This window comes from Diplotaxodon limnothrissa, linkage group LG8, assembly GCF_057381915.1.
Source record: "Diplotaxodon limnothrissa isolate DT_005_m linkage group LG8, D_limnothrissa_male_GT1.1, whole genome shotgun sequence".
Lineage (NCBI taxonomy): Eukaryota > Metazoa > Chordata > Actinopteri > Cichliformes > Cichlidae > Diplotaxodon > Diplotaxodon limnothrissa.
The window spans coordinates 23,616,539-23,673,328 of NC_140603.1; the positions used below are offsets into that span (position 1 = coordinate 23,616,539).

At 40.2% G+C, this 56,790-nt stretch overlaps 1 protein-coding gene across 1 annotated transcript; it reads left to right on the top strand.

The window, feature by feature from the left end:
• Positions 1-1,749: 1,749 nt before the first annotated feature.
• Positions 1,750-56,502, top strand: pgs1 (phosphatidylglycerophosphate synthase 1). Its single transcript, XM_085361532.1, has 11 exons — positions 1,750-1,865; positions 19,942-20,152; positions 32,042-32,119; positions 36,938-37,037; positions 37,126-37,315; positions 40,231-40,409; positions 44,129-44,328; positions 45,609-45,900; positions 47,071-47,219; positions 47,318-47,438; positions 55,803-56,502. Exons 1-10 carry the CDS (start codon positions 1,750-1,752, stop codon positions 47,435-47,437), a joined length of 1,635 nt encoding a protein of 544 aa, XP_085217658.1. The 3' UTR covers position 47,438; positions 55,803-56,502.
• Positions 56,503-56,790: the final 288 nt, after the last annotated feature.

Here is a 56,790-nt window from a genome sequence, read left to right on the forward strand (position 1 = left end):
AGAAGACATTTTGTTCTTTCTCCCTAAAGGAAAATCAGCAGGATTGTAATAAAAATCTTATTTACTTTTTTTTTGTTTTTAGCAGGGTTACTTTTACTGATGCAGAAGATTGCCAGGATTACCAGGAAAATGCACAGACTTCTGTTAAAGACTTAAACAAAAAATATCTTAATGTATGCAAATATTATTCTTAGTTTTAATACATATCAGGTCTCAGTAATCCCAGATAGGTAGGAGAAGTATTATTATTTTTTTATTTTTAAAAAAGCACCCCTAAATTTGTATCTAGGTGAAAAGTTGTCATAATGCTGTGAATTAAAGTACTCGTATCTATTCAATATTTAATCTGCTGAGGTTGAGTAAAGACTCAAGTATTTTAAAACTGTACCGCAGTGAATGTTACTCTACTATTTATTAAATTTGCTGTAGTTTGTTTGGACAAACACAGAATACAAAAGCACATGTGCACAAATTAAGAAAAAAAGCACAGGTAGAATTTTTTTTTAGGTGTTTCACTGAAATAATCAAGTAACCTACTTTCAAGGTTTATGTCTATTTCCTTGTGCTGTTACAAATCTCTCTGCTGAGTTTCCATAAACAAAGCCTTACCTTAAGGTCAGATATTTTCAAGCTATTCAGCATCAACATGGGCTGTCATTGCATTCTCCCTTCTCTTTCTTAACAGCATGAAGGATAAATAGCATCTGACCTACAACAAACTGGCTTATGTTTAAAGATAGGGGTCCCTCAGTCCGCTGTGTCGTGTCCGTGTCAGGAAACATCTGACTTACTGCAAATGCTCTTGAGCAACAGCCTACAGTGTTGCTTGAGCATGCAAATGCCCTATATGTAATGAAAGGTTGAAAGAGTGACTCGTTTTAAATTAAGAGCCAAATCTGTAACTTTAGAGGAGAAAAAGGTTTAAATTTACTCTGAAAAATAGTGAGAATCAATTACAAATGCTATGATTACTGGTCTTTCTTTCTAATATGTTCATTAACAATCCAAGAACAAACATAGGCTGTAAGGCCATAAAAGATATCAACTCATATTTAAAGTGTTTTGAAATCAATAAAGCAGTAAAGTTAGATAGTAGTCCTGATTGTTCTCCATATCATTCTACTGAAACGTACTGCTGCGAGTATTGTTGTTATAAGACAGCAGTAATGAAGATTCTCATGTGCTATGAGCCTTCCAAATATAAACACATACACACACATTTATCAGTCGGCTGAAACAATGCACATCATGCATTGCATGACTGAAAATCTTCAAGGCACACCTTTAACAGGTAACTGAACAGGAAGATGTGTTACCAAAAATATATCTTTAAGCTTTTCTGTGGTCACATATGTCTTTTTTAAAGAGTGCCTTGGTGGTTAATTTAAAAATGGAGCATAAATAATTTGCAGGTCATTAAAAGACACTTAAAATCACCCCCAAAATCACAGAAAAACAGATCCCAAACCAGCGATATTTAATTTATTTAATTAAAAGAAAAGCACCTTACCTATTACAGTAGGGTCTTATTATTGTAAGGTCTTTACCTTTCAGTTTAAAGCGCCTTCAGGCAAATGTTGTTGTGCTTTGAAGCAATACAAATACAACTGAATTGAACTGAATTGAAGTTGCTTGGCACGGTTTGAGCTGTCACTACAATCTTGTGTACTGCACAGTGTAGAAAGCGTCTGTGTATGTGAACTGAGAGGGGTGTCTATAAAGTTTTTTCAAACTCGCAGTGCTGCAGCAATGGCGGCTCCCATGTCCTGGAGGAGGCTGGTGTACTCCGTGTACTCACCGGCCATAGCTGGGGTTTTTACCCGGATATCTGACCGGGTGTTCCGTGCACGGGACCGGCGAGGAGGGTAAGACACACGAGGACAAAAGTGCGCTTTTTCTGCCGCTGTAGTGTTACTTCTCTTAGCGCCTTTCTCACCTCTAGCTTGCCTTGCTAGTGTAGCTCTTGCTAATGCACCCATCATCGGACACGAATATTTTGACCCTCTGTTTTCACGAAGTCTTAAAATCCTTTATACGTGAACATGTCTGGCCACCAACCCCGACTTATTTCGAGTGAAAATAACACGTTTACAGCAAATGATAACCATAGTTAGAGTCACATTTAGCGCATCAATATCCAGTAATGAACTTCACGAGACTCAGCAACCATATGGGGAAGTTTTCATAACTGACACGCAGTGCACCATGGGAATGAATAAGAAACCAGCTATGTTTTATTTGTTTTTTTATTTTGGAAATAGCAGTTGAACTTATGATGTAATAATGATAGTCTTTCGGCCTTAGGGGTTGCCACAGCGGATCATTTCCCTTCATCTCACCCTATCTTTAGCATCGACCTCCAGCCCAGCTTTGTCTCCCTGTCTTCACACTGCTCAATCCGAGCTGTCTGTCGGATATACTAATTTCTAATCTTGTCCATCATGGTCAGTGCCAGCTCGGCGTCTTGTCTTCATCTTTTTTTTGGGTCAGTGCCACAGTCTTCAAACCACACATCACAGCAGGTCTCACTACCACCTTCTAATCCTTCCCTTTCACTCTTACTGCTATCCTCCTCAAAAATCACCCCAGGCAATCGTCTCCACCTGCTGCACCTGTCTCATGCACTGACTGTTGCTTTGGATGGTTGACCAACTCATCCACCTTTACCACCTCTACTCCTTGCATCTTCACCTTTCCATCTGTCTCCAACTCTCGAGACACTCTGTCCCCCAGCTGTTCCCTGCTCTCCCTGCATCTCAACATGTTTTGAAGTTCTCCAGAGGCCTGGTAATGAACTCATGTGATACGGGTGTGTTGACCCAGGGTGAGATTTAAAACCTGCAAGGACACCGGCCCTCGTGGACTGGGATTGGGGACCCCAGCTTTAAAGGCTCTGAGCTTTGTGATGAAGTAGAACTAGCTAGTTAGATTTGGGAGTAACAAGACACAGCAAATTATGTCCTCAAAATCCAGTAAGATAAAGTTATCTCGCTTCAGTTATTTTTGCTGTAAAATAAGCTTGTAAAGCATATGAACATTGTCACTAAAACCTGTCATAAATGTTGGCATGAGAGAGTCTGCTATCAGTGTGCGATTGAATGGGGTCTACTTGGTAATTACATGCAATCTGCTTTTGATAATAGAAAAATAAATGGCAGTTGTTTATAAACCTTCAATAATCTGTCAGAAAAACTGCAGTTAGTTACACTGCACCTGTTTGCAGACAGTTGCATCCGATCGGGCGACCTGTGCAAGTGATCATGAGTGCACAACGTCCTCAAACTCTGGGCAACCATTAGTCACCAAGAGTTGCAATTAGTCTATTGCTGGATAGTTTTTCGGTTCAGTTCATTTAAGTTTCCTTGGCTAACGTTATTGCAGAATGGTTAGCCCTCTAATAAAATAAGTATATCTAGTGTGCCTGTAGTGACACAATATTTCCACACGGAATATTGCAATATTATGTTGTCTTTTTCTTTTTTCTTTTTTGGCACCCACCACTGCTGCTCTTCTCTGTCTTGTTTAGAGCCTCTGTGTTGGGCTTCCAGTTCAGCTTGTTATTGATGTGGAAACCCGGGCGCACAGGTACTCCTCCACCACATCAACAGGATAGACAGGAGTTGTATAGCCGTACTCATCCTTCAGTAGTCTATGTGATTTTATTCACATTCAGAAGCAGATGATTCCTCCCAGAATACTCCACAAAATAATATCCTAGTGTTCTGTGCTCCCACTCTCTCCCATTAGTAATAACATAGTATATTGAGTTTTACTGAAAAGCCTGAGGTGTACAAGGCAATGTGAAAAAGCACAATTCCCTGTGGAGCTCCAGTATGGCACCTCAACAAATCATAAAGTCTCAGATACTGCAGACTGTGTGTCAGGTAGTATGCAATCCATGAGATGGTGGACATGATTACTTACATTTCCTGTAGCTTCTCTCTCAGCCGCAGTGGATGGATCATGTTAAATGGACTTGAGAAATCCGTCTAGATAGTAACCATGCAGCCGTTACTATCTAGATCAGAGGTCGGCAACCCACGGCTCACACGCTAGTACAGAGGGTGAAGCACTGTTTTCACCTGTGGTGTTAGGTTAACTAAGACAAGCCTTGGCTGTGCTGTGGTTGTTTTGTAACGTTGCGTGTGACTAATACTAAACTACTACACCTTTCTGACAACCACCTTCACTCCAGTCTTGTTGTGTGACAGCTAGCACACAGCTGCAACTAAACTCAAGCAGCTGTTGGGGTCTATTCAAATCAACACGTGGAGTGACACGCCTGAGTCGTCTTTAGACTTCAGAAAAAAGAGCTTTTCACTTCAGTCATTTTTCACTTGACAGAACAGGAAAAGCTGAGAAATTAAAAACAACTGTATTCCCTGTAGGGGAGGTAAACAGGTTTTAGGGTGTCCCAGCAGTCATTCATGTTGACTTAGTGGCTTATAAATAGTCTTTGAGGGATGGTTTCAAAAGAAGATAAAAAAGAAAATTGTACCATGTGAAGAATTCAGCCTGATTACTTGGCTGTCATCTTCGTGACGTAAGACATTGACTGAAAAAGTTGGGGACATTCTTCTTTCCATCCTGCTATGATGAGCAGCTTGCCTGTGTACAGTTTTTAGAATAAATCTCTGGATCTGCAGGATTCTCATGGGGAAGACGATTGCGTGGCATATTTGTCACTCTTGTGTACATTATACTGTTCGATTAAATGTGTAAGTGCATTTAAACACCAGATCTATAAGTGCACTTATAGATGCTGCTTGCTTGGCATGCTTAAACTCCACAGCTTACAGATACAGGTACCCAGCTAAGTGCTACAGGGCACCTGTCTATCAAAGCCATGCCTTTAACTTTAAGCCTTAAAATGATACAGCTGTACAGTGATATGAAGGAGTAACTACAACCCCCCAAATCATCTTTTGTGCCAGGCTTTAAATTTATTGTTGTGACTGAAGTTAGAAAATTAGAGCAACTTCTCTGCTGGTTTCATTTTTTTTTAACCCTGAAGGTTTACAACTTGGTGTAGACATTCATTACTTTTTTTTTTGGTGTGAACTGTAGTTCCTGGGTCGAGTCTGCTTCCCAGAAGGAAATAGTTTGTGGAATTTAAAAACGAACATTCCATAGTATATTGCTTTCATGCTTTCTTGGCAGCAGTTTGGGAATGGCTCTTTTATGAATGCTAGAACTTTGGACTTTGTGCACACATGCTGTAACAAGTCCCTAGTATTATAACCAAAACATAGATGGGCTCATTTTTTATTCTTCTACTGGAGTGGCTTTACTTGATTTACAGTTTAAAAAAATAAAAAAATCTCTATTTATCCTATCTGGGTCTGGGTGCTAAATCTCAGTTTATCCTGTTTAATAAAACGAGCCATTTCAGCACGTATACTTTTAGGGTCAGAGCCTTTCTTCTGATTGGCTGCCCTTCACAAACACAAGGTTTGACAAGAGGGGTGGAGCTCTGTATTCACACAGAGTTGTGTACCTGAGAGATGTTTCTCGCTGTGGTGCAATACAGCGTTAAAAGTAGAAAATAACAAGTGCTTAGGGCATTCTGAAGCCTTCTTGAGACTTTTTCATTCACAGGGATACTCTGACTTCATTATTTGAAACGTTTGGCATGTTCAACATTTTTAGGGATTCTTGAGGACCTACAGGTTATGGTTAAATTTGAATTCTTTTCTTTTTTTTCAGGACTTGTCACTTTTCATAATCACAAGCGTTAAAGCTGGCGATGTGACTGACTTTGACAGGTGTGCCAACAGTGGCAGCTGTCTGCTTGCATCTTTAGTAAGAAGCTTTACCCATGCATCAACTGGACCTCCGCCAAGTTTATGGTGTTGGTGCATTTTGTAAATAAATTTGTGCTTCAGTTTCACTTGGATGTGACGAGGATCTGGCTGTGAAACCGTGTGCTCATTGGCTAAGCATTTATCAAAGCATTTCAGTGTTGGCTTCACTGTTGTGATGTGGAATCCGTGTCTGTCTTCTATACTGTCAAAGTTGTTGAATTCATCTTGCTGGTATCTTACAACCTCTCGACCAGTGGTGTCAAACATAAGACCTGGGGGCCAGTAAGGACTTCAATCTGCCCCACTGGACGGCTTTAAAAAATGTCAAGTAGAGCATAGATTTTGAAGTTTTTACTGCATTTTCATACGTTTTACAGCTTTTCCTACCGATAAACATGTCACCCACGGCCGTTAATACTACAACAAAGTAATTAAGTAATAGATAAACATTTAAATGACCGAAAAGTTCCTTTTTTGACTATTGACTATAGAAATGTCTGGGTTTTTTTTTTTTTTTTTTTTTTTTTTTTTTTTTTTTTTAAAAAGGGTCCACATAAACATATCTGTGAATAAATCAGTTTTGTAACTATAGGAGAATCTGGAAAATGATCTACCAGGACCTTTTCTCTAATTTTACAAATCTTTGTTAACCACAGCAGCATTTCTTTATCATGTAGAAAAAAAAAGCTGTGCTATTGACATCGCACTTCTTTTTCTTATATCGAATGTGTGTAGTTAAATGTCTTTACACTTACAGAAAGGGGATTTTCACTGGTCCGACCCACTTAAGAAGTGGGCTGTATGTGGCCCATGATGTGAAATGAGTTTGACACCCCTGCTCTAGACCAGGTTTAAGATATGGAGCCCAAAACCCATGAGTGACATCATAGTGGCTATGTCCATCTTATACTGTCAACTGTGGTTGGTCATCCCACCACGTCCCATTTACGCTAAGTTGGATTAGTATCTGTGGCATCAGTGCTCGGAGCTCTTCGTCTTACTCATCTCTTCACCTTTCAGTACGTTTAGTGTTTTGGCTTCTGCAAGTTCTGGATTTACATCTTACGAGGTCTAAAATATAACAAGTAGCATTTCCTGTTTGCTAAATGAATAGGCTGTGGATCAGTTGACAAGAATGAGGATGTAAGTCCTTTAAAATTACAAGGACTTTTAAGTCACATGCTTTAAATCAAATCAGATGCGGTGCATACACATGACGAACTGAACAGCTCCTCTGTTCATTGAAGTCAACAGCTAAAGCCTTGCATTGCTAGCATAGCCTCTAATTCTGTTAAATCAAAGGGAGTTAACTCCATCGTTTGTTTGCTTGTTTTAATCAATTTTAAACCATGCTTTTTATTTGTTTTTGTTTCTAATGTCTCTGTAAAGCACTTTGAATCACCTTGTTGTTGAATTGTGCTATACAAATAAACTTGCCTTGCCTATAGTCATCAGATGGCTTATGTAATTCTTTTATTTAGAAGACATGCGGTGATTATATGCCCCTCCTATGTCTGCCCTTTAAAATAAATCGACTTTGACTTTGTTTTATTTTATTTTTGTAGACTTTTATGTCCCCCTAACATGAGTTGAAAGCTGATATTTTTATATGACGCTGTTGGAACATTAATTGTAAAGTGTGATCTTTATTTCCTCTGTCACACCATTCTGTCTTTTTACAACTTACAGAAAACTGTCAAGGCTTCCTGTCAGCTGAGTCACACAACAGAGCTGAATCACTGAGCTTGATGTGCTCTGTTTGATAACGTTCGTAATTTGCACCGTTGTAAAAGGAGGGAGATAATTTGGAGTAAGATGAGTAGAAATGAGGAAGTTATGTTTCTTGATGTTTTTTATCACTCTTGTGTGTTTATGATTAGACTCTGTGTGACTGTGATGTGACTCTGTAGCTTTTATTGATTATTATTTATTTACATAAAGTCAAATGCCAAAAGCAAGACCGTGTATTTGTATTCTGGTTAATATAAGGTTGTTGTAGAAGCCTACATGCAGTTTAATTTGAAATGTATGCTTTTATTTTGATAGTGCAGAAAACAGGAAGTTGGGCGAGAGGAGAGTGGAGCCATATGGTTTTTTGACCTCGCAATCTCTCCATCCATTTTGAATTGACCTTTATAAGTTTTTGTAATTTGGAATTCTGTTGCTGTGTACCTGTTTGGACTTTTGAAGTAAATATTGAGAAGCTATCAAGGACTGCGGTTTCGTTTTTTTGTTTTTTGTGGATAAGGAAAGAGGGACCAAGCGGAGCGTCAAGCTAAGGCTCCATTAGAAGGAAACCTACATTAGTCAAAAAACCTGCTCTTCACGGATTAATGGAGTTTGGAAACGCCTGACTATAAAGTAAGAAGGAAATACCGAACCGAGGAAAAACTGAAGATGGAAAACCGTAAGTCTTAAATTGCCTTGCCTTTTTTTTTTTAATTTGCTGAGGTGCATGTGTATTGATTGAGTTTGGAATTTTGCTACCCATGGACGAACAAAACAGTGGAAAAAGGATTGTAAAAATGACTGAGAAGGCTATGGAAGACTGCAAGACTAGAAATGTCAACACACGTAGACATAAGCTCTCTCAATTAACCGGCATGAAAAAAGAAATTGAGCAATTAATGGAAGATGATGCAAACGTTGACCTCGTTAAAAATAAATTACGAGTTGACTTTAGCTCTTTGCAGCAAGACTTTGCTAGCCTAAATTCTGAACTGCAACAACTTATGAGTGAAGAGGAATTTTTGGAAGATCAAAATAGTTGGTTTGATCCAAAGAACAAGTCCCTGAATGATTTCTTTTGGAAATGTGAAGGGTGGATGAATGAAGTCATGAAACTCTCTGAACAGAACAGAGAGGACGACACAAGAAAGCAGGCAGACAATAGGTCCATGTCATCAAAGTCGGCAAGCAAACGCTCCAGTAGATCTGGATCACAGCGCGGAAGCATTTCCTCTACATCTTCTTCTACATCTTCCTCTATTAGATTAAAGGTAGAAATGGAGCGTGCTGCATTAAAGGCAAAGGCTGCAGCTCTGGAGAAGAGTTTGGCAATAGAAAAGGAAGAAGCGGATTGGTACGCAGAAATGAAAGGAAAAGAGGCTGCAATAAAGGCTAAAAAGGAAATGCATGCTATGCAGACTGCCCTTGCTGAGTCAGATGCAAAACTGGAAGTTTTGCAAAAATATGAAGATACACAGCCAGACATGAGCATTTTTGCAGATGATGATCAGAATGGCAAAACTGAAATTAAAACCACATTCCACCCAACATTGCAGTACGTCTCATCAGCACCCTACGATGGCGACGATGTGCAGACACCAATGCATGAAAGGACAGTGCCTGCGCCAAGCACTGAAAGGGCCGGTGAACCTGTGCTCGATAGTTTGTGTCAAGCCATTTCTCAGCAAGTTAATGTCACTGAGTACCTGGTAAAGAATCACAAAGCTTCTCTATTACCTGACATCTCCATTCCAACTTTCAACGGAGATCCACTTGAATACAACTCTTTTATCGGTTCCATTGAACATGGAATTGAAAACCGCACCGATAATAATCGTGATCGTCTACAGTATTTGCTTCAGTACACAAGTGGACAACCACATGAGTTGGTTAAAAGTTGCATCCACATGGAACCTTCAGTGGGTTATACAAAGGCGAAACAAATGCTCAAAGAGTTTTTTGGAGATGACTTTAAGATAGCTGAAGCCTACATAAAGGAGGCCTTGGATTGGCAGACAATTAAGCCAGAAGACGGCACTGCACTACAGTCCTTTGCATTGTTTCTCACCGGCTGCTACAATGCAATGACAGATGTTAACTACATGGAAGACTTGGATAATACGTCTAACCTAAGGGCATTAGCTAACAAGCTTCCTTACAAACTTAAAGAAGCGTGGCGAAAATATGCTTGTGACCTGCAAGACAAAACGAAGAAAAAGGTAAAGTTTAAGGATTTTGTCAACTTTATCAATAAGCAAGTTAGGTACGTGCTACACCCACTTTATGGAAATATAAGGGAAACTACAACAGGTGTGAAGGACTCATTCAGACAAAGAGCAAAGCCACAATATGCAGAGACATTCAAACCAAAGAAAGTGTTTACAACAGCAATCACTGACCCTCAAATGGAAAACAAGACAGAAAGTGCCAAACAAGTGGCATCAAAAACTCGGACCGTCCAAGTGGATTCAAGCAGCAAACCTTGTGTTTATTGCAAGGGAGAGCAACACAACCTCCAAATCTGCAGAAAGCTCAAGGACAAGCCTCACAAGGACAAGATTGAATTTTTAAGGAGCATAGGACTGTGTTTTGCCTGTTTGAAACATGGCCACATGAGTAGCAGCTGCAAAGACAAGCTCCATTGTCAAGAATGCTCTCGACTGCATCCTACCCTGCTGCACATCACCAATAGGGACTCACAAGAAGAAACAGCAAGGGGGGCTGCTCAACAGTTCGTATCAAGTGCTCTTGTACAAACAACAGCAACTTTCAGCATGACTGGGGCCGGTAAGGAAGATTGTATTCTTCCAATCGTTCCAGTACGTGTCAAGGCCCAGAAAGGAACCAAGACAGTAACAACATATGCATTCTTGGATCAAGGCAGCTCAGCCACCTTTGTGACAGAGTCACTGATAAAACAACTGAAACTGAATGGACGAATTACGAAAATTTCACTCCGCACGATGGGAAATGAATCTGTTGTGAACACCTGCATTGTGACTGGACTGGAAGTCAGTAGTCTGGATGGTAGCCAGTTTATTAAACTTTCAGAGGTGTATGCACAAGACCACATTCCTGTAAGTAAAAACAATATCCCAAGCCAAGAAGATGTTGACAGGTGGTCACACCTGACGGAAGTGAAACTTCCCACTATCCAAGCGGATGTTGGATTACTCATAGGAGTGAATGTTCCCAAAGCCATGGAACCGCTTAAGGTGGTAAACAGCGTGGACAATGGACCCTACGCAGTGAGAACAATATTAGGTTGGACAGTAAATGGACCACTTAGGAGTGGAGGCGACATGAGTGGGAGAAACAGATCGGCACAAGTGACTGTGAATAGGATATCAGTAGCCAGGTTGGAAGAGCTCTGGCAGCTACAGTTTAAGCAGGACTTTCCTGATGCAGGACAAGACGAAAATCTTGAAATGTCCAAGGAAGATCGTCAGTTTCTGAACATGGTGTCTCAGTCTGCAAAACTGGAGGATGGCCATTATAGTATTTGTCTTCCAGTGAGAAGCAAGGCGCTGTGCTTGCCAAGCAACAGAGAAGTCGCAGTGCAACGTGCGCTGAACTTACAGAAAAGATTCACCAGAGATGTCAAGTTTTACGAGGAATATGTTGCATATATGGATGATATCCTAAAAAAGGGTTACGCGATCAAACTGAACGATGCTGAATGTAAGTCACTGGAGGGACGAACATGGTATTTGCCTCATCATGGAGTGAGACATCCGGTCAAGCAAAGGTTACGTGTTGTCTTCGACTGCGGGGCAAGCTTTCAAGGAACATCGCTGAACCAGCATCTCTTGCAGGGACCGGATTTGACAAGCTCACTGGTGGGAGTCCTCCTGAGGTTTCGACAGGAGATTGTGGCAGTAATGGCTGATGTGGAGGCCATGTTCCACCAGGTCAGAGTCAGCAAGGAAGATACAGATCTCCTCAGGTTTCTTTGGTGGTCTGATGAGAATTACAAGGAGAAGCTTGCAGAACACAAAATGTTGGTCCACATCTTTGGTGCCACCTCTTCGCCAAGTGTTGCATCTTTTGCACTTCAGAAATGCGCTACTGATTTCGAAAGGGAATTTGGTCAAGAAGCTGCAAGGACAGTCAAGAAAAATTTTTACGTGGACGACTGTCTTAAGTCAATTGCAGAGGAAGATGCAGCAATCACCCTGTGTTCTGACTTGAGGAACATGTTGGCAAAAGGCGGATTTCGACTAACAAAATGGTCAAGCAACAGCAGAAAGTTGCTCAACTCAATTCCTGATGAAGAAAGAGCACAAGGATTTAAAGTTCTGAATCCGGACGAGAGTAATTTGCCGATGGAAAGAGCATTGGGAATTCAGTGGTGTGCTGAATCAGATCAGTTCAAGTTCAAGATCAACCTTAAAAACAGACCGAACACTAGAAGAGGACTGCTTTCCCTTCTCAGCTCCATCTTTGATCCACTGGGATTTGTTGCTCCGGTGATTCTGTGTGCGAAAAAAATCTTGCACGATTTATGTCAGAGGAAATACGGCTGGGATGAATACCTACCGGAGGACGTCATTAAGAGCTGGAATAAGTGGGTTGCAGATTTGCAAAGGCTTGACGACTTTGGAGTTGACAGGAGCATCAAGTCAAAGCAGTTTGGTGCACCAGTCTTTGCGCAGTTGCATCATTTCGCTGACGCAAGCGAAGACGCTTATGGCACAGCAAGCTACCTGTTGCTGCGCAATGCAAGTGGCGAGACTCAGTCCACCTTGGTAATGGCAAAGGCAAGGGTTGCACCTTTGAAGTGTCCAACCATCCCACGAATGGAACTGATTGCCGCAACAGTTGCAGTGAAGATGGATAAACTTCTAAAGAAGGAACTAGAAGTAGAACTGCATGAATCTGTTTTTTGGACAGATAGCACGGCTGTGCTAAAGTACTTGAATAGTGAAGGCACAAGATTCAAGACCTTTGTTTCTAATAGGATCTCAGTAATCTTGAGCCATTCTCGCATTCGGCAGTGGAGATATGTCAATACCACTTTGAATCCAGCAGATCATGTCTCTAGAGGACAGACTGTTGCAGCATTCTTAAAATGTGGCGATTGGCTTTCGGGACCAAGTTTCCTATTCTGCTCAGAAGATCAGTGGCCGAAGAATCCAGATCCCAGAATGCTGGATTTTGATGACTTAGAGGTCAAAAGAGAAGCTCAGACACATGTCATTCAGATGCAAGGGCTCAAAGACGCAGTAGACCAGCTGATGAATCACTACTCATCTTGGACAAAGCTAAAGCGTGCTGTAGCCTGGTTCATGAAACTGAAGAGTTTGCTTAAGGAATTAATAGCAAAGAGAAAGGAAGCAAGCACAATGAGTGAGGAAATCAGGATGAGCCAATTCAAGAAAGCTTTCAAGGGAAAAAATCTAACCTGTGATGATTTGTCTAAAGCAGAAATGGAAATTGTGAAGTACTGTCAGAAGCAAAGTTTTGAACAGGACTTGGCAATGCTGAAAGAACATCAAAGGGTGAAGAAAAAAGGCTCTCTCTACAAGTTGACTCCAGTACTGCAAGATGGAGTCATAAGAGTTGGAGGAAGGTTGAGTCGAGCAGCGATGCCAGATGATGCTAAGCAGCAAGTCATCTTGCCAAAGGAGTCACATATCACACAGCTTGTGTTAAGACATACCCATGATGTTACAGCTCACGCCGGACGGAATCACATGTTGGCTCATCTGCGTCAAAAATTTTGGATCCCTGGAGCAAATGGAGCCATTAGAAGGTTCTTGTCAAAATGTGTCACCTGTAAAAGGCTACACGGAAGTACTGGCAAACAAATAATGGCAGATTTACCAAAATGCAGGATCCTGCCTGATGACCCTCCGTTCACCAAAGTAGGTGTTGACTACTTTGGTCCATTCCTGGTAAAAAGGGGAAGAAGTCAAGTAAAAAGATATGGTGTCATTTTCACATGTCTTACCACACGAGCTGTACATCTGGAGGTTGCATCTTCACTTGACACTGATGCGTGTCTCAACGCCATCAGAAGATTCCTTGCCAGAAGAGGACAAGTTAAAGAGATGTACTCGGATAATGGAACCAACTTCCGATCAGCTAACAGTGAGTTAAAGAAAGCAATTAAAGAATGGAACTCCAGTATGATCATAAAATCATTGCAGCAAAGGGGGATCCAATGGCATTTTAATCCACCAGCAGGATCTCACCATGGAGGAAGCTGGGAGAGACTCATCCGCTCAGTGAGAAAAATTTTGAACGTCACAGTAAAAGAACAACTGTTGGATGAAGAAGGTCTCCACACCTTGCTGTGTGAAGCTGAGGCTATTATAAACAGCAGGCCTATTACAAAGGAATCTTCAGATCCCAATGACCTGGAGGCTTTAACACCCAACCATCTCCTGTTGCTGAAGGTTAAGCCAGAATTACCCCCAGGAATCTTCAACAAGGATGCCCAGTATGTAAATCGCAGGTGGAGACACATCCAATATCTTGCAGACATTTTTTGGAAACGCTGGTGCAAGGAATACCTCATGCAGCTCCAAGAGCGTCAACGATGGACTACACCTAAGAGAAATTTCCATGTTGGTGACGTTGTGCTGATCGTAGATGACACAGCACCCAGAAATTCATGGCCACTAGGAAGAATCGTAGAGACCTTTCCAGACCAGAAAGGTCTGGTGCGTCAGGTGAAAGTAAAGACCAAGACCAATGAGCTTTGTCGACCAGTTACAAAGCTGTGCCTTTTGCAAGAAGCTGAAGATAATTGATGCACTCTTCGAAAATCAAGAACTAGTTTCCTCTGAGGGGAGGAAAGTGAAAGAAGATTCTTTTAAGATAGTTGAAGTTCAGTTAAGTTATGTAGCCATAGATCTTTTCATTTAAGTTAAAGATTTTGTAGTAATTGTTTCAAAGACATTGATAACAATTAGGGGCCGGTAATGTAGAAGCCTACATGCAGTTTAATTTGAAATGTATGCTTTTATTTTGATAGTGCAGAAAACAGGAAGTTGGGCGAGAGGAGAGTGGAGCCATATGGTTTTTTGACCTCGCAATCTCTCTTCATCCATTTTGAATTGACCTTTATAAGTTTTTGTAATTTGGAATTCTGTTGCTGTGTACCTGTTTGGACTTTTGAAGTAAATATTGAGAAGCTATCAAGGACTGCGGTTTCGTTTTTTTGTTTTTTGTGGATAAGGAAAGAGGGACCAAGCGGAGCGTCAAGCTAAGGCTCCATTAGAAGGAAACCTACAGTTGTAAACAATGTAAAGGAATGCCAGGACTTCTGACAATTAGCCGATAAGAGTTGCAAGCATGCCTGAGGTTAACACTCCACCCTGTAATTATTTTAATGTGGTTGCATTGTCAGACTGCATGCTTGTGTGAGAAGCACAAAAGAGCCGCATCTTTGGGATGAATGTAGGATGCAGACAAAAGAAAAAAGCACATGAAGGGTTACATCTTCCCACAGATCCGTGCTCCTGAATACAACTCTTATTTGAGCAGCCATGAATTATTTTCCGTCATACTCAATATTTTCATCAGATAAGCATCTGACATTTTTCACATGTTTTACGGGTTTTCTCAGATTTTTATCAACAGTCAGTGATTCATTAGGAAAAAAACAATCTTGTTTTTCATTTACAAAAAATCAGACTACTAAGGGTTGTAAAGGGCTTTACAGTCAATCCTGAAATTTAGCTTTGATTAGTCATGTTTGACTGATTTGTTCCTAAATTGAGCTATTCTTAGACACAGTCGTTCACAGAGTGGCCTTTGAGTACCTCTCAAAGACTCTGCCTCCTTTAAAAAAAAATTTTTTTATACACAGTCGTGTTACTAATTTACCAGATTAGATGGTTGATATTGCATGTACTTTCAGTTATGCCAAACATCATAACAATAACATTTTTTAACTTACTTTTATTCATCCATAAAATATATTACCAAATGTAAATAAGTGCAAAGTGTACAGTCAGAAAACTTATTTGAACCCCTGCTGATTTTGTAAGTTTGCCCACTAACAAAAGAAAGTTCAGTCTATAATTTCAATGGTAGGTTTATTGAACAGTGAGACAAAGAACAAAAACCAAAAAATCCATAAAGATGCATTTCAAAAAAGTTATAAATGAATTTTTTATTTCCATGAAGGAAATAAGCATTTGCTCCCCTATCAATGAGGAAGATTTCTGGCTCCCAGGTGTATTTTATACAGGTAACGAGCTGGCAGCCTTCTTAACTTGTTACCTGTGTAAAAGACAACGGTGCGTAGAAGAAACAAATTTCTCCAGATTTAAAACTGTACCATGGCCAAGACCAAAGAGCTTTCCAAGGATGTCCGGGACAAGATTGTGCACAAGGCTGGAATGGGCTAGAAGACCATCGCCAAGCAGCTGGGTGAGATAGTGACAATAGTTGGTGTGATTAATGGCAAATGGAAGAACCATAGAATAACTGCCAAGCTTCCTAGGTCTGGAGCTCCACGCAAAATCTCACCTCATGGAGTTTCAATGATAATGAGAACAGTGTGAAACCAGAAGGAGAACAACTCTGGAGGAACTTGTGAGTGATCTAAAGGCAGCTGAGACTGTAGTCACCTAGAAAAGAGTTGGTAAAGCAGTTGGTAACTGCAGTGCCTGCAAGGTCCCTCTGCTCAACAAAACATTTGTTTTATTGAAAAATCTTTGAAAACAATAAAAAAAGCAGATCATGATAGCTGAGGGTTTGACTCATAACCGATGATAAATTATAAACTATTGCAGATGCAGAAGATGCCACACATGAGTAGTCATTCCTGCCGCACTTATTTGAAGTCCACAAAATCTGATGATGAATTTTACAGCACTGAGACCCAAGTGGACCCAAATGAAAACTATAGCACCTGTTTAAGGCTACGTTCACACTGCAGGCGAAAGCGCATCAAATCCGATTTTTTTTTTTTTTTTTTTTTTTTGACCCTATGCGACCTATATCCGATCATGGTATGACAGTGTGAACGGCACAAATCCAATATTTTCAAGTCCGAAGTCTTTATATTAAGGGCCATCAGTCAAACAATGTTGTGTGTTCTGGGTCTAAACAGAGCGCGTTGTGTGTGACGTCTTCTTTTGTGCATGCGGGCCGCTTTGAGCGTTCACAATAGAACGCGTTTGCTGTCGCATTTTATTTGTAGTGTGAACAAGCAGACAAAAAAATCAGATTTGATCAAAAAATCTGAATTGAGCATTAAGACCTGCAGTGTGAACGTAGCCTAAGACTTCAGAGGGTGAAGCAGATTTCCTTGAACTGGAATTTGCACTCAGCTGATTAAATGGAATAAACAAATGTGAAATGAACTCGTCATTCCCCAGCCTGGCTGGAAGCAAATCTGGACTCTAATGAAGTAGCAAAAGTATAGAAAAGGGATTTTGCTGAGATGAAATGCAAACCAGTATGTATGGCACAATCGTTGTAAGTCCTGGATCCACCAGGTGTGTTTTGACATTACACAAATTTTCCTGTGTGTTGTTCCAACCTTCTTGAAACAAGCTGCTGGCTTCAACTTCAAAATGAGCTCTAGTTTCCAAAAAACACCGACACTGATACGTTTCCTTTTGTGCCGGTTTCAAATGATTCTGCAACTGAAGTGAATTTGAGCCAAAACGTTTATTTTGGCAAGCTGCAAGTTATACTTAAGTATATTCTCTGTTCATATATTCCACATTTTGATGCCATCACTACAAAAAAAATATTTTCTTGGCCCTGAGAATGTTTTAAAAACATTAAATTGTTTAAAAAAAAAAAAATTTTGGCCTTAGAATTGTGGGAGGTGTCCACTGGAAAATAAAATGCTGATTGGTGACCCAGTTTAAATAATAAAGTAGCAGTCCTTCTTACTGACAGGTGTTTCTATGATCTCCTCTCCATATTTTATGGCCGTGAAAAAGGCTAACAGAAATAACTGTCTGTATAATGTGACAGAACCCAAAGACCCTTTCACAAAAGTGATGAAATCAGTGAAAAGTGATTTCAGCACTTCTCTGAAACGGATTAAAAATGTAACTTCTTGTGCTCTTTAATTAGACTTGACCTGGTGTACCTAATAAATGGGGACTTGGGCGTGCTCTGAGTACTTGTAGAAGTGAGTCTTACTACTCAGCAGCCACCTTCATAACAACTTTATGCACTTAATGAGCAATTATTTTGAAGCATTATGTAAATTATCTTTATTTCAAAGGCCACTGGGACATAATAACTCCATGTATAATATCATGAGTTAAACCTGATTTAAAAAAAAAAAAGAAGAAATTTGCTGATTTTGGCTTAAAATAAGATTCTTTGTTAAACTTTTGCTCCCCTGGATCTTATACTTGTACCGCCATCTGTGCTGCTGCAGAATTCTCTGCTAGATTTCAATTAATCATTTATCGAGTGCCATGTCCTCTCTTGTCTCCGGTGTAACATCCTGGTTATTCCTAATTTATAGGAAGTTTTACTGTAGTGTGTTTGTGTGCTTGTAAAAAGCTCTGACGTCATTGACACTTGAGATGCTGAAAGACGGCACAAAAAGACAATACCTCCAAAATGATTCTCTTCCTGTGATCGTCTCCACAAGTAATCTGGGCCACAACAAGTAGATTTTCCTTGAAATCCACATGTAAAGCTCGATTTTCTTACACACTTTTAAAGGGAAGAATGCAAATGGATTGACAAAACTTTTCTAGTGTTGCTGACTAGTCACTTGCTTTAGACTACAAAACATTACACTGAGATTAGCAATTTTAAAGCTTTTAATACAGATTGGGTTAAATAATTTTATAACCTCGATGTTGACACCGTTCTGTAGCTTGATGGAAAATACATGCTGTGTAACTTTCATGATGATTTCAAAGTTCACCGTCATTCCTGGAAGCAGCAGCTTGCATAACAAAGTCACCATAAGGTCCACCTTCAGAGGAAGAGTTTGATAAATGATTGAACGTTTCAGCTGCTGGATGAGATTGTTGCGTCAGCCACTTAACAGAAGAACAATTCATCTTTAACTCATTTTGAAATATAACTTCCTCTGTAATTTTGGCAAGCAGAATTTATATTCACAGTGGTGAAGGTGTTTCTAAAATTTTGTACAACCCAAGTGAATAGTATTCAATTTAAGTACTTATTAAAACACAGATATATTAAGAGTAAATTAATTAATTTCGCTTTACTGGTTGATCCTTTCCCAACCTCAGTTAAGGTCACAAGCTCTGGGTAGTGAACTTAAGAGGTGAGGAGCTCACCTACTCCATCTCCAAGCATGAGCAGCTGATTAGCCTCAGCATCTGACTAGGATGCCTAGGTGTCTCTCACCCCACCTGATGGCCCCCGCGGAGGTTTCTTCCTGTTAAAAGGGATTTTTTTCCTTCTCTCTGTCACCAAAGTGCTTGGTCATAGGGGGTCATGTGATTGTTGGGTTTTTCCTCTGTATGTATTATTGTAGGGTCTACCTTACAATATAAAGCCCCTTGAGGCGACTGTTGTGATTTGGTGCTGTACAAATAAAATTGAATTGAATTGAACTAGGTGGTGAGCTGTTTCAGTTATGTCCTACCAGGAGGAGGCCTTGGAGCAGACATGTTGAGGGATTACATCTCTTGGCTGGTTCGGGAACTTTGGTGTCCCTGCCCAAGAGCTGGAGAGGAAAGACTTGGCGTCTCTTCTTGGATGGATTATATTAATTATAAATCTGTATGTTATTTAATAATCAAATAATTGCTGTCTATCTGTAAAATGGCCGTCAGGTCATTAACATAATCCTTTGAAAGCGATGGGAAATTGTGCAGATTTAATGTTATGTTTAATATACTTTTATGGAAAACAAAATGGTGTCATGAGTTGCCAGCCAAATAATATTCAGTAGGTTTGTTACAGGTTATCATCAAAAGGAAATGATAAATCCTTGGATGTGGGAAACTGTTCTTTTTAAAACTTCTTTACAAACTTTGTGTGTGATTTAGGTTCCCTACGTCACTACAGCTCTCATTATGACGTCATCTATTTAGTTATGGTAAAAACATTACTGCAAATGCAGCCGCCTAATTACAAATCTTTGCTCGAGGGATTCTGCTATTGATGATCACCTGTAATACATAAATGTAATGGAATGTGGTGGAGTGTAAATGGGAGCTGAGTTATTAATTATTGATAAGTTATTATTCGAGTCATATGGATTGCCTTGAACTGCCAGCTGATCGAGGCACCAATTGAAATCATACAAGAGCTCTAAGCTGTTATGGAGCGTCTGTTCTTTGATAACTTGATTTTTATGCCTTTTTTATTTTTCAGTTTTAACCCGCCCCTGTGGGGTTGAAAGAAAATTGATCAGACTATTTTCTAGTTGCTTTGATTAGATCATTATCAACATGAAATGAGTTTCCTGCTCTACTTTCCGTGTTTCCTGCAGGTCCTCCGTGCTCCTTCTTGCCCCTCTTCTGGCTGAAACCGACCCAGCCCCTCATCGCGTCTCCAGGCCCACCAGCTCAGCCGGAGCCCAGCAAACAGAAGGTCTTTGCAGCCACTTCCGATGGATGGCAGAGCATGTACCAGCCTTCCGGGTGCCAGGTTCCCACATCCACATTCTGACGTCACCTGACCAATTCTACCAGGCAATGAAGGTCTGTCTCAGAGCATGTTAGCTGGTTTGACTACACAGGATTTATTTTAAAAATGAGAACAAAGCTCTAGTCTGTTCAATATGAAACTTGATAGATGTGTGTTGACTTTTAATACATGTATCACTATGAAATTCCACAAGGTAACCAAGGAAGCGTTATTATCACAGTAGACTCTTCTCTGTGTACTCTGCTGCAGTGTCCACATTGCAGGTGACAATGATTAATTGTTCAAACATGTTTTAGTTGATGCTGACGAGAACTTGAGGAGGAAACTGGCATCCAGACATAATTTTTCTGGTATAAACAATCTGGAAAAACAAGGTACTTTTTAAACACTAAAATAAAAACTTGAGGTCACATGTTAATTCCCGTCTTAAGAAGATGATATCAGATTCACGTGTTCCCATAATGTGGTTTAAGTTTCAGTTCTAAATACCTCACATTCAATGTTCCCTCTAATATTTCACGTGTCTGAGCAAACACACAAACTCCCTGAGCGGTCCCTTGGACCACTGTGAGCAACAGCAGACGTGTACACTGTGGTCACGCCAGCATCAAATCCATCCAAGTTACATGGTTTATTAAAATAATCAAATTACAGCATTTATGTTAGACTACTTTTAAGTGCTTTAGCCCACTTACAATGAAAATTTAAAAAAAATCTTGTTCATGACCTGTGTAGTATGTTAACACTATTGGAAGTAAAAATAACTCCAATTTTGAAAACAAAACTTTTTTAAATTAATTAATTAATTTTTTTTTATAAAGCGTCTGTAGTCTGGGAGAGAGTCCTGTAACTCTGTCTGCAAAATACAGTAAATAATGACCAATGTTGGGCAATTAATTATATAGTTACTTCTTCAAAAAAAGTAACTGAGTTATGCAAACAACAAAGTTTTTTGCAGCTGTTTACCTAAATATTCAGCCAAAGCATTTTCTAAATAAACATTTCAAACTATTTACAGAACAATCAGAATCAGAAAGGGTTTTATTGCCAAATGTTGAGCAGGTTTACAACATTAGGAAATTGCTGCGGTGCTTCAGTGCAAACATACTGTCATAAATTGCGCTTAAATAGACATGAAAAAATAAAAGTAAGAATAAGAATTAAAAGTGCTACGTAGAAAGATATATGCATGAGATATACATGAGATATATACATGAGAATAAGAATTAAAAGTGCTACGTAGAAAGATATATACATGAGTGCAGGTGGTGATCAGTGCCGAAACATGGAATGATGCAATGAACACAGCGTAGGGTCATGTGTTAGTGGTGGGAACAGTCGTACGTTTATTGTTCATGTGTCCAACAGCAGAGGGGAAGAAACTGTTCTTATGGCGAGAGGTTCTGGTGCGAATGGACCGGAGCCTCCTGCCTGAGGGGAGCAGGTCAGCTGTTCTGCATCAAATTTGATGCCACACAAATTATTTGTGCCACTCCAAAAAATTATTTCTGTCCACTATGAGATAAAGGAGAACAACAGCCTGATACCTGCAGGCCTGACAACAGGAGATATATCACTCCTGTAACACCTGTAACATTCAGCAGTCGCCTCATTGTTCTGACACACACAACAAAACTATTGACTACACTACACACTAACTACACAAGATTTGCGCTAAACATCGCAAATCTCTCACATCTCAAAACACCGCCGTCACTCCTAAAACTTCCCTCCTTCCTAAACAACTGGTCATGGCCATATTGTCATATCATTTTTTTGATTGGTCGACATGGTACATTTTCCCACCAATAGGAAAGGCTGCGGAGTTTTTTTTTTTGGTTTTGTTTTTGCTCACAGGTGGAGAGTGCTTTCCAGCGTTTTCCTTATGAAACGCCATTTTTACCGTTTCTTCCCGCAGTAAATATAAACAACGATAGTATTCAGGAAGAAAACCAAGCATTTCATATATTTTTATCATAACTGATTTTACGTGGCCTATCAACACAATTTAAAAACTGGTATAAAGTCCACACTTTTCCCGTCAATTGTTCCGTCTGTCCTGCTTACATCTCCAATGGTTGTACACGTTGTCATTAACGTGGCTTCACTCCACATCAGCCACGCCGCTTTGCTAGCCAAAACACCGGTGTCGGCAAATAAGGACGCTGTCATAGCCTGTCAACGACGTTGATTAGCTGCGTATATACGAATGTGAATCACATTATTGGCTGGACTATGGGATAAGGTGGCATCGTTCTAATCCCATACGGGAGCAGCCTGTCACTTACTAACACTGCAAAACAGAATTGTTAAAGTATTAATTTTAATTTCAATTCAGGTTGGATTTTTTTTTTTGTGCGCAACGCAGATGTGCCAGCAGTGCGCAATTGCGCATGCGCGCAGATTAGAGGGAACATTGCTCACATTGTTCATTTTTTATTCTGGTTTTAACACTCTACAAATGGGTTCTTTTAGTTTCAGTAGTTTTAAATGTAGATGTTGACATCTTTCCTTCTGCTGCCGTGTGTAACTTTTTAGAAGTAACTATTTATTACACAGCGTGCTGCGGGGAAAAGCCTGTTCTAACGTTTGAGTCTAAGGTTTATTTTTTAGCACCTGGGCCCTATTTCAGGAAGCCGGTTTAGAAAACTCAGAGTGAAAAACGATACTCAGGGTTGAGTAACCCCGAACTGTCCAACTCGGAATATTCGGTTTCAGAAAGGCTGATAACAATTAGTTCAATCAACGCGGAGTTGCTTTAACCCCAAGTTAAACGCGCGCACGAGGATACATAAAGCCCTGATTAGTGGAGCACAGATTAAGCGAGTCACCATGGAGACGGAGGGAAAGAAGGCGCGGTCAATGTATTTTACAGCACTTGAGGCCGAAATTCTGATGGCAGCATATGCCGATAACATACTTTTTTTCCGCAAAATTTGCAACACAGCCTCAGCTGCAAAAGAAAGGGTGCATGCATGGCAAAACATAGCCGACAGAGTCAATGCGTGAGTGTTAATTTAAACATTGATCTAGGGATTTCCACCCATTTAACACGTTATTTTATTATATTTTATTTTATATTTTATACATTTTATTTTGTGATGTGACGTGAGCGCAGGTGCAACCCAACAGGCCCCAAACGTTCCTGGCAGCAAGTAAAAATGAAATATAAAAATATAGTCCAAACAGGTAAGGTGTAATTGTATCATGGGCCATAGTGCTTGGTCTGTTTGTCCGATGTAAATCAATTGCAGTTAGAGGCTACATTAATTTCCCCTCTGTAAGCACTTATTGAAATTATCTGAGCACATTACAAGTACATATTTGCTTACTCTGTATGCTCAAATGTGACCCATTATAGCCAACAGAAAAAAAAGCGGAGGCCCGAAAAACAGGTGGAGGTCGTCCACCACCACCACTCACAGAGGCTGAGCAGTTGGCTTCCATATTTGTGATAATGTTGGCAGCATCACATATGATCTTCACAGTGCAGAGAACACAAATTAGCATCCATTACTATAATGAAATAATTTGTTAGTTTGAAATGCTACAGGGAGCTATGTACATTAATGCTGTGGAAAGACTTCCTGTTCACATAGTCTCCTTCATTTACTGAAGGAGCAATGATTGGAATGTGAGTGCCATCTATACAGCCAATCACGCCTGGGAACCGTGAGAATAAATGTAACATTTAAGTAGTAGTTCAAATATCACCACATCATGAATTAAGTTTTGTTCATCCTGCTACCTGCAATTTTGTGGCATCCCTCTTTGATAAATCTTGTGGGTCTGTGACCGGGGAACACCACAAACGAGTACAGGAGACGTTTCAGTGCAACTGTAACATTCCTGACTGCCCGACAGACGGTAGCCTTGGAAACGTGCTCAGCGTCACCAATATTATACAGAAAGCTCCCGTTTGCAAAAAACCGAAGTGCAATACAAATAATATGTACAGAACTGAGAGAATGTCCGCGATGTGTCACATGAGCAATATTAGGCCTGAGGATGTTATTCAAATAAATTATAGATTGTGCTGAAAAACGGTAACGTTCACACAGGAAATCATCAGGAAATGACAAAATGTCCAAACGCGCTCTAATCACTCTGTCCTTTGCTTCCTGAGGGAAGCAAAGGACACCTACAGGAGGAAGGTGGAGCAGAAGTTGGAGAGGAACAATATGAGGGAGGTCTGGAATGGTGTGAAAACCATCACAGGCCACAACACCAAGAAAAGCACAGTGGGGGGGACTGTGGAGAAGGCAAACGAACTTAACAACTTCTTCAACAGGTTTGACCAGCCCACAACCCCCCCACCCTCACCCTCACCTTCACTACAGAGTCCTCTCCCCACTCTCCTGCCTCCCTCGCTTCCCCCCCTTCCTGACACCATGACACCCCCCTCCTCCAATCCCTCTCTCAGCAGCAAGACATCTCCCCCCCTCCCCTCCTCCCAAACATCTCCCAGTGTCACAGTGGATCAGGTCAGGAGGCAACTGAGGAAGCTTCGCCCCAGAAAGGCAGCAGGCCCAGACAAGGTGTGTCCTAGGATGCTTAAGGCGTGTGCTGCTGAACTTGGGGAGCCGCTACAACGAGTCTTCAACCTCAGTCTGCGACTGGGGAGAGTGCCCGCCCTATGGAAGACATCCTGCATCGTCCCGGTCCCCAAAAAGAACCGGCCCAATGAGCTGAATGACTTCCGACCGGTGGCACTGACGTCACATCTTATGAAGACTCTAGAGCGGCTCTTCCTCAACCTCCTCCGACCACAGGTACAACATGCCCAGGACCCACTACAGTTTGCATACAAGGCGGGTGTCGGAGTGGAGGATGCCATCCTGTACCTCCTACACAGAGCCCACTCACACCTGGATGGGGGAAAAGGCACGGTCAGGATCCTGTTTCTTGACTTTTCCAGTGCCTTTAATACCATCCGGCCCTGTATGCTTCAGGAAAAACTGAACAGGATGGAGGTGGACCCCTGCCTGGTGGCTTGGATCTCCGACTACCTCACCGACAGACCACAGTACGTCAGGCTGAAGGACATCACGTCTGACACAGTGGTCAGCAGCACAGGAGCACCACAGGGAACTGTGCTGTCCCCTCTTCTCTTCACCCTGTACACCTCTGACTTCTGCTACAACTCTGAATTATGCCATATTCAGAAGTTTGCAGACGACACAGCCATCATGGGGTGTATCTGGGATGATCAGGAAGAGGAGTACAGAAGTCTGGTGAGGAACTTTGTCGCATGGAGTCACACAAACCACCTGCAACTCAACACCTCAAAGACTAAGGAACTGGTTGTGGACTTCGGGAGGTCCAGAGAAGGTCCACTGCCAGTTCAGATAGAGGGGGAGGAGGTGGAGGTGGTCAACAAGTACAAGTACCTCGGGCTGTGGGTGGACAATAAACTGGACTGGTCATGCAACACAGAGCACCTGTATAAAAAAGCCCAAAGCCGACTGTACTTCCTCAGGAGGCTGAGGTCTTTTAACATCTGCAGGAAGCTCCTGAGGATGTTTTACCAGTCAGTGGTTGCTGGAGTACTTTTCTATGCTGTGGTGTGCTGGGGGAGCAGCACAGCAAAGAGGGACTCATCCAGGCTGGAGAAACTGATCAGGAGGGCTAGCTCTGTGGTCGGCATGAAGCTGGACACTCTGGTGACAGTGGCAGAGAAAAGGACATTAAAGAAACTGCTGGACATTATGAACAATGCTGGGCATCCTCTGCACACGGCCATAAACAACCAGAAGAGTCTGTTCAGTGACAGGTTGCTTCTCCCCAAGACAAGAACTAACAGACTTAAAAACTCCTTTGTCCCACACGCCATCAAACTGTTTAACTCCTCTCTGGAGGGGAGAGGGAGGGGAAACAGGAGGACAAAGGAGGGGGGAACAACTAAGCTGTAGTGCCTCTTCACCTCACTGTACAATACCTTGTGCAATACTTTTTGTAAATAGTCAACAGTGCAATAGACTCAATACTTGAAATGTGCAATTCACTTGTATTTTTATTTTTTATTCCTATTTATTCTATTTAGCCCCTTTGTATATTTTATTTATATTTGTCTCTGTATTTATATATGTGTGTGTGTGTGTGTGTGTGTGTGTGTGTGTATATATATATAACAGTTCTGTAACTGTAACTTCGGTCGTTGCTGTGCTTTTTTTGGAAGTCGAATTTCCCAGAGGAACCCACCCGAGGGATTAATAAAGTTCTATCTTATCTTATCTTATCTTATCTCCCGGCGGAGAGCTCTGCGGAGAATTTGGTCTTCAACATCTACTGGCTCTTCAAGGAAGGGGCATGCCATGTCTGACACTTCCTACAGTCAGGTTTCTGACAAAGAGGCGGAGAAGGTCAGGGTTAGTTGAAGTAAACCTGCTAGGGGGCAGGTTAGCTTCACGGAGTGTGTCGTCATAGTAACTCACTCAGAATTAATCTAAACTCGCTTTGTGAAACCGAAAACCCAGAGTTTTCGTTAACTCAGGGTATACTTACTCAGAGTTTGCACTAAACCCGCTTCCTGAAATCGGGCCCTGGCGGCTCTTTTTTACTTCTCATCCGTAAACAATCTGCTCTTTCACGTGATTCAGTTTATTTTGAAAAGTCTCAACAGGATCTTGAGCTTTATTGTGAAAGGTTTATGTGGAACATAAACAAGCGGACACTCGATGGTGTTACCGTCGTTGTTGCTAACCACAACGCATAAAAACAGGCGCTTGTCCGTCAGTAGTGTGGTTATATAAAATATAAGAGAAAGAGAAAACTTTAAGAAATGAATATAGCCGCTACAGTGACCATCAAAACGATGAAAAAATATTTTGCCGTAACCAGTTTATTTTGTGACACCACGAAACAAACGATAGCATAAAATGAAACAGACGTTTTTATATCGTCATCCGATATATATCGTTATATTGAACAGCCCTAGTTGGCTACTTCGCGGGTTTCACCTGTCGTGGGTTATTTTTAGAATGTAACTCCTGCGACAAACCAATCAGCACTGTATGTTTTTTCAGTCTTAAACGAAGGATTACATGCTGGAGTAAATGGTGCCATTCAGTTATAGTGTGAGAAAGACGAGATATGTGAGTTGAGTTTTTTTTATTTACGGCTATAAGTAGGCTCTGTGCCCAAACTTTATTTACTTCTGAGAAGTTGAGACTCGTCCAGGAAGTATATTTCACACATAAAATCCACAGTTGCAGGCTTTGCGTCTGAAAAATGAAGCTAACATAGAATTGCCAAAAAGCGGTTTCTGGAATTGGTTTCCAAAAGCAAACCGATCCCCACCGATTCTCATCTTAGAATATCCCGACTACAGCTGTAACTAAAACAAACAGTTTACAATCTGGTACAAAAATGTTCTATCTTTTATAACAAATTTACCCGTCCATAAACATTTGATTACTTTATTTTAAATAACTTGTCACTTTACATTTTGTTAAAATTAAAGTTGGTATTGCGAGTGAATTGTCAGCTTAATTAGGAACTCTCCACTGTGTTTGTGGCGTTGGTGCCTTTTTGAAGCATTTTAACATAATTGAAGATAGAAATATTAGGGGTGCAACGATACACAAAATTCAGGGTTCGGTTCGGTTCGATACTTTGGTGTCACGGTTAGATATTTTTTCGAAAAAATGTTCATGCTTTTTTAATTTATTTATTAAAATGATAAATATATATTTTAACTCAAACATAACAGTTTTTTTTTTAAAATGTAATGTTGCTGAAACAACAAAAGGATAAAATAATAAATCTATCTGATTGAGAAATCACTCATCTTTGGAAAAGAGAGTTTATTACAGAGAAATGGCTCTTTCCAAAATAAAAGCTATACTATACGCTTCTTCTGGGCTATATTCTCAGCAGCATATTAAACATCTCAGGTCCCCATAAGGAGAATCATGTGCTAACGGCTGTCTAAATGACTCTGGTGAAGTTTGTAGCATGCATGCTTGTTGTTTTTGTCTGCTTCCACTTGTCTTTGCACTAGGATGATGTCGGCGTAAATGTGCAGTCATATTCGTTGTGTTCCCACTAGTGCTATCAGCGTTAATCTGAAATGACGTTAACACCACAACACGGCAAATCTCCGTTAACGAGCTACCGCGGAGCGCCCCGTGCGTGGGGCGTCAACACGTTAACAAGCAAACTGCGCTAACACACTAGTTCCCACCCATGTAATTGAGCATTGCGTGGCACATCCGACATACTGTTTTACTTTTGTCCATGACGCGCTTACCTTCAGGGTCATACGTCACATGAAGACTAAAATAGTTCCAAAGACTAGATCTGAATGAGGGTGGGGGAGATTCAATTTGCCATGTTGCAACAAGCTTAGCTTCTGTCTTGCTAGCTTGCGCTGCGCTCGACAGTGCAGCTTAGGCGGAGTAGTCGAACGCAGATCCACTGAGCTGTCAACACAGACAGCATCGTCAGAAGAAAAGTTGATAAAATAAATTAAAAATTTTGTATTGTTTGATACATATGCGTACCGAACCGAAAGCACTGTATCAAACGGTTCAATATCGATATCGTTGCACCCCTAAGAAATATAGATTACTGTGCAGAGAAGTTTACTAACAGCACTTTCAAAGTCTGTACTTCAGTTTTAGTGAGTTAGATTGTGCTTGTTACTTAGCACTGATTATCCGGTTTATGTATTTGTTATGTGCAACTATTCAATTTATGGATCCCGTTTGCTTAAGCAAACAGCATTGGTGGCGGTTCTTGCACGTTAACTGATAACTTGGTACTCGTGTTCCAGATGCCCAGTTCCATCTTGTAAAATCAAACTCGGCGACAACCACAATGGCGAAGTTGTAGTTTCAAAACAGGATTTTACAAATCGATGGGTGACATCACAGTGGCTACAGTCTGTACTATATAGTATTTGGTAACATCCCAGTAAGTATAGTTTACTTTGCTCTTAGTTGAGACAGTTTAGAGGGGGAACTGCTTTGAAGAAAATGTGCAGAGATTTCGATGATAGTTGCAGACTATTATTTACCCGATGGTGGATGAGGAATGATAAATTTAAATGCCTCAGTCTCTTAAATAATGAAATAAAATAACTGAAACACCTTTTAAAATGCTGAAATTTCTGTATTTCTGATAGGATAATCCTGAAAGAAAGTCTGACTTTTACAGTGTAGTAAATAGATAAACCAAAACTGAAACACTGTGTGCAGAGTCACAGTGAGTAAACGCATCAAAATAAAGCTCAACTATTAAAAAGATGTTGTTTTTTTTAATGAAATAACTACGCCACCACATTGAAGTCCTTTCATATTTCTTAGAACAAGGGGGCATTTAAAGCTTCAAAGAACAAAAACACATGATTTTCTTCCAAGTTACACATCACCCATGTGACTTTCAGGCAGGATCCTCCTTCATGCAAATCCACAGTTAGACTTGAACAATAAGAGATTTGTTATATGCAAGAAATTGGCTCTTAATTCTACTTAGGAAGAATTTCTGTTTCATTTTATTATCACTTGGAGCTCAGATGCAATCACAGTGCTTCTATAAATATAAATGTATATTAGAAGGTTTGAAAACGGTGCATGAAATATAAAGCATTTTAATGGTCAAACGTGTCATATTTGCATAAGAAAAACTATTGATGTTAAAAGGATGTTACCGGAATGTGTTGAATGGGTGTGATTATGTTGACTTTTCCTCATTGCTGGGAAGGTTTCACCTGAAAGTATTTTTAGATCACCTCTGGCACAAAATCTACTCTTTCCGGTTTTGTCACTTACGGTCAGAAGACTGTTTTTATCACTTGTAGTTGAATGATCAAGTCGCAACCTTTGTGGCATGAGAAGCCAAAAGAAAGAGGAACTTTTGTGGTTGTCTAACTGGTATTTAAACAAGCAAGAAGATCTTGCTGCATTAAGGTGCAGAAATATTTAAGGATTTTTTTTGTTATTCACTAAGATGTGCGTGCTTTAAAGGGACACTTCCCACAAATTGTAAAACATCGTGGTATTTCTTCTGCCCTGAGTGTTAATAATAATCTCCACAGACGGTAAAAGGAATTTTGTTTTTAATTACGGTTTAGTCTACCTTTTAAAGAAATCATACCTGTTTTAAAATCTGACATTTAAAAAAATATTTTTTTAAGCAAAACCAAATAAATGTTAGTTTTACAATTTTTGTGTCTTACAAAAATGTAAATGATTCTTTTGAATTTTAGGGTATCATTCTGGGTTTGAGAAAATCAAACTTAACATTTATCATTGTTTTTTTGTTTTTTCAAATCTTCTCATAACCCTTTTATATGGGAATCTAACTAGATGATAACTTGAAGGAGGATTTTTTTATTTTAAGTTCTTTGAATGCCCTGAAAACGTTATTCCCACTCAGGGAAAGGATAAATGATTTGTGACTCCTTAACTTATGTGATATTATTTGTTTACTTAACCAGGAGTTATAGATCAGCATAATTACTCATTTCAGGCAGCGTGTTGGTGCAGCCCAGTTAGCCCTGTCGCCTCATGGCAGGTAGGAGTCTGTGTGGAGTTTGTATGTTCTGCCTTTATGGGTTCTCACAGGTTTTCTGGCTTCCTCCTTCAGTGCAGAGAGATGCATATTAGGTTATTTGGTGCTTGGAGCTAGAAAAATGGTGGTAAAGAATAAGGGGTATAGCACTGTATGGATGTATGGTTAAGTGCTCTGAGTGGTCAGTAAGACTAGAAGACTGCTGTATAAATGCTACTCCATTTCCATTTTGGGTTGTTTTTCTGGACAGCTGATGTTTAGATTCCCGATATTCTCACTGGTTTTGGTCTCTTAATGGCCTCTGAGGGGGAAAAAGTTGATCCTGTAGCTGTCTAGTGGCTCACTGTGTTCAGCAGGTAGTCACTAAGTGTGTGAGTCTGCCATTTAGTGATGAACAGGTAGTTTATACACAGATGGCTCCTTTGGTTTTTGAACAATGATACAGTTTTTGAAGTTTTTGCCTCCGTACACCACCACAGCTGATTTTAAGAAACAGTCAAGATGAGATTCAAGCGCAGGCTTTCAGCTTTACTTCAAGGGTTGTTTTTATTGTTTAGAAATTAAAGTATTTTTTTTCCTCACAACATCTTCTCAAGTCAGTCGAGTTGTGGAGGTGGCCAGAGTCAAGAGATGTTTTGTGAATGTAAATACAAAGGGCTTACAAAAAAGATGCGCACCACTGATTGCATTCAAGAACAGGAAGCCCAGATTAGGCTTTACCAGAAATCATCAGAAGGAGCCTGCCCTGTTCTGGGAAAGACATCCTTTGGACAGATGAGGCCCAGATAAACTTATAGTAGAAAGATGAGAAGAGTAAAGTACGAAAGGAAAAGGTATTCATACTTTGCCATAGTCATGTTTCCAGTGACTTCCAGTAGAACCAGGCCACTTACCAGGATGAATGAGGTGTATTGGACTAAATTCTGTGCTCAAAAAAGCAAAGAAATTAGATATTCTTCCATGGCCCCATCAGTCACCTGATCTCAGCCCAATACAGCATCCTTCAGTCTTTAGGATAACCCTGCAAAGTAAGTGTGTGTGTGTGTGTGTGTGTGTGTGTGTGTGTGTGTGTGTAAATACCAGTCCATCAGCACTATAAATGATTTCATAATGTCACTAAAATGTAAAACATGAAATTCCTTATGTTTTGTTTTTTTTCTTTTTTTAAAATTACTGACAGTTGGGAGATTATTTTTTTTTCCACCATAAACACTGTTTCCTTTTCTTATTTGTCAGTCTCATGATTGCACTACAACTGCTTTCTTTCCTTGTGCCCCAGACCAGGTGCCTGCATGTGGCTACAGGAAATGTAACTCCCGTGAATACGTTATCATTTCCTAGTATCAGCTCCCGCCCACATAGACTTACACTCACATTCACTGTTGGGATTCCTTATTTGTATTTTTTTTTCTCTCCTTTTACCGTAGGCTCGCATCAAGACTGCACAGAGGCGGGTGGTGATGGCCTCCCTCTATCTGGGAACCGGTCAGCTGGAGCAGGAGCTGGTGAGAAAAGTGGCATTTACGCAAGCATGTGCGTGTGTGTCTCTATGTTTTCACAACACTAGAGAATTTAGTTCTGGGCAGGTGAGAACAATACCATTACTGGCCAGAGATGCCAGAAAGTATGAGTCAGACTTCTCTTCCAGGACGCCCACTGCGTGGTTTGTTCAGAATGAAAATGTACTCCAGACCAACTACAAGGAATGACCCCAAAATGCAAGGGTTTATGGGTATAAGGAGACCAGCATTGGCATGTGACAGCCTGCTGTGCTTCATGCTTGAAAAGCCTAGCATAACAACATTAACCCAAAGCAAACCACAGTCTGGAATGATGCTCGTATTTGGCATTTTTTCATGTTTTTTCAATCTGGTACAAGCAGCAGTGGAGAGGGTGAAATACAGCAAAAAGGCACAGACAAGCCAGCATGCTTAATTACAGTTAAAAGCATTGGGATCAGCTGTGAGTGCTGCCAAACTCTGTAACCTCACAGGATGATGGATTACTAGAAATGTGAGTCAATACGATTTTATTTTCAAGCCTGGGTTTGCTTGAAATTGGACTCGATGAACTGAAGTGCATGCAGTGCAAAAATGTGAGTCTGTTCTTTGGTTTAGACAAAGGAATGCAAATATCAGGTGCAGTTTCAACGTAAAGCCTAGATACACCAACGCAGCCCTGATCCCAGGCTCGGCACAGACTAGATGGTATTCGGTCACACCTGGAGAGCATATTTACTTAAGTTGTGGTGTAGCCAGTGGGAACAATCTGATATTTGAGGGCAAGGCATGTTTATCTTGAACGTGCTATATGCAAAAGTTATGCAGCGTGCTTATAGTTGTAGATTTTAGGCTAGAGTATTTTGCTTCATGCATTTGCACTTGCAGATAAGCTTTCCCGTTATTCTTTTTGTTTATAGGAGGCATTAAAGAGTCAAGCATTGGACAAGAGGATGGCAAACTAGTAAACAGATATAAATAATACAGGGTCCCCTGTCATAGGGGAAAAAACGGGGCACAACTTAGGCAGACGACAACCACACACACACACAAGCAAAGAACATAGTGCCACACAGGCAGGTTTGAATCCAGAACCCTCTTACAGTCAATGCTAACAGCCAGACCAGTGCTGGTCTTCAGTATGATCCCCGCTCCACCAAACGTTACATTGTGCACAAAGCAGTCAGACAAGTACCGTTGGCCAAGCTGCCAGAACTCCCACATGGGGAAGCATGATTCATCACTACAGAGAACTTGTTTCCCAGTGGTTTGGTTGTGTTCAAGTAGCTTTAACCTACTAGTAAAATTAGCCCAGTATCCCCCAGATCCCATAGAATATGAATTAGTACAGTTTTAATGCAGAAAATCACATCTAGTGGTTTGGAAACCGACAGCAAACAAATCGATAAAGACGAATCTTGGTTATTTGTCCGAATATAGAGCTACGGTAGCCTACAGATAGATTACTCCATCAAAAATCAATGCGTGCCCCACCTGACACCCATCAGAATCTGCAGATTTATGTAATATGCAGTAATTTTATTATGTTTAATGAAGCAATGCGAGTTATAGGCCCCTCAAAGGACAGCAAATCCAGGTGTCGCAACCTAAAGCTAGAAGTTTCTGTTCAACACAGGTTTTTACGTTTTTTGCAGCCAACTTTGAGCATCAGTTTCATGGCATATATCAAAGTTTAAACAGCAGAAATAGAGCAATTTAATGTCTATGAAGTAGAGTAACAGAAGCAATCTTTAGTATCCTGAATATTTTATCTGTTTTCACAAGAGAAAACTTGAAAAAGTGCATTTTGGGTCACTGAATAACACTATGAGGGATAGCTGGTTGGTCAACACAACTGTTAACATATAAAAACTCTCCTTTTTTATTTTATTTCCTGGCCATGGTTTCCTCTGTGACAGAAGTCGATGTTAAAAATGCACATTTTGGATTAAGCTTAAGGAACCTTTAGCTCTTAAAAGTCTTCAAATCATAAAGATAAAAATTTTCCAGGTGTCATCAAATGCAGTAAAGCTTCTAGGTTTTTAATTTCCTCATGAGACCCCCCCCCCCCAATCTCTCTGCTGCCCCTCCTTTATCTGTCAGGTTGAATTGTTTCCTGTGCGAAACATGCACAAAACTTAAGGTTAACTTAAAAAACATAAAAGGAGCAACATCTCCTCCATGGTGTGTGTCTGCAGGCCTGGGCTAAGTGTGCCTGCTTAAGATTGACCGCAATAGAGGACTCTTTGTTTTTGTTTTTAAATCTACATTTAATAGTATTAGGCGTTTGAGACAGTCTTGCAGAGAATGATAACAAAATGCTGGTTCTCAGCTTCACAGAAATAAACAGTTTTTTCCTTAGAGCTCCCACTCATTGTCAGATTTACGCCTCAAGGAACTTCCAGAGCTGGAAGTGTTGGTGGTCCCTAAAGAGCTCTCTACTGGAAAGGCGAAATGTTTTACTGGCATGTAAACAGACACTGCGGGGTGACGCATTGTGAATGTATTTGGGCACCAGATGCACAATTTAGCAGAAGTAAAACAGCGCTTGTTTCATATCAGTAGGGATCCAAATACCAAGCAGGCCACAAAAAAGACTTCGCTCGCCACCAGTGGCGTCCTCTGTCGAGCAGCCGTTTCCTCTTTGTGTGCCGGGGTGAGTCATTTTTTCCCACGCTCAGTAAGCGGACAATAAAACGGAGCTGATGTTTGATAAATACTGAGAATTAATCAATTGTCATTCACCCGTTTCCTTGTACTGTGTCTCCATTTTGGAACTTTCACTGGAAATGACATTAAAAAAAGGATGAGAACACGGGGAGGAGAAAAAAATAAGAGCTTTAAATGCCCTTCAAGATGACTAGAAAACTATTCCAGAAGAACACTTAAAGAAATTAAAGGAAAGCTTAACTAATAAAGTTCACATTGTTTTGAAGAATAAAGGTGGTCATACCAAATATTGTACAAACCTTTATTTATTTATTTTTGGCTTATATGCTTCCATGTATGTTTGGACGTTTCATTTTCATTTTGCACATTTCCCGTTATCCTAGAAAAAAAATAGAGAAATAAACTTTAATCTTTACTAATGATTAGACTCTTTTCTGTGCAGTTTTCTTACACTCACTCTAACCTATCATGCCAGATGTCCGCCCCTCTCAGAGCCTGGTTGTGCTGGAGGTTACTTCCTGTTAACAGGGAGTTTTTCCTTCCCACTCTCACTAAGTGCTTGCTCATAGTGGTTTTTGTTGTTGTTGTTTTTTTTCTTTTTTGCACAGCAAAGGTGTTTAGAATCACCTTCCAATGTCTTCACTCTGTAAGTAATCTGTCGTTATTGTGGCTGTATTTCCCTTTCTTTGTGGTAGCTGGTTTTTCCCATATCAAATACTCTCAGCATGAGAGAGATGATGAGAGGTTACGCTGTTTTGAGCCACATTAAAGCTTCCCTCATTTCTTAACATTGTTAAATAAAAGTTAAACTTTCGATTAGTGCCTGTCCTGTAGTGTTAACTTGAACCAGGGAAAAAATAATGTTGTAAATGGCACATAATGAATACCTTTTTCTTTTTCTTTTTTTCTGTGACTTTACAGTAGGTTAAAATATTTTCTGATGTTTCGAGAACTGCATAAAATGGCTGTTTTATATATTTAACCAGAAAATTTCCTTAACCTCCTGAGACCCAAATGCTTTCATGCCATGCATTTTTAATTTCTCTTCGCTATTTGGGCTGATTGGGACCTGATAAATGTAAAAACAAAGGATTATCTTTTTACCTTTATGTAGTTTCTGAGAAGAGGATATCAGGCCCTTGTAGAGCAAAATTTTGTATTGTGGTCAAGACAACCCAAAATGTGATGTCCACATATGTAGATGCCAGGTCCTAGGAGGTTAAATTTAAATCTTTTTCATGGGAGATATGGGTAAGAAGGCACACCTTAAACATCTTATTTCATCTGTCAAACAGCTGCAAATCCAAAGATAATCCATTTACAATCAAAATGTGATTCAGTTTTATTTATATTGTACGGTAAAGACACTACAATAATACAGAGTAAACCCCAAGAATCAGACAGCCCCCTATGAGCAAGCACTTGGCAACAGTGGGAAGGAAAAACTTCCTTTTAACAGGAAGAAGTCTGCAGCAGGACCAGGCTCGGGGAGGAACAACCATCTGCTGTGATGGTTGGGGGTGAGGGGAGGGAAACGGGACAAAAGACACACTGTGGTGAACCTGTTTATTATCATCACATCTTCTCAGGGAGGACTTTCCCACTATTCCCGTAATTTGTGTGAATACAGCGGCAGATGGGAAGCTTGCAAAATTCTGTAGGTGTTGAGTTAGATGGAAATGGGCTTATCGCTCTTAATCCCACACTTTAAGGGTAGTAGCTCGAGGCTTCGTCAGCGAATTACTGAAACGCACATTACTCAAGTCTCTGACTGAAGTGTCTGCCACAATAACCAAGTCACCCTGGAGAACAATTTTCTGTGCCTTACAGCATCTGTTCTAAAAGTGTGGGTCACAGCACAACGCTTCTGTTGTAGTCAAAACTTTCCTGACACAGACAAATGTAGCAAGTGTGGAGAAATGCACACTCACTAAAGATTAGAAACCGTAAACCACCACTAAAAATAACAGTAATCAGAATCAACTACCGCATGCAACTGACACATGGCAGTCCCTAGGGAAGTCTGGGTTTTTTTGTGCAGCCCTCGATCACATGTTAAACTCTTTCTTAAAGGAATTACATGCTAAGTTGATGCAGAATTCTTTTAACTGGGGTTTGTGTGTGTGTGTGTGTTTGTTTTTGTTTTTTTTAAAGGTGGACTGTATGGAGGAAGCCCTCCAATGTTCCCAGGACAACAGCCAGTCTCCAGACCTGAAAGTCTCCATATTGCTTGACTACACACGCGGATCACGAGGTTGTTAGCGGTTTCCTGCACTTGGTTAGCACAGAACTCCCCGCTCATCATCCTGATTGTATTTGTGTGACTTGTGTTTCACGTGCAGGAAAGATTAACTCAAGGACCATGCTGCTACCTCTGCTGCAGCGCTTCACATCTCAGATGAGGGTATCTCTGTACCACACTCCAGATTTGAGGGGGCTGCTGCGCTTGCTAGTCCCCCAGCGCTTCAACGAGACCATCGGAGTCCAGCACATCAAAGTCTACCTGTTTGATGACAGCATCATCATCAGTGGGTATGTTGGTGCCAGTATGACCTTTTTCCACACTCCCTGTGTGTTTGTTTGAATTCAGAGTGAAGTTTAAAATAAAGTTGTCCCACCTCCAGGAAACTGTCTGTTTTCACAAGCTGCAGGTGCTTACTGGATTAGCTTAAAAATGTTTTCAGTGCTTGTTTTGACGTGCAGTATTCGGGGAAAACGGAGCTCAGTGGGAGCTGCTCCACAGCCAGTGGGCACAGTGCTGCTGTGGTTTCCAGTCCATTTCTCTTCAGAACATAAAATGGCATGCTGACCTTATTCTGCCAAATTGGTGAAAATATTACAGTTACTTTGATGATACCCTCAAAACGGTAATGCATTAGTGTGCAGGAGGAGCAGGGAGAGCAAGGGGTCCTGATGCCCTTTGTTCTAAAAAATCCAATGTTGTCCTCCTTTGTGCATCATTGTAAACACAGCCGTATAATGTTAACTAATGTATTAATATGCAGGGTTGCAATACTTTGGAATTTTTTTACTATTATTTTCCTTTCCTTTAGTTTAGTTTTTCTTAGTAAGTAAAAACTAGATTAAAAAACTAAAGTAGGGGTTTTAATACGCATTTGGTGAGGTCAATAATAATATCAGAATCAGTGCTAGAGAACATACTTGCTGGGAGTTGACTCACAGTCATGACCTCCCAGTGTCTGCGCCAAAGCCTCCTCACACTAAATGTGTAACTACGGGCATATGTTAAAAGCAGACAATTTAATAAAAAAACATGTTTTTGTTTCAACTGAGTCATTTTTTTTAACCCCGGTTTAATTTTTAGTTTCCTTTTAGTTACCAACAGCAACTGTGACTGTTTGCCAATTATGACTGGAAAGCAAGACGTGTTGGTTTGGCGCACTGCCTGTCAGTGCCTTACTACCTTCACTTAAGTCATTCCAGGAAAATTAAGTCAGTTACATACTTTAGACAGATAGAATAACAATAACTGAACTTTGTTTTTGTTTGTTAAGACATTTCACACCGATCCTGTTAGTCTTTCAAGGATAAACAAGGCCCTTGCGCAACAGAGCGGAACCAGTTTTGTCTAAACATAACCACAGCAAAGAACAAATTTTAAATTGTATATTTAAGCACTTGGTTACTAGCAGCCTGTTTGCAAAAAAACTCAAAAAACCCATAATTGCTCCAATATTTTTTTTTTTTAAGCTGAATCAAGGAAAAAGCCAAAGATGAACAGAGGGTGACAGGTACTGACTTTTAAGCTCGTTACAATGGTACAAACTGAATTGTTGCCTTATATATTATACCTCCATGTATATTTTACTAAATCACTCTGCTGTTTTCCTATTAAAATATAAAGAAATGGGTGGTGGCCTAAAGCCTTTGCACAGTGCTGTATGTACAGTGCACTCATTTTTTGTTGTTGTTAAGTACAAAAATGAATCGTGTGTGTGGGTTAACACAGATGTCTTAGCTTTATAATCTGCTGCACCAGTTTAACGTTGGCTAAACAAGACAAGTAGCTGCATATGACAGGGCTCCTTTATAGCTACGTTTTGTTACCAAGGCTCATCTTTTGTCTGGGATGCACTCTGTCAGGATAAGTTTGTAATGTAGTCATGTTTCAGTACATGCAGATGCAACTTACGGCTGTGAAATGGAGAATCAACATCGCTGGGACTTTGGAAACATAACATTAAAACAAATAAAGGATACGCAAAGTGCCGTTCTTTACTTCCACCATGTAAACCGACTAAAACATATTTACAGCTGCGACTGTTGCGTTTTGTTACCACGCAGGTGAATCTTGATGCAGGTCTTTTTTTTTTCTTTTTTTTTCTTTTTTTTTTAAATAATTTAAGTCGTTATAACCTGTTGATTTCAGACGCATTTCGAGGTGTTTGGCATTTATTTCTGATAGAAGTTTCTCACTTCTTTAAAACAAGAATCCTTGCCCCTTTGAAGATATTTCATGATGATGACCTTTGAAGATATTTCCACTTAAATCCTGAGGAATGTTTCCAAGTATTAGTCTCTGACGAGTCTTGACCCCGAGGGCCTGTCTCTTTCTAGGCACCTCATATTGATGGGATATAAGACGTTTTGGCAGTTTCATATATTTGAACCTGCCCTTCTCCTATCTCCTGTCTGTCGTGTGTGATCTTGTTCAGAGTCCCTAAAGTTTTACTGGAAATAGGAAGATGTGTTTCCCATTTCACAATAACTATGCAGAAAATTTCCAATAAATTTATGGAGGACGTTGGCACTGCGCCAGTGTTGGTGCATTAAAGAAGTCGTGACATGCTTTGTGTTCATTCTAACACGCGGTCTGTTCATTTCCTCCTTGGCAGCAAAGCATGTTCCACAAGATGCTCCTGCAGGTTAAGTTGGGCCCACGAAAAACTTTTACTGAAGATTAACGACATGTTGGGCTGTCACAGTTAATCCTGTGTTAATAACTCATAAAGCCGCACCGGTAATGTTGCATCCTTTAATCAGAACCGGGAGATGTTGTGAATAAGCAGCTGTGTGACTCAGCTCAACTTACAAACTGTTGGCTAAAGGCATGGGTGGAGAGGGCTAAAATGGCTTTGTGATTGGCTGCTCCAAAGCCTGGTACAGAATAATCGAGGATTATTTTGAATTGGGTATCATATGAAATGAATTGGATCCCCCGTTAAGGCTGTGTCTGCCACCTCTTTTTAAAAAAGTTAAAGCTAAGAAGAATACGCAGCTTTAGAGGCTTTTGTCTCAGTTTCCTTTCGTGAGTACATGATAATTGATATGTTGATTTCACTTGAATGGCACCACCCTTCCTCTTGAATAAACACAGTTTCAGAAAAATATTCATATGACGACATTTCAATAAGATCCCCCACCCCTGCACTAGCTTCCTTATTCCTCCTCCTCTACTCTTACTTTTCCCGGATCTTGTGTTTCAGGGCCAACCTGAGCGACTCGTACTTCACCAACAGACAGGACCGGTACGTGCTGCTGGAGAACTGCAGGGAGGTTGCCGACTTCTTCTCCGACCTGGTGGAGGCCGTGGGAGACGTCTCCCTGCAGCTCCAGCCCGACGACTCGGTGACCATGCTCGAGGACATGGTGCACCCGTACAAAGGTAGAAACCGAACACTCCTGTATCCCTGGCCTGTGCACAGAGACAGATGTTTACCCTCAGCATGTTTTGACAGCATGTGACACTCCATGCTCACTTGCAGCCTGTTTTCAACTCCAGGAGTTTGCTAATGGAGCTTGAAAGCTTAGACAAGCCAGATGCAGGCCAGGGAGGAGAGCTCTGTGAGAGTACAGTGAGGAAGATGTAGAGCGAGCTCTTGTGGTTGGCTAGCCATGGAGCCGGATGTGAAACTGTCAGGGTTTTGTCCACACGCACACGCACACATATTTGTACAGTGTGTCCGTAACTGGAGTGCAGGCTGCCAGGATGTTCGTTTGAGGGATGAATGACATCATGTCTGCAGGACTGGACCGCCATGGAAACGAACACCAGGAATAGAGTTGTGATGTCACAGTGTTGCTGGAAGAAGATATGAAATGGGAACTGATACACACACATAATTAATTCACAAACATGCACGTGCGCGCGCGCACACACACAGACACTGGAGAAATTCTAGTGAAAGACATTTGTGAAGATGACTGATGAGATTTGTTATTGATCGTAAGAATGGCGTTAAAAGAAAAAGTGCGTTTGTCTGCAGGCAGAAGGTGATAACTGATGATTTAAAGACTGTTTAAAGGCTCACGTCATGCAGGTTGCTCACCTGTAGGGTCATCTGTCCTAACACAAGGATGAGCAACATGCATTTGGTGTTATCAGAGGAATGGCACAAACAGACTGCAGGAGCTTTCCAGCTAATGTGTTCACACGAGTGTGGTTGTTGATATAAGGAACTCCAAAAAGGGGGCCTATTACATTAATTTCCTGCTCCATAATTTTATCCTTGTACTAGAGTAACTTTGCATGATTCACAGTTCAAAATACTCACACTGAGTGCTGCCCCTCAGTTCATCCTCTATCTGAAACAAGCTCTCTTCTGATTGGCTGCCCATAAATGGTTTTAAATAGCAGGTTCTTCTTCAGTGCCAGCTGTGTGCCTGTGACTTTTAGCAACTTTTTCTGCGAGGTGCAGCCATACATCCATCCTTTTTCTATCTGCCTCAGGGGAGTAGCAGCCTAAGCAAAGACCTCGAGACCTCCTCCAGCTCATCCAGGGGAACTCAGAGGAGTTCCCAGGCCAGCCGACAGGCATAACCTCTCCAATATGTCCCAGGTCTACCCTGGGGCCTTCCGGGGACATGCTTAGGACACCTTGTCCAAGAGGCATCTCAGTCAGATCCTCAAGCCTCCTTAAATGGCTCCTTTACTCTGAGTACCTCCCAAATATATACATAAATAAATAAATGTATAAACTAAATTAAATATGCAAATTCTCTGATATAAACAATCTCCCTGTAAAATAATAAAAATGATCATACAAATAGTACAATTAAAAAAAAATAGTATAAAACCGTAAGAACAATGTGAACATGGTCAAAATGGATCATTAAAAAAGCTCAGGTTTTGCAGTGTTATGGTTGCAGTGCAAGCTTTTAGAGAGGAAGTGCAAAGCTTCAATGTTTGGACACGTTGTGTCATTTTGCTCTGTGAACTGGCCACGATCTCAGTCCTCCCCTGATGTCCTAAAATGGAATGCAGCCCTCAAAATTAAAAAAGTGTCAGCGTTAAGCTAACGACTCTGTAGGCAAGAGACTGAAATGAGTGCTGTGATTTAACTCAGTTTTAATGAAATCCATTTCAGTGTCTCATATCAGAGAGCTGGAAAGATGTAGGCGAGTTTAAATGTTCTTTTAGGTGGATGTCGGTTTGGAGCTCCATGCCTGTGCTGTAAATTTAATGCAGGAAACCTAAATGGTATAAAAGATGGACTTTCGAGTGCGAAAAGTGAAGTGACTTAAATTTGAATTTTTTTTAAATGATCACTGGGTGGCGATCATTTTGGTTGCAGAAAGGTTTTACAGGAAAACAACGCTCGGCCCCAATCTTGGCAAACAGAGATCGTCACAAACCGATGGGTGATGTCTCCAATGTTTTGTGCCGTTCATGACTGTGAATCCATTTTAAAAGGTTGGGATTGCTGATAATGTGGCGTAGCTGGAAGCTCTGCCCACTCGATTTTGAATACTTAGCATGAATATAGCCATCATTTTTAACTCCTTCCGCACTGTTTATTTAAACCAGGGGCCAGAATTGGCCTGGCAAAAACAACAGATGTGTTTTTTAGATTGTGTCCACTAGGGTTGTTCAATATAACGATATATATCGTTATATTGTACTTGTTATATCGTTATATACTATATATTAGAACAGGCTTTTCCCCGCAGCACGCCGTGTAATAATTACTCACAAAGAAAACTGTGGCCTTTACAACTTATGTCTAAAAGTGTATCGTTTCATGCATCGGTTAAAACACTCTACTCCAGCTACCCGTCATGTAGCTGGAGTCACTTCCCGCAAGACGAGCTGCCCGAGATTCACAGAATTGACAGAAAATGTTACATTTTTGTGATTTATATCGTTATCGGACGATAGAATTCTTATATCGGGATATGAGATTTTGGTCATATCACACAGCCCTAGTGTCCACAGTAAAATATATAAATAAATAAAATAGCAGCTTTTCTCTGAGTTAACAAAAAGTTTCTAAATTTATAATTCCGTCTGGGCAATGAGCTGACAGAACCTTTTCTCTAATTTTAAATATTTATTATTTACAATTTAAGCCTAAAGAGTCGTGCTGACAGATTTCTTTCATTAATTACAGCAGCACTTCTTTATCGTGCAGAAAAACTGAGATGCACTCCTGAAATTTAAGGAGCTTAGAAAGAAAGTGACTGGACATTTCACCTATCCTTTGAGAAGCTTCTTCAGTTCTAAAACCAAATGCGGGAGAATCCCAGGTATTTAATCCCTAGTGGGAGTTGTCCCTTAAGGGAGTTTTTATGACCCTCTATTAATCATGTGCCTCACGACATGAGCCAAGGTGTGACAAAAAGCGTGGGCTGTTATTAGCAGAGGTTTCAGCTGAAACCATTGTGAGGCCTTGCTTCACCCTATCAAGTGACCTATTGAGATCACCTGACGTGAGTGGGGGTTGAGGCGCCTGGGAAGGGATCTTAAAAGTATGTGGCAGAGAGTTGTTGTCGTAAGCCACCTCATCTGTTCAAAGATGGTCGTTCACAGTGGACATAGATGGCTTTTACTCCTTTCTTTAATCCATCTGTGGGACAACTCCCACTCGGGCTTAAATACAAAGAAGCTTCTCGGATATGAGGTGAAACATCTTCATGAAACGTTTAAAAAGTCCACTCGCTTTCTTTCTAAGCTTCTTAGACTGTCATGACCTGGATAACTGAGAACCTACACAGACATACTCATGATATCGCACTTCTTTTTCTTGCATTGAGGATTCGCAGGGATTAAATGTGCAGTTAAACTACTTTACATTGACAGAAAAGGGATTTTCACCTTTCTGGCCCACTTAAAGACAAAGCTGTATGTGACCCATGATGTAAAGTGAGTTTGATATCCCTGATCCAACCTTAAGCATTTTTTAAATGTTATTCGTGAAAAATTGTCATTCAGAAAGGTTGTTGCTGTATCACAGTGTCACTGTATAACTGACTCTATTCCCCTACAACATGAGTACCACGACCACATGACCGAGAACACTGTGACCCAGAGATCAGGCTGACCCGTCTCCCACTTGCAGTCCTCTAGCTCCACACTCACTCCTACTGTATCTCTATGGCAACTAGGCAACCGGCAAGACTTCTCGGCAGTGGCGAGGAAGCGGATTATGGAGGTTGTAAACTCGGCCCATATTAGGCAGCGGCTTCTGAACCAGTCGGAGGACTCTGAGGATGAGGGGATGAGCGAGGTGGAGGAGGACACCTGGGTGTTCCCGCTGGTGCAGATGAAACCTCTTGGCATCAGAGTGGACGAGCAGGTCACACAGGTGAGCCTCAACACCGCATCTGATCTGTACATCTGTAGTTAAAATGAACTTTTTGCCTTTTACGGTTTCAATTCTTCAGGAATTGAAGCCATTTTTGGTTATCGCGTGGTCTGAAATAAAATAAATAAATGCAGATTTCTGTCATTGTAATTACCTGACTCATTGCTTGTTTCTGTAAACGGTGATTATATTTAGACACCACCCAAAGGGCCATTGTGAGCGTGGATGAACCCTTCACTCATTACATGTTTTGTGCAGATGACTAATAAAATGATACATGACTACTAAACCATAAATCAAGGATAATTATTTGTTTCATAGTCACATATTCTGGGAATAAATATAATAAAATGATTGCTAGCGCAATATACTGTAATTTAGCCATCAATAAATTTAAGTAATAATTAAGTCAGAGCTGAACAATAAGGAAACTCTTATCAGGTTCCTGACATTATGAATCCATTACCAGCAATAAAAATGAATTTCATTCTACGAATAATTAGAGAAATCATTGTCTGTCAGCCCGATACACTTCAGGCGTAATGGGTGTATTGATGGAAAGCTGAGAAAGTGCAGTGTTGAATTTGAGGTTGTTTGGATGAGCGGTTTGCATATTTTCAGTACAAAGTTTTTATGGTAGGTTATAAAATAAAATATGCACTACTGTGCAAAAGTCTCGAGCCACTCCTCATGTCGTGATATCTTTATTGCCAGAAGTATTCACTCATCCATCCAAATCATTGAATTCAGCTGTTCCAGTCACTTTCATGGCCACAGGTGTATGAAGTCAAGCACGTAGGCATGAAGGCTGCTTCTACAAACGTTCATGAAGAGTTGGTCTCTCTCAGGAGCTCAGTGAATTCCAACGTGGCGCTGTGATTTTGTGGGAACAGTTGGATGGCGCCTTCCTGTTCCAACATGACTGCGCACCAGTGCACCAACCAAAGGTCATTAAAGAAATGGATCAGTGAGTTTGTGCAGGCCAGTCAACTTCTTCCACACCAGAGTCCTGAACTCACCCTGGCAGAACACCTTTCAGGGACTGCGAGGCAACGTCAGTGTCAGACCTCTTAAACTCCTAAACTTTGTGGAAAGCCTTCCCTGAAGAATTGACTCTGTTAGTTAACTATTGTATTATTATTGTTTGTAGAGTAAACAAGAAAGGAAATGACAAGATAACCAGGTTTTCGTCTCATTAACAGACTGTCTATGTAGTCAGCTGAATAAAATAAAGGAAAATTGGGGTTTTCTTCACTTCCTTTCTCTCGTCATCCCTCCAGCGTCTGCTGACCGATGCCGGACCCGAGTCTACTGTGTTTCTCACATCGGGTTACTTCAATCTGACCCGGGCGTACATGCGGCTGGTGCTCAAGGCTGGAGCCAGTTACCGTATCCTCACCGCCTCCCCCGAGGTCAATGGGTTCTTTGGGGCCAAGGGCATCGCTGGAGCAATCCCTGCAGCGTACACTCACATCGCCAGGCAGTTTTACAAACAGGTGTGCCAGGGGGGCCAGCAGGAGAGGGTACACCTGCATGAGTACCACCGACCAGAGTGGACCTTCCACGCTAAAGGTGAGCGACACTAAACTACATATACTTTATACAGTAATGTGCGAACGTCTTAAGCCAAAGAACCTAATTGGTTCTTTGCCAAATTGTTTGTTCTTGGTTGCCTTTTTATGTTTGAATGATTCATAAGTCAGTATTAAGTGACTTAACTTAATTCCTGGGATAACAAAAGGCTTTCAGGAGCCTGGAGAACTGTTGCTCAAGAGCACTTTAAAAATCCCAAGAAAGTCTGGCTCCTTGGAAGAAACATTTCAAGAAATGAGGGTGGATCGAGATTTGTGGACAGTAATGTAGCTTCCCCCAAACTCAGCTGTTCCCAGGAATCTGTAACTAGATGATCCAGCCATTCACACACACACATCTGCTAAGTAGTGCTTGAGTGACGCAATATTAGAATTTCAAATCATTATTATTATTTGTTTTTAGATGGGCTGTACATCAATGCAGGCCCTATTTATCTGTTAAATCCATGAAACCTGATTCATTCCGGTGCTGAAATTGGACAGGAACTGCAGTTGAAGGGTTAGCCTCACTTTTATTAGTCCCGAAAAAGGAGCAAACTTAACATCCTGAAGAGATCCTTCCACTTTTTTTTCATTGTTATAAAAGGACAGATCAAGTGCATCTCAAATGTTTGATTGCATTATGAGAACATGCCAGAGTTTGGACTTCATTCAGCCTGTTTTTCTCCTTTTATTTTCCACTAATATGTCCAAAATAAATGTATTTATCCCTTGACAAATGGAAACAACTGTTCAGTATGATTGCAATTTTTTTTCTTTTCCCCCCTCACATGCAAAAAAATACTCGCGGATCAACATCTGATGAGATTTTGCGAGTTGAGCCAGGACTGGACGTCTAGATGAGCTGTATTTGTCTCAATGAAAATAATAAAACACATTACTCTCGCTGTTCTGCCTCCTCTGCTGTTCTTCTTGTGGTCGCAGCGGTATGTAGCGTGAGAGACGAGGACTTGTACAGTCACTGTGTTGTAGCCTCGGGACGAGGATGCACACTCACTCTCTCTCATATTTTAGGGTTTTGGATCTGCTCTGGGGATTTCTGCATGTGCTTCCTTTTAGTTGTGGTTTAGGCCGGCAGAAATCTCTGCTGGAAACGGCTCTCTGAAGCATTACCTCCTCGCTGGCTCACTCCTTTTCTCCTCTCTCACAGGTCTGTGGTATTACCTCCAGGGGCAGGATCGGCCTTGCCTCACTCTAATTGGCTCCCCTAATTTCGGTTACCGCTCGGTTCACCGTGACCTGGAGGCCCAGATTGCCATAGTAACGGAGAATGAGGAGCTGCAGAGCCAGCTGCAGGAGGTCGTCTCTTTATTTTCCACAAACCACAGCCAGACATGATGATGAATGAATGTGTAAGTCTGCGTAACTGAACAAACACCTGCGTTTTAAACTCCCAGGAGCAGGAGATGTTGTACCGGCGCTCCGCTGAAGTGTCCACCTCTACGTTCGAGCGGCCCGACCGCCACGTTAAACTGTGGGTGAAACTGGTCACGCCACTCATCAAGAACTTTTTCTGAGGTGCAGCCACACACGTGCACAACTCACTACACATGAAAACTCATTAAAATTTAGTTTTGAGTTCATTATAAGGATGATTTCACTTTATTGCAGCTTATTTTCATTTTTGTGGGAGACAAAAAAAAAGAGTCCAATTTGGCTGTGAGAGAACAGGGTAGAGCAAAATATAAATAATAAAAATTTATTGTGGGTGTTAGTCAATATCAAGGAGAGTACTCATGAAAACACATGTTGCTGTCCTTGAAGCCCTTTGTGGGCCAAAAGAAAGTAAGAAAAGGGGCTATTGTGCTCCACAACACTCTTTTAGGATTGACTATTTTTAGGCCTCTCCAAAAGGTTTTTGTAATATGTCACAAAAATCTGCTGTATTAGAGTCATACGGCTAATTACTTTGGGGTTTCTCACTACTCTCTATAAACATGTTTGCTGTTTTTTGCTGGTGGAGGCCAAAAATGGAGCTAAAAGAGAGAGAATACTGGACTTAAATTCAGCATTTATAGAGGAAGTTGGCTCCGAAGGAAGGAAGGAAGATGATGTTGAAGACTTGGAAATAAACCTCTGTAAATGTTAGAGCTTCAAGCAGATCACTTGATGCGTGATGCTCCACTTCTGGCCTGCGTGACAAATTAACCCTGTCACAGGTTAATGTCACAGGTTGCTTCCTGATCCCTGACCACAGACCTGTAATGTCAGGCCTGAGACCTCTCACTGAGCCTGCAGAGGAAAGCTGCAGCAGCTGAGATGGGCTCTAATGTAACTTCCTGTTCCTGAACGACTTCAAACGCATTCTTCTTGAAGACTCGCTGGGAAAAAAACCTCCGTATTGATTGATTGATTGATTGATTGATTGATTGGTAATTTATTTCAACATGTGAACAATATACAAGTACATTTAGAAAAGAAATGAGAGAAAAAAAAATATACTATACAAATTACATACAAAAAAACATTCTGATTAATTTACATGTTGAAAGGGAGTGGGAAGAAGTATACACTTATTTAATCCCACCCCTGTCCCATAAATTATCAGTGAATATTTAGTCAGCTTCCTTACTGATATAATTTGTAATAAAAATAGTGAACAGATTTCTGATATACTATATACTATAATATCACATCATGAATTTTTTGTTTGTTTGTTTTTAAATAGAGACATTCACTTAATTTAAATATTTTCCTTTTCTTTATAGATCGAGAAGATCATATTTTTATAACTCTTTTTGAACAGTTTTATGTTTGGACATTGCTTTAATTCCATATTCAGTTTGTTCCATAGTTTCACTCCTTGAACAGAAACACAAAAGCCTTTTCTTGTAGTACGTACCTTCATTGTTTTGAAGTTACAAAAACCCCTTAAATTATAACTTCCTTCTTTCAAAAAAACCATACTCTGAATATTACCTGGCAGTTCTTTATTTTTTGCTTTGAATAGAATTTGTGCTGTTTGGAATTTCACTATATCGTCAATTTTCAATATTTCAGACTGCAAAAATAGTGAGTTTGTATGTTCCCTATAACCTGCATTGTGGATGATTCGAATTGCTTTCTTTTGAAGAGTAAAAAGTGAATGTAATGTGGTTTTATAGTTATTGCCCCAGACCTCTGCACAATAGCTTAAGTATGGTGAAACCAGTGAACAGTAGAGAATATGAAGTGATGTTCTGTCGAATACCTGTTTTGCCTTGTTTAGTACTGCAATGCTTCGTGATACTTTGGAATGAATATATCTTACGTGAGCTCTCCAGTTAAGTTTTTCATCTATTATTACCCCCAGAAATTTATTTTCACTGACTCTTTCAATATCAACACCATTTATTTGAATCTTTGCATTTGTATTTAAACTACTATTTCCAAATAACATAAGTTTAGATTTATTCAAATTTAATGATAATTTGTTTTTATCAAGCCAGAACTTCACTTTACTTATTTCATTAGTCATATCCTCCAATAAATTCTGCAGATCATCACCAGAGCAAAAAATGTTTGTATCGTCAGCAAAGAGAACCATTTTTAATACTTTGGACACTTTACAGATGTCGTTAATGTACAAGTTGAAGAATTTTGGACCCAAAACTGACCCTTGGGGTACACCACAAGCAATGTCCATACATAAGGAGCAACCACCATTTATTTTCACAAACTGCTTTCTGTCACTTAAATAACTCCGGACCCAATCTAAAACTACCCCTCTGACACCATAACGTTCCAGTTTTCTTATTAATATATCATGATCTATAGTGTCAAATGCCTTTGTCAAGTCTATGAATAACCCAGCCACATATTGCAAACTTTCATTTTGAAAAAAAAAAAGTCCTCAGGCAAAACGAGTTGAGTGTTATCTAAACGGTCATGCTTACACCCTGTCTGGTTGGCTAACTGCTTTTTTTGTTGTTGTTTTGATGAGTTAACAGAGGTTATTAGATCTGTGTGCCTCGTTAACTAGCAGCGCACCTCGGGTTTGACTTCATGCTGTCATCTGCAATAACAACGATTACCAAAGCTCATTTTGAGCCTCATATATTTTTCTGCGCGCAGACTAAAGTCTTACATAATCCATATGGCGTCAGTTATAATACATTTGCACACTGGCAAATGCAAGCATTAAATATGATGATTTTTTTTGGGCGATGCATCTAGTTTCCTAAAACGTTTTTACTTTTTTTGCCCACAGTAATTGTTTGTTTTATGTGACAAACTCAAAGATATTTAGCTCACCGTCTTTTCTAACAGAACAGAGGAGGTGTTTGCATTTGAGGAATGGGGAAGCGGAAAGGATGACTTTGTTTGCCTGGAAAAATGACGGTTAAGTACTAAAATATACCAACTTTTGGAACATATGCAAAAATTCAACATCAGTATCATCAGGTTATTAAAGACAACAGAATATTTCCTCGTAGCTGATTTACTTTCTACACCATCTCCAGTATTTTTATTTAGTTTGTCTGCAAATAAAGAGTAGACAAAATATAGGCCCAAACATTATTTACAGACACACACACACAGAGTAAAACAGGCTGCGGCTTCTTCGAAATGCCTGCAGTCATTGCGGTGAGTCCCAAATCGCAGGTCCCGTCCTCTCCTTCCCAGCAGCCCAAATCACCAAAGTGAGAGCAGGGACAGCGTGTCGGCTGATTCACCGCTGAGTGAGTCATCGTGGTGTTATGGTGATGATTTGATACTGAGGTCTGGGTAACTGTGAATCCTGTCAGGACTTGGCGAGAGGTGAACTCTCTTAAGTTTCAGCAGCTCAAAAAAACCCTGAGTGAACAGGCTGCTTCTGCTTAGCAGAAACATTCAGGGGGACGGTTAAAGTTGTGGTCGCATCATAAACTGAAGATCAGCCAGGAGGGAAGCCTGTCAAGATTGCAGCTAAAGATTGATGGAAAGACGGTCAGCATTTTTTTTCTTTTCTCTTTTGGTGGTGGTTTCTGAGAACAGGAAGTGTTGCAGACTGGATACTGACGGTAAATGGGTGGTGTCTTATCACTACCTGAATAGAGTTGTGAAAAAAAAAAATGCTGATTGATGTGCTGCCAGAGGGAAATGGACTAAAATAGGTCATCTTTCATTCTCAAACAATGATGTGTGTAAGAGTGTATTCAGGCCTATTGTTGGAGAAACAGTGGAGAGGGAAAAAATAGGAAAAAAAAGTTGTATGTCCTCGAGTTACCGACTCTGTGACGCACGCTCAGGTCTGCGAGACTCATCAATGACTCCAGGCTCAAAGTTGGCCTCAACTCTTACATCATATTTAGATAAGAGAAAAGACTCACTGGTGTCTGTGAGCTAAAAATGCAAACAGCTGTGCGATTTGATCCTAATCTCTGTGAATAAGTCTGAGCCACTTCAAGAAAGAAAAAGCTCTCACACGCACATTAAAACTCACACTTTTTGCAGATTTGACATCTGCTATATGTCAGCTGTTTCAAACATCAGCCTCGAGCTATTCAGGCCTCTTTTCCTGTGAAGGCCCAACACTGTGAATGCCTGCTTGAAGAAACTTCCTTTAAAACAAAATAAACATCTTAAGAATGAGTTCTGATTGAGCGTCAGCAAAAATCTGACATACCTTTTTTTTTTTTTTTTTTTTTTTTTTTTTTTTTAAGAAGTATTCAAACTGTGAGGCTGGCCGTGCTCTTTACTTTTATTTATCAGTAAAAGTAAGCAATGAATGGATCCTGATATTAGTAGTTTTGTGTTTAGCCTGTGTCCCGTGAATCTCATTCTTCTGTAGTTGCAAAAAAAAGAGAAAAAGTAAAGCACTTAAACCACAAAATTACAGGATTCCTGATTAAAATATACACAGCAGACCCTGAAAGTGAAATAATGGAGTCAAATTTAACGTAGTTGCTTTTTTTTAGGTGTTTAAATTTGAGATTAATCATTTAATCTATACATTTATGCAAGCTGGTACGGGTCAGTGCCATTGCAGTGGTTTCGAAAGGTAGTTGGCAGGCAACGCCATCATTTATATCACAGTTTTCTTTTTCTGGATCTAAATCAGGTTTTATTGTTGTGAAATTGCAACGATTTAATGGTTTTGTAGGGTCATATAGGTTCATAAATGCTAAAAATGGCTCATATAGTATTAGCCATTCGACAGGTGTTGCCTGGCAACGTGATTACACAATAATATTTGATATAGATAAGAACCTTCAGGAGCCTAAGATAGGTAACTGTGTGCTAAGGCTGTCATCAGAGATTCATGCTTTCTAGTAAGATATTAGTAATAATTATTATTTAAGTGCAGTAATGCTGCATTTAGACCTCAAACAACCAGTATTAAAAACATTTAAGTATTAAAAACAATAGATGGCATTGCAGAGTGACCATTATGTAAAAATATTAAAATAGAAATGAATAAATGAAAAATCTGTTAAACATAAGAGCCATGAAAATACACCGCCTTGCATGTTTTTAATCCTGTAAATTTTTAAATTAATTTCTCATTTTTAAAAACTGGGATGTTAAATTAATAGTAAGTAAACAAAATAAAAAAGCTTAAATATCAGTTTGTGTATTGTTTTACATACATCAGATTTTTCTGGAAAAAAACAAAACAAAAACAAATCCCACCGATGATGTTGAGGAAAAAAGTGTGTAACAGGGTTAATAGGTTAACTAACCCTACGTGAAGGGAATAAATATGTGAAATATTCCAGCAGGCCCACCTTCTGTCAAACCTTTGTTTCACAGTTTGAAAGCATAGCTGGGGGGAGCTGGATCTGGAAGTCTGGTAATGTTTGACCTTGTGATCGTGTATCTGTAATTATTACAGAATTAACATGTGACTGAAATAAAAGCAGAAAGCCAGGCGTTTGGAAGACACTCTACACAACCCCACTGCAGTCTTCGTGATAACAAGTGTACAACTTCTTTGTTAGAAATCATCACAGCTACAAATGTTTATTAAACTGCTGCTGAAAATAGTCTCCAACATGTTCACTATTTACTCCTCCAGATTCAGGAGAATCAGGCAAGCTGTTTTCCACACTCTTCCTTTTCTCAACAAGTTGCACGAAGAAGGATCAGATCTGTTCACACAGCTGAAAACACTTAGTTTTCACAGATTAGGCCGCCGACGGGTTAAAGACCGCGTCCTGTCCTTGCGTGCACCTACGACGTGTAGGTTCCTGAGCTCAGGAAGCTCAGGGCGACTCTGCATGTGATGAAAGCTGTGTGCTGTCAGGCATTTGTTGAAAGCTGTTTCACTACCTCATCAGGCCATGATATGCGACTTCAGTCAACAGGAAGGCTGTGATGATTTATTCTATGTTTGCATTTGAGAAATACATTTACGCACGAGTGCTCTATATCATTATTATTAAAGGTGAAGCACGTGCTGAGCATACGGGCTGCTGGTATACGTGAAGCTCCTCTGTCAGAGCCTTTGTTCCTTAATGGGATCACACGGCTCTGTTCCTGAAGCAAAGCAGCCTCAGTGACCCCAGCTACACATTCACCTTCAGGTCCAGGAAACCAGATTCATCATATTTACTTATTTGAAATATAAAAGTGCTGTTTTTTTTTAAAAATGTTTTCTTTAAAAATACATTCTGGGTTTTTTATTTAATTTTTTTAAACTTTTTTCTTTGAATTTCAGGCAGACAATAAATAACCTGTTTAGATCAGTTTGTTCGCGCTCGCTCCTGTTTTGTATCTATCTGGCATTGTGATCTGTGTACTTGTACTGCTTATCGCCTCCTTTTTTTCCTGACAGAGGAAAAAACAAAACGCAGCCCTCCAACAATGGCTGTGCCGGTTAAAAAGTTCTTATCAGCAGCGCAGGCTGTCTATTGTTGGAAATTGGTGACAACAAGCTGGAGCCTCTCCAAACCACATGGGGTTAAAACGCAGCTGATGTCCACACAGCATCACCCACTCTAACCCAGCGTGGCGGATTGAGAAGGTCTCCTCTGCCCTCTAGTGGTGAAACTGAGATTTCCCCAATGCAGTGAACTTGCCCCACCGTGACCTTTTTATATAAAGTAGTCCCAGACCTTTTTACAGCCAAGACACTACAAGACATTTTCCAAGTTAATTTTATTTAGTTAGAGAAATATGACACAAAAACAACCAGAAATATGAACTTTAAAGCTAAGGAAATGTAAACCATCAAAATCAGTTTGAACCTGAACTTCTGCCAGGTAATCGTCTTAAATTCATGTAATCACACCAACTTGTTAAGATAAAAAAAACCCCAACAACATATAAATGTATAGTGATCAGATTCTATTAAATTTAACATTTGAAATTGCACTGACAAAATTATATGGAAAAGTCTATGGAAGAGTCCAGGAAAGGACACAGCAAAGCTTCCACCCTGAACATATAAAATGTAACGCTGCACAAGGGCTCCAAAGTTTGTGCTTTGTGATGGTAATTAACCGACTCATGTAAGCACTGAGAAGATGCATATGTGAATTAATTTCACCGTAATTATCAGACATAAAAGTAGAAGCAACAGGTCTCTTTGTGCCTTAAAGGAAAAGCAAAAAACATGTTGTTTTTTTTAAGCAGCTGATGAATGCAAATCAAATATATTAATCTAATTTATTATAACAGTTTATAAATGTGAGGTTATGTAACCAAACCTCATATTCCTGTTACTAAAATGCTGAAAATGCCAACGGTCTTGTTGTTTTGTTGGAAATGATGTAAATATTAAAACAAAGGTGAGTTTAAGATGGATAAAAGTGGAGGCTCTGCTCTTTCTGCGGATCAGGTTTTTATTTTCATGGAATTAAAACAATGTCATTTTTTTAAAGGTAATATAGGTTCTGAAATGCTAAAAATGGGTCATATTAGCCCTTTGATAGTTGGTTGCCATGCAGCGTGATCACATAATACCATATGATATAGATAAGTAATGTACCTGTGAGCCATTTGGTTGCTCAGTGCTCATGCAGTCAAACAGATATATTAATAATAATAATTATCATTTTAGTACAGTAATGCTGCTGTTGTAGGTCAAAGTGCTTAAACATATAAAACAGTCAATATAAAAAAATGTCTAACAGTAGATCACTGCTAAAGACCAGTCAGCAGTCCCCTGGAAACATGCACTTTGTTTGCATGTGAGTAGTTGCTGGGTGAAATCAAGTGCAGAGGATGCTGCACCAAAAACCTGCTTGTGGTTGCTTTGCATGCTGGCAGGTTGCCCCTAGTTTGCTTTCAAGATGCCAACTTGTTTACAAATCCTCACTACCTGCATGAAAGACAGAAACTGGAAAAAAGTGTGTTTCAAACCAGAAACGGAGCATTCAGAGTAAAAGTTTGACGTCCCTGTGATAAAGCATTTCATCGCGGGGATGTCAAACTAATTTTACATCACAGGCCACAAACAGCCCACTCTGAGCTTATGTGGGCTGGACTCCAGTTTCTGTCACTGTGAACAAGTTTAACTACACATTTAATCTCTGAGATATCTTAATATAAGATAAAGAAGCGCAATTTAACCAGTGTGTCTCGGGTTTTCTACACGATAAAGAAATGCTGGTGTAGAAAACTGTCAGCGTGAGTTTGGGCTTAAACCGTAAGGAATAAATTAACACAGGCTCATTTAGCCTGTGTTAATACTGCTGTTAACATGTATTGATACCAGCTAGCAGGTGTTATTAATGCTCCATATTTTCTAATGTTTTATTCCAGCTTAATAAGAGTCTTTTAGATTTTAGAAAAACCTTCAGGTTGTCTTCAAGGACAGAAATCATTTAGAAAACAAACAAAAATGGTGATAATGAGGAAGACCTCGGCAGTGCTGCCAGACTCTCAGCCTTCACATCATGTCCTTTATGATAACCACAAACCACAACTAAAAATCACTCGGGAATCAGCAGATTGAGCTTTTTTTTTTTTCCGCAGGTGGCAGACAGTCCATTCTGGACATGAATTGAAGGTGGAGGTCGGCCAGCTCCTGTGGAAGAAGCACACTCTGGATGACCTTCAGCACGCTGGGAGCCGGCGTCCTCTGTGTGTCATAGGAAGTGACTGAAACACATGCACACACACAGCAGCACATGTATGTGGCGGACTCGGGAGGTAAATCCTGTTTGTTAAAGCTCTGGATCCACCTTCACACCGTTACACTCTTTATGTATTAACACGTGACGTCATAGCACTGTGGGACTCTGGTTTTGTAGTGTTATTAACTACAAGCATAAAAAAAAAAAAAAAACGTACTTCTGTTAACATACGTACACGTCCACAGGTATGTGTTGCATGCATGGAGGAAAAAAGCAGGCACTTCATGTGTGAACGTCTCTGATCAGATGAAGGTTGTTTGGTGACGACACCTCGATGAGCGTTTGACGCTGTGTTTACAGCTCTGCCTGCAGTAAAGTTGACTGTACAGTCTGTGTTATTGTTGTAAATTAAAGAGTGAATGTGTGGGGAGTTTTTAAAGTGTCCTCAAGCGTTTGATTTTTCTGATTGAGCTCGAGTTCAGCGATTCGTGTGGAAAAGCTTTAAACGAGAGATGAAACAAAGCTGACGTGAAAGGTTTCCTGAGGTTTGGTGTCTATTAGCTCTTTGTTTTGGTTTTTCTGCTCGACGACCACTCCTGCTGGTTTTTTACATGTTAGATATAAAAGAAAATGTTTTCTGAAGCTGCTCTGTTTGCTTTTGTTGTGTTCCTTATTCTTTGTGTGTTTTCAGTCTTTTTTTTAATCTTTTGTTTTATTTGTTGAATCCTATTCATCACTTCATTAAATTAACAATTCAGCCTCGTTTCATTAGTTGTTTCTTTTTAAATGTAAAGATTTTAAAATTTTAGTCTAAATAACAAAAAACAAAACCAAAGCATCCTTTGTGATTCTAAAAGAAAAACTGAATAGAAAATAGAAATCTATTT

Bases quoted from the DNA above. Each gene is read 5' to 3' on its own strand.
- pgs1 (XM_085361532.1), top strand. From the start codon at position 1,750: ATGGCGGCTCCCATGTCCTGGAGGAGGCTGGTGTACTCCGTGTACTCA. The intron at 1,866-19,941 runs GTAAGACACACG...TGTTTCCTGCAG, and splicing joins GCACGGGACCGGCGAGGAGG to GTCCTCCGTGCTCCTTCTTG. The intron at 37,316-40,230 runs GTATGTTGGTGC...CTTGTGTTTCAG, and splicing joins GACAGCATCATCATCAGTGG to GGCCAACCTGAGCGACTCGT.